We start from the raw sequence: 72089 nt of genomic DNA, 5'->3' as shown, positions 1-72089 counted from the left end.
GACATGTTAAACTACATCTAGTACAAAAGGTGAAATAAACAATTAAAAAGGCACTCTTGGAAAAATATATACACACACGGTTTATATTCGCAGATAGTAAGTGCTGCTACAATTAGACGTTATGATAGAGACAGATTTTAGATAGGAGTGCTAGCAGCAGGGGGTATGAAGGAGACTGGTGTTGAAGGGAGGAGAAGAAAGGGACATGATGAAACATAATTAATGAAATATAAAGGAAAAGAAGTTGCGTGGCTAATAGAGATAGATGAGGAGGAAGAAGAGAAAGGAGCAAATAGGAGACACTGGCTTTGCTATTTGACAGAGGGGAGGTTTGGCCTTCTATATTAATTTTGTGGAAAATGTTATGAGGATGATAGTAGGAAATGCTTCAGCTTCTTCTTAAAAGCTGCAGGGGATTGAATTTTGCGCAAAGTAAGGGGCAGTTTGTTCCAGAGGCGGACAGCGGAAACTGAGAAGGAGTTTGCTCTATTGTACTTGAAGTATTTTTCCATCAATAAACCCTTTCATTTGATATTGTTTCTCGCATTTTAAACCCACTTATTATCATCTTAGATTGGCATGGTAATTAATTAATATTAATACATAGGAGCTAGCTGCCTTGGTAGGTAGGTACCTAATTAAATTGTCTTGATATCTGAATGTTTGGACGAATGTGGAAGATTTGGTGATCAAAAGTAATTTTCATAAATAAATCTTAGTAGGAATTTAGCGCTATGAATACTTTCGCGTTTTTACTCTTATATCTCCAAAGGAATGAGTGAATTTTAATATTCAGGATCTCTTATTACGCAAATCTGATACTATACAACTTTCATGCCTAACACTCTTTCATTTGGAGTAGCTGTGTTTGAGTTACAGGTACGAGCATGAGCATATGTCACTTTACCGCTAAATTGTCAAAAATTGCCGATATTTCACAATCAACGGAGACTAAAAGACTGAACCAATTTTAAATTTTAATTAGATAATTCTACATAAAACTTTATGCTTTTTCATTCTGGTGTTTTGGTAATTTTCTGTAGAATGTTTCGTTTTGGAGCTAGAAGCGAAAAAGTGAAAAAAGTCCAAAATTTGCGTGCTTTTTCGGCCCTCAAAAGCTTAACACAAGACAGAAATCGTGACAAATTCATTTAACTCTTGTTTGAGGTGCCTAACATCGGCTAAAATTATTTCCCATTTGTGCATCTTTCTTAGCCAGCAAAAGTGTAATCCACCTACACCGCCTACACAGCTGTAACACCCGGAGCAGAACACTGCACTTCTTGCTAAATATCACTCATATTTTTCTCGACACTCGACCTATTTACGAGGAACACAATAGTCAGACTTTTTACTGAACTTTAAGTTATTTGCTCATCCGTTGGCAATTAAGTTTCACTATCGAAGAATTTGAAGTTGGTTATCTTTGCCTTGTGTGGAGGCGCTAGTTGTTTACGGTGTGAATTGTCTCTTTGCGTATGCCGTATTATGTATGGATGTTGGTCGGCGTAGCCCCGCCTATCGAGAGTTTAAATTCCTTTGCACAGCGCTCTCTCGTATTTGTACTTTGAAAAAATGGCCTTCTTAGCTAGTGCACTAATTTAAAGAACACAGCAATTTTTACAATCAATTCTAAATGCTCCGCAAGAAAATGAATGCTGCTTAACGCGTCAGAATCAAAATAATGAAAGGGTTTCTTAGAAGTAAGTACCATCTATAGTAAGATGTCAAGGAGACGCGGAAGAAGTTAACACGAAAGGCATAAGAAGTGGCAGGAAGTAGCGAAGAAAGACTATATCACTCCCTGAGAGGGGCACGTCTTCAGAGCAGGCTTAGCAGTGTGCGCTCAGAGATAGTGAAGCTCCTGGGAGGTTTATACTCCCATTGGAATCCAAGATGCCGTCAGAGGATACAAAACTGAGTTCAGACATTAGCATCAGCGGAGAGTCCTTGGTTTTCCCGTACGTAAGAGAGGATTCACCAAGAGACATGGTAAAGGAAAACTGCAGTGTACAAATTATGCAAGAACGATGGAAGGAACACGATAATGGCAGCACATTGACGAGAAGACTCGTTCCTCGCGCTGTTGTAGATCTTTACAAATGACAGAGTTTCCTTCACCTAGTGTCATTAAATGACTGTCCTGAATTACGTGTAGTCTACTGTCTCGCATGGCTTACGGAAACTTCCCATTGAGTGGCAAGAACAGGTGACTCAGTTACATTTGTGAGATATTTAGAACCTAGCAATATTTCAGTTTCGAGATGGTCGTGTCTGCACCAAAAAATGAAATTCTAATTACTAATTTATTTTCTATGAAAATTGTTCTTTATGTGTCTCCAAATATCCTACTTACTTAGTTGTAGCAATATTCGGCAGTTACTAATGCTCCGTAAAGCTAAAAATGCTTTCTAGTAGCTACGAGGGTAAGTCAATTATTATCAGCAATGTAGTTAAAAAATGGTTCAAATGGCTCTGAGCACTATGGGACTTAACATCTGAGGTCATCAGTCCCCTAGAACTTAGAACTACTTAAACCTAACTAACCTAAGGACATCACACACATTCATGCCCTAGGCAGGATTCGAACCTGCGACCGTAGCGGTCCCGCGGTTCCAGACTGAAGCGCCTAGAACCGCTCGGCCACTCCAGCCGGCGCAATTTAGTTATATTTTTGTTTATTTTGGAAGTAATTTCGTTTATACTGATGACGAATGCTTTGTTTATTTGCTGTTATATCTTTGCAATTTTCAAGCTGCTATGTTAGTTTCGTTATCGCTAGCTGCTCCGCTATCTACTTGCACCAAAGAAGAGAAACGTTCAGTGATCCGTTTTTTGTGGTCGGAAGGCATATCAGGGGCCGAAATTCATCGAAGACTTTAGGTACAGTACGGGAACAGTGTTCTTCCACAACGGAGCGTCTACGAATGGAGTGAAAAATTCCGAAATGATCGCACAAGTGTTACGCACGATGAAGGATCCGGACGACCGTTTATCGCCACAAATGAAGAAACCATTGAGCGTTCATGTGAAATGATTCTCTTAAACGGAAGATTAACTATTAACGAAGTGGCACATCGTCTGCAAATTAGTCACGGTTCCGCCTACGAAATCATCCACAACAAACTTTGGTTTCATAAAGTTTGTGCAAGATGGGTCCCAAAACAACTCACACAGTTGCATAAACAAACGCACTTGACATCTGCAAAATCATTTATATCGCTGTGGTAACGAAGGGGACAGCTTCTTAGACAGGATAATTACTGGTGATGAAACATGGATCCATCATTACGAGCCGGAGAGTAAACGGCAAATATGGAATGGAAACACCCAAATTCGCCGTGCAAGAAAAAGTCCAAGACCCAACCGGCCGCAGGAAAACTGATGCTTACGGTTTTTTGGGCCGCATAAGGTCCAGTACTGGAACATTATGGGGAAAGGGGCACAACAAGAAACAGCGTACTTTAAGTGAGATGCTTAGTGCCAGGCTAAAGCCTGCAATTCGAATCAAACGCCAAGGATTGCTGTCAAAGGTGTTGTGTTGTTGCACGACAATGCCCGTCCGCATACTGCTGCCCACACTGCTGAAACGCTCCAGAAACTCAAATTTGAAGTACTGGATCATCGTCCATATAGTCCCGATCTTGCCCGTTCTATCACTTGTTTGGTCCACTCAAACAGGCATTAAAGGGCCGTCGATTTGCCTCGAACGAAGCAGTGAAAGAAGCGGTGCATTCTTGGCTCGCAGCTCAACAGAGAACCTTCTTTTATGAGGGCATCAGGAAGCTTGTACAAAGATGGACCAAGTGCGTTGAAACGCAAGGAGACTATGTCGAAAAATGATGTTCTCGTAAGTTTCCTATTTGATTACAATAAAATTTTGTAACTACTTTGCGGATAATAACTGACTTACCCTCATAGGTACCTCTATAAAAAATAATGGGCTATACGACAATTTTTTTTTTTTTTTTTTTTTGTTAATATAATGTACTCCGTCTTTTCCAAGTTGTGACCTGGAACTGTTAATAGACATTTGTATCCCTTGGTGACGAATATCTTTATCATTTCCCAAGTGAGTCATCTTTGGAATTTGAAAGCTATATTTATCAGAAGTGTAGACATATATGAGGTTATGCCCTGCAGTCGCAAGTGTCTGCCAGTATGTTCAAAACTTCTGAACGACATTTCTCACGGTCTCTTTTACATAAAATGAACAAAATTTGCAGAAGGAAACAGACTTACCTCTATTACGTACTTCAGTGTGGGTGACTGCCTGAGGTAGACTATTTTTTTTTAAATAATGTTGTGTACGTTCATAGAGACCAACTAAAAATGCGCTGTTCCTCATTGTATCTGACAGTAAACTTTGCTTTCTTTGAGGGTAGGTCTTAGTCCAAACGACATTTCGATTTCTTTTACGAGGGGCGTTCAGTAAGTGATGCAACAAACGTTTTCTAAAATCGGATTAGTTTTATTCAGGATTCCAATACACATATTATTTCGCACTCTTTTGGCTACAAAACCCTGTTTTTCAATATAATCTCCGTTCAATGCAACGGCCTTACGCTACGTTACTGGGAGGGCATGTATGCCCGCATTGTACCACTGTACTGGTCGTCGCCGGTTGTTGCATCAATAACCTCAAATGGCTCTGAGCACTATGGGACTCAACAGCTGAGGTCATCAGTGGCATAGAACTTAGAACTACTTAAACCTAATTAACCTAAGAACATCACACACATCCATGCCCGAGGTAGGATTCGAACCTGCGACCGTAGCAGCAGCGTGGTTCCGGACTGAAGCGCCTAGAACCGCTCGGCCACTCAGGCCGGCTATCAATAACCTCCCCAACATCCACGTGCTGTTTCCCGCGGAGTGCATTCTTCATTGGACCAAACAGATGGAAGGCGGAAAGTGAGAGATCGGACCGTGTGGTGGATGAGGATGAACAGTCCAGTGAAATTTTGGGGCGTTGCGTTGTGAGAAGGAGAAGATCGCTTGCATTTTTGTGGCACCCCGAATGACAGCGTACGCACGTTCCAACATTGCAGAAATCACAACTGTGTGCGGCCAATCAGCACGTGGGAAATCCGACAGGTTAGCACGACCTTGCTGGGACGATAGCAAACGCTTCGCCGAACGACTCACCATCCTTTCATTCACTACCTGGTCTTCATCGAAATTCTGTGTACCTATGAATATCTGTGATGCTCTAGTTTTCCGCCAAAAGATAGCTAGTGACAGCTCGCTGCTTGGAACGCACCTCCGTTATAGACGCCATTTTGAAGACTACGTATAGAGCCGTGACCTATCGGAACTTCATGAGACTACAGGGGCTGAAGTGGGAATATTCCATGATGTCCCACAACAAATTCAGCAATTTTTCAACCGAAGCTGGCCGAGAAAAAATGTGTGTTGCCTTTCTTACTAAACGCTCGTAGTTGTTGGTCTTGGTTTACCCAGTTTGTTAAGAACTGTTTGTGAAAACTATCTTTGTCAAAGGCGTCTACAGATCTGATTTACAGTGGCTTGAGATCTTCTTTGGTGCTCATCACCGTTTAGGATTTGGTATCGAAAAACTCGTAGTTCCATTTTGTCTATCTGCTGCTGTCCATTCTTTTTGATGTGGCGATAGAATTGTGGCCGTGTTTACAGTGCGTCTCTTTTGGCGAAGAGTTCTTGTTTTCATGTTTTCTGTAGGCGTGAATCATCTGCGACCATTTTGCATCTACTCTTCCATAGTACCAACTCCATGCATTACGGTCTTCAGCCATCGGCCACCCGCCCACAACGATTTCATTTTCGCTACTGTTATAATTATTTCTCCAAGTTCAGTTTGTTTCCTGGCCTATACCTCTCCTAGTAGCTCCCTTTATGCATCCACCCTCTAGCCACTGAATAACTTTCAATTTTTGATTGGTTTTGACGTTATGGCCCCTCCCGCCGGAGGTTCGAGTCCTCCCTCGGGCATAGGTGTGTGTGTTGTTCTTAGCATAAGTTAGTTTAAGTAGTGTGCAAATCTAGTGACCGATGACCTAAGCAGTTTGGTCCCTTAGGAATTTACACACATTTGAACATTTTTTCACGTTAAAAGTCTACGTCACGGTGTCATAAGTAAAAACTGCTAATACATGGGGGGCGTTGGGGAAAGGGGTACTCATTAAGATTTAATTATAACCACGGACGAATAAAGATATGAAGTTAATTTTTAGTTTGTTTCCTGGTACGTATCTGTAGTCATGGCAGACTTCGAAATCCCACAATACCGCAGCACTCCACTGCGAGAGCCAAAACTAAATTGCGCAGTCCACTGTTAACTGTAGTGTCATTCGGTAATTCATTTTTCTCATTTGAAGAGCAACAACGCTGTAACAATCCATGTTGAGTCGGTGGATGTGTACGGCAACAAATTAGGTGGCTCAGACGCTTCCAGTGTGGCCAGATTGGTATGAATGACGAAAACGAAATGGCAGACGATCTGTCTGTGAAGAACCGGAAGTCGTGAGAGAAGAGACCAGAGTATCACAATCGAGGTGACCGTGAGAAAAGTGAAAATCAATCATGAATTAGTTTTCAACAACTTGCTCTACTTTTTGAACCTAACAAAAGTTGCCGCCCCCTCGGCTCCACGACTGTCCACAACCATTAAAAAAGCTCGCCGAATCGAGGCAGCAACAGAAATGCAGCAGCTGTGTTAGGCCGGTTCAGCTGACTTATTTAGCCGCTTAATCTCACGGACGAGTGTCCGCTGTATCAGTAGGATGGGACAAAAAAGCAAAGCAAGCAGAGGAAACATAAGGATTCACCATCGCCGAAAAGGTATCGGACAAGGTGATACTGGGTGTTTATTTGGACAGCCAATATGTGGTGCTAACAGATCATGCTCATATGGGGAAACCGTCACAAGAACATGCTGCCGAAATCCCTTGACGAGGTTATGTGAGTCTGTTAAGACGAAGCGCACGGGATGCTATACAAGTACGTGTATTTGATCCTCGACGACGTCCCTTATCATTCTGCCAGGACAGTCAAACATGCTGCTTCTTCGGGCTATCAAATTTTGTCTCACTCCCCGTAGATAAAGCTTGGCTGTTGTCTTTCACTAATTGCCTCTACTTTTCTGTCTCGCAGATAAGTAATTTCTTCTTGTTGTTATGGTCTTCAGTCCGAAGACTGGTTTCATGCAGCTCTCCATGCTACTCCTCCCTGAGCAAGTCTCTTCATCTGCGAATAACTAATGCAACTTGCGTGCTTCTGAATCTGCTCACTATATTCATCTTTTGTTCTCCCTATACGATCCCCCCCTCCCTCCCTCCACGAACATACACGTACACACATTTACCACCAATACTAAATTGGTGATCCCTTGGTGCCTGACAACTGATCCCTTCTTCTAGTTAGGTTGTAACAAAATTTCTTTTCTCCCCAATTTTGTTCAGTGCCTTCTCATTAACATGTAGTCTTCAGCATTCTTTTGTAGCACCACATTTCAGAAGCTTCTATTCTCTTCTTTTCTAAACTGTATATCGTCCACGTTGCTCTTCCATACATGGCTCCACTCCATAGAAATGCTTTCAGAAAAGACTATATTCGATGTTAACAAATTTATCTCCTTCAGAAACGTTTTTCTGGCCATTGCTGTCTACATTTTACACCCTCTCTACTTCAGCCATCATCACATGTTTTGCAGTCCATATAGTAAACCTCATCTCCTACTTTTAGTGTCTCGTTTCCTAATCTAATTCCCTCAGCGTCGTCTTATTTAATTTGACTACATTCCATTTTCCTTTTATTGCTTTTGTTGATGTTCATCTTATATCCTTCTTTCAAGACACTGTCCGTTCCGTTCAGTTCCTCTTCCAAGTCCTTTGCTGTCAATGACTGAATTACAGTATCCTTGGCAAACTTCAGCGTCTTTATTTCTTCTCCATGAACTTTAATTTGTACTACAATTTTTTCTTTGGTTTCCTTTACTGTTTGCTCAGTGTGCATCGGGGATAGGCTGCAACCCTATCTCACTCGCTTCTCAACCACTGATTCTCTTTTATGTCCCTCGACTCTCACAACTGCCGTTTTGTTTCTGTATAAGTTGTATGCAGTCTTTCGCTCCCTGTATTTTAGCCCTGATACTTTCAGTATTTCAGTTGATTATCCGAGAATCATGTGATGTAATATGAACGTACCAGGATTTTAGCACAGATTTCGAAGTATTGGGAAACATTCGGTGTAACAGCCATCGAAATTCGCACCAGGGAGTCTCAGCAACCGGACTATGGCTATAACCTCAGCAACGCTCAGGGTCCAGCACTGAATCTAATTAAGAAGATACTCAGCTATCACAACGATCTTGCAGTCAGGCCGGACGGAGTAACTACACCTACGCTACCACAGACGCCGACGCCATCGCCTACTCGGCCGCCCACGGCGCCCTCAGACGTGGACCGTGTAGATAACGGCTTGGGGGGGGGGGGGGGAAGCGATATAAACACGCCACCAGGAGCTCAGTTCGTCACCGCACCTGACGATAGCAATATGTTTAATCGAAGGAATATTGTGCTCGTTGGACACTATGAACCGGCAGTACATCAGTGGACTGTTGGATGGATTAATTATCTTGCTTGGATACAAAACAAATAAAATGTTTCGAATGTCAAATACAATGGGGAAGAACTATGCAGAGAGAGAGAATATTCGTTGTTAACCAGCCATGATAGTTCTAAAGATACGTTTCAAGGCGCAGCATAGACTATATCGCTTACCAATGCATCGATAGCTCGCAGGTGGGTAGCAAGTTGTAGCTTCGAACCCACGAGTGTGTGGTCTCTAACTTGGGTTCTCTCTATGTCATAATGTCGTAACGAGATGGAATTAATAACAAGCCTGGACTCTGACTCCAAGGTACTGGCGATCGGAGCATGCTGTTCCTAGTACGCCGGCGGATGCTGTGACCATGTACTCGCTGACAAAGAACGAATAAGCCTCCGAAAGTGAACGAGAAAGGAATACGACGAATGAGACGAAACGGATGAGAGAAATGAGTGAGCGAGGTGAATTGCGGTGTTGCAAGCTGTTTATAACCTGAGTAGTGTGCTTCCACGGCCAGGAACATAATCCGTTTTGCCAACTTTACAGGGAAGCTGCACTGACCTACTCCGGTTACGTCTTTATGGTGGAGACGAGGTCTTTTTTAGCTCAAGGCCAGCCCTCTTTACGTGACAACAACTAGTAGAAACGGAAGTAAACATCTACCTCTGCAACTGCACGGGACACGGTTTTTCCTAATAGCCACTGTCAGATTAGGATCTTTAATAAAAGTGATTTGTGGTAATCACTTAGTTATTCTGACATCACCGTCCAAAAGTCTAATCCTCGCACAACAGATCTGTAGTTTTCGAACTTCACACATAATTAATTTAGTGGGAAAGATTTGCATATTAAGTTTATATCGTTACTTAATATAAGTTACTTGTAATTGACCCGCGATTGCAGTCATTCGATTTGTAATTTCATCCGTTGTTAGAGTCCGTGATATGAATTTGACTGGATTTATTAAATGCTCTTTCTTTATGTGGGCTAGATGTAATGATTTCCCAGCCCTCGCTAGTGTGAGCGTTAATCGGTCTGGGAAAGTCCATTACTTACAATGGTACCCAGTGACTTCTTCCGTTTGCCCCACTGAAGGAGTGGAAAGTTTCCTCAACAGCCAAAATACCGATTTGTACAGCCAAGCCCTCTACCCAGTCATTCATCACTGGCAGAAATGTGTCGCAAGGAAGGGTGAATGTACAGGGTGTACATTAATAAGACCGACAAACTGCAGGGACGGATTCCTGACTTGAAATGGAGGTTAAAATGGTTCAAATGGCTCTGAGCACTATGGGACTTAACATCTATGGTCATCAGTCCCCTAGAACTTAGAACTACTTAAACCTAACTAACCTAAGGACAGCACACAACACCCAGTCATCACGAGGCAGAGAAATGAAATGGAGGAAAAAAGATCCTACGAATATATGTCCGGAAATATATCGTTGTCACTGTTGCTGGCGCTGTCGAATGACAGGTCGTCTGACTATGTGCCGTGTATTCTTTGTGTGTTGCAGACTGTGTGATTAACGCAGCGTACGGTAAGCAGCAGAATGGCCCGGTGTTCACGTCGGGAACAAGCCGAGATGGCGTTTTTGTACGGTTAAGCGGATGAAAACGGTCGAGAGGCAGCACGGCTATAACAGAACAAGTACCCTCACAGACGCCAACCACATCACACAACACTCGACGCCCTTTTTGTGTGTTTGTGTGATCATGGATCCTTTCAAACAGACGAACGTCCAAGGAGGCTGTGGACTGTGCGTACGCCAGATTTGGAGGACTGGGTTCCACAGAATAGTGAGACGAGCTCTAGTAGACGCCCCAAATCTGGTGTACGCACAGTCAACCGCCTCCCTGCATGTTGGTCTGTCTGAAAGGATCCATAATCATACAAACGCCAAAAAAGAGCCTGAAATGTTGCATGATGTTGTTAGTGTCTGTGAGGATAATTATTTTGGATAGCCGTGCTGCCTCTCGACCGTTTCCACCCTCGTAAAGCACCACAGTCTGGCGCAAGTCTTTCAAATGGACGCCATTTCGGTGACTTGCGTGGTCTTGAAACCGAAAGGTCACCCATCCAGCTACTAGCTAGGCCCAACACTGCTTAACTTCGGTGTCACGAACGTGGTAAATCCGTTGGCACCAACAAAGATATCTGCACTCAGTTTGAATTTTCGGTATTTGATACTTGAGTAGCCGGCCGCGGTGGTCTAGCGGTTCAGGCGCTCAGTCCGGAACCGCGCGACTGCTACGGTCGCAGGTTCGAATCCTGCCTCGGGCATGGATGTGTGTGATGTCCTTAGGTTAGTTAGGTTTAAGTAGTTCTAAGTTCCAGGGGACTGATGACCACAGATGTTAAGTCTCATAGTGCTCAGAGCCATTTGACCCATTTTTTTTTTATACTTGGGAAAAACACACAGATATGATTCTCACTTTGAACATATACTTTTAAAAATCTCACCACCAGAAAATTGATAGTATTCGCTGTTTTTTCACAGTCTTTGATGTCCTTTGATTCATGTATGATATTTTACTGTCATGTGAATGACGCCACATATGTAAAACAAATGGAAGAACTAATTCGATTTTCATTTAAAATAATAAATTTTATAAATGTTATTCTGCAAATTCTAATAACGTTATCACTAACAAATATCAGACATTCTCATGGATATCTAACCATTTGTTAAAAATTTTGGGAGGTAAAAAATGTTTATCTCATCTTACTACCGGCTGAACGACTTTTCATCAATATAACGTTTTGCTTATACGAAACATGTTGAAACCTTTGTAAATTCTAAAGGACTGACACGACTTTACGTTTCAACACGGTGGTCCAAGTTTTCCTGGAGAGTGGAGTAAACGAGCTTGCGGTGACCCATTCAACGGCCACGACAATGGCACAAAATTTATCCCTATTTTCAAAACAATTTTACACCGCGATTTCCTGTTAGTTCTACAGAAGAGTTATATCACTAAATTTGTGTCACAGAGATCTGCTTCTCTGGCTGCAAATGTATCACAGTTCAATAAAAAACTGAAGCATGTGTGTTAGTTATTATTGAAGTTACAAAGAATGCATTGCTGTTTCTTTCATGAGCTGATGGTCACTGTTCTTCTAGGTAAAAGAAGATTACAGATGTCTTTAATGAGTCAAAAGTAATTTGGGAAGAAAAAGTTAGGCGCTTCACACTGTATATTAATATGTCAAGTTTGTGAATTTGTTCAAAATCAACGATAAAGGTAAAATAATGATTAATAAGCACGTAGGATTGAAAAAAAATTATAATGAAGTCTTAGAATCAGTTTCCGGGTTTCTAAATTTAGGGCAGCTAAAGACAACAGCTGGATGGACAGCCAAAGGCATTAATGGAAGGGTAAAAGTAGCCTGGAGTGTTTCCTTTCTGTGAGGGAAACAAATATTTCAGAGTCCTGCCTTCGACATGGCTTAAATGGAAAGCTTACAACAGTCAGGGTGTATGAGTGGTAGCATTAAACTTTTCATTAGCACCGCGATAAAATCAAGCTGTCACCATGACACGTGATCATGGTGTACGGAAGAACATTACGTCAGTACTTATTTAATATGAAAACTAATAATTATAGCTAATGAGAGTAATACATTTTTAGGTTCGGTTAGTACCTCCATGTACATGTAAGAAGAGCAAACCTTTATGCTTATTTTCCCATGGGCAGCAAGTCTGTTGTTGAAGGGTAGACATGTGGACACATAACGGTTAGCGCACTAGTGGTGTTGTTACGACCGTACAGAAAACGTCAGGTAGTAAATTATGTGGCGTGTTTGCAGGAAGACTGTTAGAAACAGAGAAAAAAACTAACACATTGAATTCGGTACGTATTACGGTAATAATGATCACAGTATCTGCACGTATACCGCGAACACCCTGCATATAGACTACGTGATCAAAAGTATCCGAACACCCCCAAAATATACGTTTTTCATATTAGGTGCATTGTGCTGCCGCCTGCTGCCAGGTACTCCATATCAGCGATCTCTGTAGTTATTCGACATCGTGAGAGAGCAAAATGGGGCTCTCCGCTGAACTCACGGACTTAGAACGTGGTCAGGTGATTGGGTGTCACTTGTGTCATACGTCTGTACGCGAGATTTCCACACTGCTAAACATCCCTACGTTCAGTGTTCCCGATGTGATAGTGAAGTGGAAACGTGAAGGGACACGTACAGGACAAAAGCGTACAGGTCGACCTCGTCTGTTGACTGACAGAGACCGCTGACAATTGAAGAGGCTCGTAATGTGTAATAGGCATATATCTATCCAGACCATCACACAGGAACTCCAAACTCCATCATGATCCACTGGAAGTGCTATGACAGTTAGGCGGGAGGTGAGAAAACTTGGATTTCATGGTCGAGCGGCTGCTCATAAGCCACACATCACGCCGGTAAATGTCAAACGGCGCCTTGCTTGGTGTATGGAGCGTAAACATTGGTCGATTGAACAGTGGAAAAACGTTGTGTGAAGTGACGAATCACGGTACACAATGTGGCGATCCGATAGCAGGGTGTGGGTATGCCGAATGCCCAGTGAACGACATCTGCAACCGTTTGTCCTGCCAACAGCAAAATTCGGAGGCGGTGGTATTATGGTGTGGTCGAGTTTTTCATGGAGGGGACTTGCAACCCTTGTTGTTTTGCGTGGTACTATCACAGCACTGGCCTACATTGATGTTTTAAGCACATTCTTGCTTCCCACTATTGAAGAGCATTTCGGGGATGGCTATTGCATCTTTCAATACGATCGAGCACCTGTTCGTAATGCACGGCCTGTGGCGGAGTGGTTACATGACAATAACATCCCTGCAATGAACTGGCCTGCAGAGAGTCCTGACCTGAATCCTATAGAATACCTTTGGGATGTTTTAGAACGCCAACTTCGTGACAGGCCCCACCGACCGATATCGATACCTCTCCTCAGTGCCGCACTCTGTGAAAAATGGGTTTCATTCCTCAAGAAACCTTCCAGCATGTGACTGAACGTATGCCTGCCAGACTGGAAGTTGTCATCAAGGCTAAGGGTGAGCCAACACCATACTGAATTCCAGCATTACCGATGGAGGGCGCCAAGAACTTGTAAGTCATTTTCAGCCAGGTGTCCGGACACTTTTGATCACATAGTGTATATGCAAACTACGAGATCATCAGTTGTTCGCTCAAACGGTTTACTTGATACTGATGTACACTTCGAAGCACAAAAATTGGTTGCAGAAAACTGCAGCCACTGTCGAAGTCCGGTACAGTGTTGATGGGGACGTAATGTAACATTCTGTTTTATTAGATTGAGTGGAGAGTATGCGGAAGGGGAATTGCAAATTTAAATATCACTCAAAAATCGTTTTTTCTGTAATCTAGATCTACTCTAAGAAGATATAACCGCTTTGCTGCATATAAAACAGCGCTGTTAGTAGCAGTAGCGATACTACACAGCCCCTTAACAGGGATTAATTTCCTGGACGTTACTGTAGTGCATTCTACTGCAGTGATATTGTAGTGCATTCCAGTGCAGTGGAAAGTCGCTTGCGGCAGCTACAGCTCACGTGAGCCGTCCCCACAATCAAGTTGCTGCGAATGTAAGTACTCTGATAAGACAACGTGTAGGTAAACATCAGGTGACACACCATTAGATTCGGTTGTCCTTATGGATTCGACATACCTCGAAGCCTAGACGTAGAGGTGACGCTTTACGATCAGAAAAGCTTACAGAGTAACGAGGGGGAAGGATTGCAGTAAAATTTCGTTGATAATGCGTTACACGTTGGAATGTTCAATGCTGACACGTGCTTTGAAATGATTCGGAACTGTAGATACTGTGCCTGAACAACAGTGGTAACGTTTAAAGCTCTTTAACATTGACAATGGCGTCCGTCGTTGAAAATAGACCTGAGGTAATGAATACCATCATATACATACACCCGACGATTTCGCGCGTTGGTCATTAACAGCTGAAAAAGACGTACATGGCTGTCGACCACTTCCGTGTCAACGTCCCATTATCGCAAATGCAGCCAATGCAACAGGGCGTGATGCAGGATATGATATGCACTCGCTAACTCCTAGCCGCACGGTTTGAGGCGCCATGTAACGGACTGCGCGGCCTCTCCTGCCGGAGGTTCGAGTCCTCTCTCGGGCATGGGCGTGTGTGTTGTTCTTAGTTTAAGTATTACGTAAGTCTAGGGACCGATGGCCTCAGTAGTTTGGTCTCTTAGGAATTCACACACATTTGAATATTTTTTCGCTAACTCCCACTTATATGGAAAGATTGGTGGGTTTACTCCACAATCGCTCGTTGTCAAGTCGCGTCAACCTCCCGTCGCGAATACCGCAGAAAGGCTGTTTGAATGAACATGGGTTACCCCAAGCTTTCAAGCAGGGATAATGGCGGACTCGATCAACCAAAAATTTGAGTTTAGCAATTTGTGATGGAAAACAAACGTGCATCTACTGATCAATCTCCAGATTTGAGTGAGTGGGCAGAGGCATCGGACGCGAACACCGAAGCAAGCATTCGAGTCCTCAAGGACATGCATGACTGATCGCGGAAAGCTGTGACACAAAAGAGGCTCAAACGCCCCTTACACAACGCCAGGGCCGCGCGGGATTAGCCGAGCGGTGTAAGGCGCTGCAGTCATGGACTGTGCGGCTGATCCCGGCGGAGGTGGGGGAAGGGAATAAGGTCATACAGGATCCACGTGGGGGAGGGAAGACGGATGCGATAGGCGAGGCGAAGGGCGAAGAGCATGGCGTTCTAGGATCTGAAGGGATTTGTAAAAGGTAGGGGGAGCAGAGATCCAGGCAGGGTGGGCGTAGCAACGGATAGGGTGAATGACGGATTTATATGTATGGAGGATGGTTGAGGGGTCCAGACCCCAAGTACGGCCGGAAAGGAGCTTGAGGAGACAGAGTCGGGAGCGTGCCTTGGCTTGTATCGTCTGGAGGTGGGGGGTCCAGGAGAGGCGACGGTCGAGGGTGACACCAAGGTACTCAAGGGTAGGGGTGAGGGGGTGAGGGCGATAGGACGGCCATAGATGGTGATGTAGAAATCGAGGAGGCGGAAGGAAGGGGTGGTTTTACCTACAATGATCTCCTGGGTCTTGGAAGGATTGACCTTAAGCAACCACTGGTTGCACCAAGCAGTGAACCAGTCAAGATGGGATTGGAGAAGGTGCTGGGAGCGCTGCAAGGTGGGGGCAAGGGCAAGGAAAGTGGTGTCATCGGCATACTGGAGAAGGTGGTTGGGGGGTGAAGGCGGAGGCATGTCAGCCGTATACAAGAGGACAGAAGAGGTGAGAGGACGGAGCCCTGGGGCACACCGGCGGAGGGGGAAAAAGGTGTAGGAATCCGTGTTGTGGATGGTGACGTAGGAAGGACGTTGGGAAAGAAAGGAGCCGATCAGACGGACGTAGTTAATACGAAGGGCGAAGATTTGGAGCTTGAAGAGGAGACTGGAATGCCACACACAGTCATAGGCTCGTTCAAGGTCAAGGGAGAGGAAGATGGCGGAACGACGGGATTTAAGCTGTTCAGAGAGGAGATGAGTGAGGTGAAGGAGAAGGTCATCGGAAGAGAAGGACGACCGAAAGCCACACTGGGTAACGGGAAGGAGGCAGTGCTGGCAGAGATGTTGGTGGATGCATCGGGTGAGGATGTATTCCAGGACCTTGCTGAAGACTGAGGTAAGGCTGATGGGATGGTAGGAGGAGACAGCGGACGGCGGTTTACCAGGTTTGAGGAACATCAGGATATGGGAGGTTTTCCACAGGTAGGGGTAGTACCCGGTGGACAAGACTACATTGTAGAGCCTGAAAACTGTGGAGAGGAAAGAGGCAGGAGCTTCGCAGAGGTGGCGATAGGTGACACGATCGTGACCAGGAGCGGTGTTGCGTTTTGTGCGGAGTGTAGCGATGAGATCCTGTGTAGTGATAGGGGCATTGAGTTCTGTGTGTGCAATGTTGTCCAAGTACTGGAAACCAGTTGCGAGGGGAGGAACAGAGGTGTCAGTTCGATTGTAGACACCTGGAAGAGGGAGTAATCGAACTGGGGATCGTCAGGGATGGTAAAGACATCGGAGAGGTAGGAGGCAAAGTGATTGGCCTTACTAACGGCGTCAGGGAAGGGTTGGTTGTCATGAAGGAGAGGATAGTAGGGGGGGGGGGGTTAGATCCGGTAAGGCGGCGGAAGGCTGACCAGTACTTGACGAGTTGATAGAAAGGGTAGCGTTTAAACGGGTACATGTCTGTCGCCAGTCCCGGCGTTTCTTAGCAGCGAGCAAGTTACGGATGTGTCTCTGGAGTTGCCGGTGGCGTCGTAGTGTGTCTGGTCACGCGTGCGGAGGAAGGCACGGTAGAGACGGCGGGATTCACGGAGGAGGAGGACGGCCTGTGTGGGTAAGGTAGGACGGTGGGGGTAGATGGCGACAGAAGGGACGTGGGCCTCTGCCGCTCCAGTGCTCGCTTCGTCCCTTTATACTCGTGTAACGCGCAACTGCGCAATCGGCCACAGATGCAAATGCGCCAGAGACGTTGATCGGCGGCAGAGACGTGCACAGTGCGCGAGTTACATCTATGACTCCGCAGCCGATCTGTGTTGGCATGTCGATATATCATTGTGAGCTGCACTGTGACGACGTCTTTGTAAGTTTATTACACCAAGTGCCGGATTCCATGATTTATCAAGGTTGAAACCACTATCTCTATTAATTAAATTTGTCGTCAAGCGAATCTCAGTTGCCTCCTTCACTATCGAGTCCCAAAAAGATGATGTAGTTGCCAAAATTTCGACGTTGTCATACAACATATTGTGACCAGCGTCAATACAGTGCTCTGCCACTGCCGACTTGTTAGGTTGTAAAAGTCGAGTGTACCTCCGGTGTTCTGTACATCTTTCTTGGACAGTATGAGTTGTTTATCCAATGTAAGAAAGGCCACATTCACATGAAATTTTGTAAACTCCATATTTTCGGAGCAGCAAATCATCTTTGACGGAGTCCACGAGTGCAGCTGTCTTGGGTGGAGGACGAAAAATCACTTTTACTTTGTGTATGCTAAGAATCCGTCCTATTTTTGATGAGAGGCTACCCACATATGGCAGGAAAGCCATCGATTTAAAGGTTTCTTCGTCTTCTTCTGCTTTCTTTGTGCCCTCTTTTAGTTTCATTTTCAGTGCCTTCTGTATTTGCTGTGGGGAGTACCAACTGCCTTCAAACACTCTTTGTAAGTGGGAAAGTTCATCTTGCAGACTGCTTTCGTCAGAAATAATATGCGCTCTATGGGTCAAAGTTCAGAGAACACTCATCGTCTGGGCACGATGGTGGCAGCTATTTGCAAGTGAATACAAATCCGTGTGCTTCGGCTTCTGATACACTTCATGTCCCAAAGTGACATCCTCTCTGCGCCGAACCAGTGCAAATAGCAATAACTAGCGCATTGTGCACGTCTCTGCCGCCGACCAACGTCTCTGGTGCATTTGCATCTGTGGCCGCATGCGCAGTTGCGTGGTACACGACTAGAAGGGGACGAAGCGAGCACTGGAGCGGCTTCTCGCTTACCGTCTGCGCCCGTCCTGTCCGCCTCACCCCCACCCTCACCTACTTTGGCCTCATCATTGACCGTCACCTCACCTGGATCCCTCATCTCCGCTCCATCCAATCCAAAGCCCATAACCGCCTCTGACTCCTCAAACTCCTCTCTGGCCAGACATGGGGGTTGCACCCCTCTACCTACCATCCTCCACACCTACAAATCCTTAATCCATCCCATCCTCTGTTATGCCCCCCCCCCCCAAGTTCTATAAGTCCCTCCAGATCCTTGAGCGTCATGTACTCTGCCTCGCCTTCTGTATATGCCTCCCGACCCCCACGCGGATCCTCTATGACCTCATTCCTTTCCCCCATCTGCTCCTATTCCTCGAACATATCCGCATTCTCTACGCCTCCCGCCGCCTTGATTCCCCTCACCCACTGGTTGCTCCTCTCCTCTTCCATCCCCGCCCCCTGCCATGTCTTCACTGTTGTGTCCCCCCTACCCTCCATCTCTACACCCTTCATCTCCTTTCCCAAGGTAGCTTCCATCAACTCCCCCTCCCGGATGATGCCCTCTCTCCCTCCATTTATCCCTCCTATCAACTCGGATCCTCAGTCTCCCTCCTTTCCTCTGTCCTTTTCCTGGGCTCCCTCTCCCCCCTTCCATCCTCTTTTTTCCCCACCTCCCCTCTCTCTGCCCCCTTCTCCCCCCGAGTCCTTTTGCATTTCCCTCCTCTGCCTCTTCTCATTCCCTCTCGCGTCTGCCCTGCCCCTCTCCCCCCTTATGCGTCCTCTCCCTCCTTGGTTCCCCCCCATTTTGTTTTTTCCTCTCCTCCCCCCTTGTTTTTCCTCCTCCTCCAGGTCTTCCCCCCCATCTGCCTTTGCCTTGGAAGTGTCATCTTTGTGCCGCCATTTTCGTGCAGTGTTTTACAGCGAGTGTTTTTACAGTTAAGTGTTCCGTGTTGTGTCTTTTGAGAAGTGTTGCAAACGGCCATCGTACTGTCGCTGGGTGTGATTTTTTTTTATCTCTTGCGAACAGAAACCAGACTGTCGCCATGTTTTTTAATTGTGTGTCTACTATGTTACTTGTCTGATTCCTGTGTATTTTATTAACATTGCCAACCCCTTTTGCTTTCTGTTTTAACTTTCCGCATTTTTCCGCCATTTTACACTTTAAGTCACCGTTTTATCTCCTGTTTTTCTTGTTTCTTTCTTCTTCCGTTTTTAAAAAAAGTCTGTAGGCTGTAGAGCAGCGTACTAAACTGCTGCCAGCCCGCCCCCTTCGGGGGGAATTGAAAATCAATAAAGGAAAAAAAACTGGAGCGTCTGTCTTTCTGCTCACTCTGAAGATAGCTGGACGTTATACAGCTGAAATATTAGAAGAAGGAGAATTCTTGCGGCTGCACACCCGAAACTTAATGGAACAGTCATTGCGCCGCCAAAACCTGAAGATTGATGGGGATTAAATGATGATGATTAGGACAACACAACACCCAGTTCCTGAGCGGAGAAAACCTCCGACCCAGTCGGAAATCGAACCTGGGCCCTTAGGACTGACATTCCGTCGCGCTGACCACTCAGCTACTAGGGGCGGACAATAATTAATAAGAAAATGGGAATGTACGTAAGCTACTATAAACAATATAGTGAACGCATTATCATAGCCAAGACAGATCCACCGTAGTAATACAAGGATATAGACCAAGTTGCACTGAAAATGATGGAGAGAGTGGAGAAATGTATGTTGATGTTGAGGAAATTATTCAGGTAGTTAAGGGAGACGAAAATTTAATTGTGGTCGGGGACTGAAATTCGATAGTAGGAAAAGAAAGAGAACGAAAATAGTAGATGAATATGGGCTGGGGGAAAGGAATGAAAGAGGAAGCAGGCTGGTAGAATTTTGCACAGAAAGTAAATTAAGCATCGCTAAAACTTGGTTTAAGAATCATGTAGGAAGGTTGCCTCTGTGGAGACGCTGGAAGGTTTCAGATTGATTATACAGGGTGGTCCAACCGAAATAAAATGTTCAAACGTACCTAAATTCTGTATTTTAATTTAAAAAACCTACCTGTTACCAACTGTTCGTCAAAATTGTGAGCCATATGTTTGCGACTATTACAGCGCCATCTATCACAAAGCGAAAAAAGTGGTCCAACTAAAACATTCATATTTCTTTACGTACTTCATGAATATGTAATAAAAATGGGGGTTCCTATTTAAAAAAACACAGTTGATATCCGTCTGACCTATGGCAGCGCCATCTAGCGTGCCAACCATAGCGCCATCTGGTTTCCCCCTTCAAGCTAGACAAGTTTCGTTCTTTGTAGTTTTTTCGTTTTATTCTTATTTCGTGAGATATTTGGCCCGGTCACTATCAATGGACCACCCTGTATAACGGTTAAGACAGATATACTGGAACCATATTTTAAACTGTAAGACTTTCTCAGGGGCAGATGTGGACCACAGTTTATATACAGTTACAAAAACATGAAAATGAAGCTCCTCAAAACTACAGCTAACTTACGTTTCAACAAGGAATGCAAACAACTAAACATTACTCCCAGATACATCAAGATTAATATTGGCAACAGCACCTCTACAACAGGTCGAAAATCAAAACAAAACGCTGAAAAACACTGGCTGGAATCTGAAATCAAGCGATTTCACAGAAATAAAGACCTGCTCAACAGGAAACTTATGAACATACACCTAGAATTAGCTAATTACTTTAACAACTACACCCTGTTAATAATTATAGATGAAACCATCATTACTGTAACTAATGAATATATGAAGATCACTCGTAAACAGTTCCAAAAAATCGAAAAATTAAAAAATGAGCAGTTACACAGGCACAACAAAAGTTATAACGCAATGCACACACATCAGTTTTACGATAGAGTTATCAATCAGACAGAGATAATATTAACAGACAGAGAAAACAACTTGGTAAACAGAGGGCTCAAATATAATGTACAACCTGAACTAAACCCCAAAATCATAAAAGATATTATTGTTGCAACTAAAAATGCCACAGATATAGCAAAGTTAAACAATGACGAAAAGACAGTTATAGCTCAAAAGGCTATGAAAGCCATAAACAATGAACTAAACAAACAAGAAACAAGTTATGAAGCTCACCAAGAGGACAGAAAAACACTCAAAGATATAAACAGAAAGCTAAGTAACCATAACGACATAATAACTAAGGCAGACAAAGGCAATACATTATGTATATTGAAAGAAGCAGAATACATAAGAAAAACATTAGATTTCTTTACTGAACATGGCATCACTGAAATACAAGAAGACCCAACAAAAGCATTCCAGACAAAACTCAAATCAGTTCTTAAAAACACACAGTGAAAAGAAATATAGCACTATCATGAATCCTCAGGCACCAAAGCTAAGGTCACAACCAAAGATACATGAAGAAGGCTGTCCAATTCACCCAATTGTGAACTCAAGAAACAGCCCAGATTACAAAATTACAAACAAACTTAACCAGATTGTACCTAAGACATACACCTACACAAAACACTACTCAGTAAAAAACAATCAGCAGCTAACAGGCTAATGCACGCAGTAAATCATCCGAGCATTGATCGTAGTGTCCGTTCGGAGATTCCTGAACGTCGGCAATGGTACCAGTAGCGCTCGCAATTCTAGCGACGAGTTTTATTTATTTTTTTATTTTTATTTTATTTTTTTTATTTTTATTTTTTTTTTCTCACATCGGTTTCACATACCAGCTGCTTCACAGGCCCCAGAGGAAGAAAGCCAGGCGCATGAGGTCAAGTGACCTTGGCGGCCAGGCGACAGCGCTGTCTCAGTCGATCCATCGATTCTCGATGTGGTTCTCAGATGACTCCTCACAGCAATGCTGAAATTGGCTGGTGCCGCATCGTGCTGGAAGCACATCCTCTGTCTAGGGTTCAGAGGTACATCCGCCAGCAATACTGGCTACACGTGTTCCACAAAGATGCCATGTCTCCGTCCGTTGAGGTGGAATGGAAGAATGTATGGTCGAATGCACTAAAGATATCGGCCCACACATTAACACAGAACTGCTGTTGATGAGCACGAGGTCGAGCACGTCGTGGATTCGCCTGTGACATTTGAATGTCAGTTCACATTCCCAGTCAGCGACACCGACACAACAGCTTGCATTAGTAGCACTAACAAAATTTTCCAAAAAAATTACAATTTGACTTCAGAGACCATACGTTAGTTATCTAAATATATATATATATATATATATGTTTCGATGTTCACTACACCTGCATTGATATGAACGAATAGTTTCCGAACACACTGTATATTTTTCTAGAATATGCATCAGTTGTTACTCAGAACAACGCAATACAAAATCTTTCAAAATCCTAACTTTACCTCTCTTAAAAAATGAGAAATAGTGGACGTTAATAAAATGTTTGTTCGTCTTAAAACACGAACGCTTTCAAATGTCCGAAAGGCGTTTATGATGCCAAGTGATTTTTATATCTTAGGACGGAATGCATATGGAAATGTTCAGAGTGCCACATTTGAACGTGTCTGATCAAAATTATTTAATGTTCCGAGTCGATATAACTGTTGAGAACCGTTGTCCAGTACCATCGTGTGAGTTAAAGATAGTCAACAAAGTTCGCACCACAGAATTACTCTGAAGTGTCAACTCGGTGCCGCTCTACAGAAACTTAACTCCGAAACTCGCCGTTAATTTTTTAAAATACCTTTACGTCGCTACTTGGCAAAAAACGTTTCAAGTCCGTAACTTTGTCACCTTCCGCGGATCAGAGAATTGAGCGACCTGCTCTTGGCGTGCCTTCATTGTCTACTAACCTTGTACTAAAATCCCCACTCCGTATTTATATAACTGAAGCGGATCGCACATAAACGCTTGTTGAATTATACACTTGCATAGACCTTCTTACAGTCAAGCCTTAATCTGATGAAGCATTCAATCGCTTCCCGTTACCAAATTCAGGCCATTTGCTAATTTCCTGAAAGTAGATAACTCACTTACTGCCCAGTGTAATACCTATCTTCCTGTCTGTGAAACTGTTCCCACAGGATTTTTATAACTGACAAAAGATTGTTTTTACGACTTATACGAGATTTTTCAAAATTTTCTTGGTCTGGATTGTCGTCCTGAACAGTCTCAAACTTGGAGCAGATTTCTCATTTGAACTGCCCTACACAACGCCATTAATAATTTTGATCCACGACTGCAACTGATACTCGATAATCTACAAAGGCACAATTAAAAATGAAAATATAAATGAATAACTCAAGAACTACTACTCTGATCACAAAACAGTACTACTATCATTAATGTAATATGTACCTAGACTCTCATACCAAATTTGATGTTTGTAGCTTTAATCTGGAGTCGATGTCAGTTGCAATCAAATTTCGGTATAAGACTAATAACTTTCGAACCATCGTTCACCAGAGCAAGAACTTCCGGATTCTGGGGTGTTTAGGCATTCTGAACATAGCCCCGTAATCAAAATAATAGGTCATCAAGGAATGTAATTTCAATAATTAAAAATATTACTACAACTGTGATCACGCGAGTAACTGCTCGCCTCTTGCCTGTGTCTGTTGCACCAAATAGACCTCGTATCCCACACAATACGAGTGTGGAAACAAGATGCTGGTGTGTAACATCACCAATCCAGGATAATGAACATGTAAACACATCACAGCAAGAATTCTTTTTTAAACGCTCTTTAGTTGAAACATGCTTTTGCGTTTCCTGGGTCGGTTGACAAGGTTGACCGTTAGCATCGGAAGTCTGGAGCACAAAGCAAATGTCTGGCTGTCAAGAGGAATCTTCGTCATGGGCGTCGATTCTACCAATTAGCGTTTGTTGATCATCGCGACATCTGTATTCTGAGGAATTAAACTACATCAGGCTCTAATATACGTGTCAGCTATGGTGCATAATTTGCAGATTTGAAAGTCATTTTTTCTTCTCGTCTCCTTCTGCACCAGATCTACGCCCCTTGGGAAACGTATTGGCAGAGCGCGAACGGATGATGCTAGAAATGTATCTTCCTACTCGCGCCAAGAAACCTCGGTGCCTTTTGGACCGTCGCCTTAGGTGCCTGGAAGTAAATGACAGAAAATAAGAGAATTGTTTCCGACATTACTGACTCCTCTCTAGGTAGATGTAGGTGGCTATTGAAGAGAAAATCCTTTGGACTAAGCACTAAAGAGACAACATGCTGTGCTCTTTTAAAGTACTAAAAAATCTGAAAAACCATGAATTGCTCATTCTCATAATTTCATGTTTTCTAAGCATTAAAAAATTTAACACAGGAAACCAAAACACAATTTTCGAAAGCAGGAATAGATTCCAATCCTAGCTCTGTACAGTTGCTTCTCAGTTCGTCAGCTACACACCGAATTACGAAGTCACTAAACTAAGCGCTGTGACCATCAAATATTTTTTACTGTTGTTCCATCCTTGAATCCTCCTGTCAGAGTTCATGTGCCTTTACCATGTCTGAAATCACAGACATGACACGGAGCAGATTTTCTTCAGAGATTTTAGAGGTTTCATGCTGCCTGTTGAGTGTCAAGAAGGCGTAACTCCTTCAGTTAGATTCACAATTACAAGTCTCGTTTCTTTAACTTATTTGTGAGCAGTACTGCACAGTCTGTAACGTCATTAGCTCCTGCGTAAAATGTCGAGCAATTCAAATTTCCTGCCTCGGGCATGTATGTGTGTGATGTCCTTAGGTTAGTTAGGTTTAAGTAGTTCTAACTTCTAGGGGACTGATGACCACAGATGTTAAGTCCCATAGTGCTCAGAGCCATTTGAACCAATTCAAATTTCAGTCGACGACCCACTTTTGTACTGTCAAGTGTTCACATACACTCCTGGAAATTGAAATAAGAACACCGTGAATTCATTGTCCCAGGAAGGGGAAACTTTATTGACACATTCCTGTGGTCAGATACATCACATGATCACACCGACAGAACCACAGGCACATAGACACAGGCAACAGAGCATGCACAATGTCGGCACTAGTACAGTGTATATCCACCTTTCGCAGCAATGCAGGCTGCTATTCTCCCATGGAGACGATCGTAGAGATGCTGGATGTAGTCCTGTGGAACGGCTTGCCATGCCATTTCCACCTGGCGCCTCAGTTGGACCAGCGTTCGTGCTGGACGTGCAGACCGCGTGAGACGACGCTTCATCCAGTCCCAAACATGCTCAATGGGGGACAGATCCGGAGATCTTGCTGGCCAGGGTAGTTGACTTACACCTTCTAGAGCACGTTGGGTGGAACGGGATACATGCGGACTTGCATTGTCCTGTTGGAACAGCAAGTTCCCTTGCCGGTCTAGGAATGGTAGAACGATGGGTTCGATGACGGTTTGGATGTACCGTGCACTACTCAGTGTCCCCTCGACGATCACCAGTGGTGTACGGCCAGTGTAGGAGATCGCTCCCCACACCATGATGCCGGGTGTTGGCCCTGTGTGCCTCGGTCGTATGGAGTCCTGATTGTGGCGCTCACCTGCACGGCGCCAAACACGCATACGACCATCATTGGCACCAAGGCGGAAGCGACTCTCATCGCTGAAGACGACACGTCTCCATTCGTCCCTCCATTCACGCCTGTCGCGACACCACTGGAGACGGGCTGCGCGATGTTGGGGCGTGAGCGGAAGACGGCCTAACGGTGTGCGGGACCGTAGCCCAGCTTCATGGAGACGGTTGCGAATGGTCCTCGCCGATACCCCAGGAGCAACTGTGCCCCTAATTTGCTGGGAAGTGGCGGTGCGGTCCCCTACGGCACTGCGTAGGATCCTACGGTCTTGGCGTGCATCCGTGCGTCGCTGCGGTCCGGTCCCAGGTCGACGGGCACGTGCACCTTCCGCCGACCACTGGCGACAACATCGATGTACTGTGGAGACCTCACGCCCCACGTGTTGAGCAATTCGGCGGTACGTCCACCCGGCCTCCCGCATGCCCACTATACGCCCTCGCTCAAAGTCCGTCAACTGCACATACGGTTCACGTCCACGCTGTCGCAACATGCTACCAGTGTTAAAGACTGCGATGGAGCTCCGTATGCCACGGCAAACTGGCTGACACTGACGGCGGCGGTGTACAAATGCTGCGCAGCTAGCGCCATTCGACGGCCAACACCGCGGTTCCTGGTGTGCCCGCTGTGCCGTGCGTGTGATCATTGCTTGTACAGCCCTCTCACAGTGTCCGGAGCAAGTATGGTGGGTCTGACACACCGGTGTCAATGTGTTCTTTTTTCCATTTCCAGGAGTGTATGTTTATAAAAGCAACGAGCGAAGTTAACCCATTAAACTATGTTCAAAAAAATCTACTTTTTTCGTATTTAGGGAGTTTCAAGAATGAAAATGTCCTCCTTTTACTCCATCGTGGAATTTCTTAACATGCAGGCATTTTACTGAGTACAAAAAATCCATTTATTTCTTTGCACACTCCGTATATTGTGTCAATTTTCTTGCTCTGCTTCAAATTATTTCATCGTGAACTTGAAGTTAAAACCTAATTTTCATTTTCCTTCTTCTTGTCATCCTTATTTATGAATAGTGGTACTGGTGGTTCTGGAGTTTTTCGGTGATGGGCTTAAAAGTTTCTTTGAGAGTACAATCTCTCCTCAACTGCCTTCATCTTAGCTGTTACAGCTTTCGACTACATACACTAATGACAAGAAAATTGCAACACCAAAAATAATTAATGTAGAGTAATGAAATTATGGGACTACATTCGTCTGGGTAACATATTTAAGTGATTAACATTGCAAGATCACAGGTTAATGTACGCACGAAATAAGCCATTGCAAAACTGAGATGCTTGCCCATCAATAACTGTTTTGACTGCCAGAATGTTGAATGCAAACATGCAAAAGTACACGCATTGTGTTGTACAGGTGCCGGATGTCAGTTTGTGCTATGGAGTACCATGCCTATAGCACTTGGTCGATCTGTAACAGGGACGATTATTGTTTCTTGTACGCTGGTGTTGTCGTCCGATGATGACGCATATGTGCTCGGCTGAGACAGATCTGGTGACTGATCCGGCCAAGCCAACATCTGGTCTCACTGTACAGCATGCTCGGTTACAACAGCGGTATGTGAGCGACCTTTATCCTGTTGGAATAAAGGAATGCTGCTCATGAATGGCAGCACAACATGTCGAGTAACATGCAGAGAGGTTGGTTGCAGGTTCTTAAATGGCCTCCTCCTAATCACCACTTGGCCAACACTGGCACCAATGCAGAACCAGCGTTCACCAGAAAACACAACAGACCTCCATCCTGCCCTCCAGTGAGCTCTCACTTGACACCACTGAAGTCGCAAATGGCGGTGGTTTGGAGTTAGTGGAATGCACACTACAGGGCATCTGGCTCGGAGCTGTCTTTGAAGAAGGCGATTAGTAACAGTTCTTTGTGTCGTTATGGTGTCAACTATTGCTCAGACTGCTGTTGCAGATGCAGTACCATGCGAAAGAGCCATATGCCAAACGCGACCGTCTTCCCTCTCGGTAGTGCCACGTACCCGTCCGGAGCCCGGTCATCTCGCGGCCGTACATACCTGTGACCGCCGATGCCAGTAGCCATGTAGAATGGCTCATTCCTGCCAAGTCTTTCTGTAATATCGCAGAAGAAACATATAAATTCTCGTAGCCCTGTTACATGACCTCGTTTAATCTCAGTGAGGTGTTGATAATGGCGTCTTTGTCGCCTTAAGGGAATTCTTGACTAACATCAACTCACCACGTCCAATCTCAAAGGTAACTAACGCTCACGAACGTTACAGCGTGTATTTAAAGCAAACACGATTTGCAACCTCATAGTGGCGCTACTAGCGCAGATCCTTTGTGACTGGTGTGGAATTTAAGCTGACATTATCTTTCAGACGTAGAAACACGCCTACCACATTTCGTTTATGTCGCACGACTCCTTCTTGGTGTTGCGATTGTTTTTTTCCGGCAGTGTATATCGAAAATTTTTTTCTTATGTGTATACATAATGATAGAAGGACTAAATTATTAAGCCAGCGGAAAATTCTCGTATCGGAGCACAAAAAAGCGAATAATATTCTGTTTAAAAGACACTGACCTGCTACCTAATTGTCCCTCCTTCAGCACCTTTAAAAATTTTCCCAAAAGCATTGACATGCGAAAATATTTGCGCTCATTTTAACGTGGAACTCACCTCTCATTTCCACAAACTCCCCCAACAGTAACTCGCCCACACCCGCTAGTCCATCGCTGTAAGTCGCTCATACCCACTCACTCCCACTTGCCCATTTTCACTCACTCATTCAGCCCCACACATTACCTCTTTGTGTCTCTCTAACTGTCTCTGTCTTTCGTCTCACAGACACAGTCTCCTCCTTTCTCTCCTGCTGCTACTGTCTCCCCTCACTGTCAATGTCTCCCCCTTGCTCTCTCTTTCTGCTACTATCACATTCATTTTTAAAGATGCTGAGAAAGGTAGAATTGGGCAGCTGGTACACCACTTTTCAGTCAGAGTCTTTTGAACAGGAGCATATCCGCCCCCCCCCCCTTTTTTTTTTTTTTTTTTTTTTTTTTGCCCCATTGGTTCCCTTCACTCACATGAAAAAATCTTTGTGGGTCATGAAAATGTTGATAGTTTATTTATGTGAAATTGAAATAAAGCAAAACTAATTTTACATCTCAGACCGTGTGCTTCAGCACTACAACAATGGGTTCCCAGAACCCTTCTTCTGATAACAGAGACAACTTATAGGATATTTCTCCATGCTACGTCACTTTATAAACTAAGTTTTCGCCTCACACCGGATTTTAAGTGCGTATTTTACGTTACACGTAAGGCAACTTTGGCGTCTGTATCTTGGAAACAGATAAAGAAATCAGTCACATTTTCAAACCTGTTCGAGATCAGGATCTTAGGAATATATTTTAATCATTTCAGCCATTTGCTGTGCGTAGCCGTCTTGGAATCCGTGGTTCTGGTTTGGTACGAAAAAATGATTAAAAGAATTTTTGTTTTTGGAGGGGTGGCGTGTTCACAAAGGAACCGCCCGTGAACTAATGGTACCTCCATTAGACCCTTGAGGCCCATCATAAACCCCATCAAATGCAACAAGAACCGAACGATTTCCTCCATTTGCCAAATCAGGAGGAAGTGTGTAATATTAATACTTTGAGCCTGTGCTGTAGGATAGTGACACTAAGACGATTCTTCTATTTGTTATACAAATGGTGCCTAGCACAAGGGCTGTCCAAAACACTTGACCCTGACTTTCTGTCACCAACCGAACCTAAGGTATGAGCCCCGGAAGAATTCTGTTTCTATGCGCGACGTTTTGGAACATTTTAGGTACCGGTTTGTAGGTGATTCGGGTTACACAGGCTGCGAAATTTGGTACACTCCGCTGCCACCCCCTGGTAAGAGCCATGTCTCTTACTGAACTGGGCATCGAGTTCAAATGAACTTAGGTGACAGAAAGCAGTACGTTAGTCTGTGCACCTTCTAATCAGTGCCTGATTTCGTCTTATCGCACCTGGCTGGCGAGTGTTGGCATGCAAGTCTCTTGGCAGCCTATGGCCAGATGCTTTCAGTTGAAAGATCCAGAGAATGTGCTGGCCAGCGCTACATTACGATGGTTTGTGGAGCATTTATGTAGATATTGATCAACCTCTGTTTCGAGGTAGATCAGTACATTACGGACAACATGCTATCATACGTTGTCTCGTTGAAGTATAGTCACAGAATCCTTGAAGATGGGCACAGCCATTGACCGTAACATGTCAGGAATGTAAAGCCTGGTGTCCAAATTACCGGCTGCGTGAGTTACACATGATACTGTTGTATACCCAGTGGAATCCTACGGCATTGCATCAGATACTGTCCCCATATGACGGCGTAAACAAACTCGCAACGTTCGTTCTTCTAGGAGCCTTTACACGTGCAAGCGGATATGTGCAGCAATATCGTGTAACGAGAAACCAAAGTCTCGATAGTCTGCCATCCAGCCGCTGTTGAGTTTCGACACGTTTTGACAGTAAATATTACTCGTTCTTGTACCAGACATAAAATGGTCGTTAACAAACAGGCAACATTAAAATACTATTTCTGAATTAAGATCCCACTTCGTAATCTTTCCTTGCATACACAATGTAGATGGCATCACTCATACCTACTTCGTGTGGTTGTGTTGAAATGATATTGATTTACTTTTCAAAACATGGAGTAAGTACCATTCATGCCAATTTGGACTTTGTTTCATGCCACGTTCATGGTGTTGCGATATGAATGGCCAGCTGCGTAGTAAAGATTAACGACGAATGTACGGGACCAGTTGACGGATGCGTGTACTAGGTAAGTTCTGGTAACTGTTGTGTTGAAATCCTCAAGATAATAAAAGACTTAGGGAATGTCCCAAGGGAAGATTGTCTGACGACATAAGGATACTAGTAGAACAAGTTGGATGGGAAAAGCTTAATAAGGTAATGTACTGCGAAGACTGGAAAAGACCTATATCCAGAAACTGAAGACAAATTTGGCTAAGAATGAATTCGGTATTACTGTATAACATCACATGTTGTGGTTGTGCCCGTTCTCAAACACTGCATCAGTCCACATACAGTCATCGCGTGGTCGACATCAATAGAAGAGAGAAAACATATTCACGACCGGTTCGAGAACATTTTTCCTCACAAGCGCCTTATTATTTGATGCACCTCCACGCGTCCTTATCCCACGTACATTTTCACCCGTGTCCGTTTTCGCTAGTAATTGTGATACGCACTGTATACAAATCTTACACTGAGGCGCCCCTTTAACCTTCGCGCCCCAAGTGGATTCTACTAATTGTGACACGTCCTATATATAAACCTTACAGTTATGGCGCCTCCGGTGTCCCTCTCAGTGGTGGCTTTTGCCGCTGAACCTTAAACTGGCCCCGTGCTTACTTATCAGCCACAATTATTTGCGATTAACCACTTTAATATTACTTTAAAGAATTAAACTTAGCTTTTAAAGAGACAATACTCTCATCATCGTCGTATGGACACACTGTTTGTTTTAGCCATAAAATAAAATAAAAATGCAAAGAATCGGGTCCTCCCTATACTTAAAACGTCCGTGTCACAAACCGCAAGCAAACACCTTTTCTTCTGCTGTGGCTACCAAGAATACATACTTGACGCTTCTGCTCGAGGTACCAATGTGTACGATTATGTGCAGCTTGTGTTTATGAGGGGCATTCAGTAACTAATCCAACACTTTTTTTCTGAATGCAGGTTGTTGTTATTCGGGATTCCAACACACCACATTATTCCCTGCTCTTTTGGCTACAAAACCCTATTTTTCAACATAATCTCCGTCAATGCGACAGCCTTAGACCACCTTACTTGGAGGGCATGTATGCCCGCATGGTACCACTATAATGGTCAATGTCATGTAACGGCTCCATGTAAGCCGCTACATGGCTCGACCCCACAACTAAAGACACCTGAGTGCCCTTCCGACACTCAGGGAAGAGTCTGATGATAATTAGTAAGATAGGGTTATTCAAATAAAGACGATCATTTTAATATTAGATATGGTAATTGTCTGCAAGGTGTGAATGCGAACGTATGATGAGGTATGCGTGAGATGTCGGCTGTGGGTGTGCTATAGGCATAGTGGAAGTGTAGCCAACCTCGAATCTAGTAGAGCGCGACTGCACTGGACCAGAGAGGCATAAGCTCCACGCGCGTCATTAGCGCTCGTTAGGTTGGCAAATAACCGTGTGCGGTATCTCTGGGTCCCTGCGGCCACGATGTGTGGACCCGGACGAGGGAGACCGTATCGGGGTTGTTGCTGGGAAGACCTGGGTGAGTAAGCACGCTCTGCTCTATCGCTCCGATAGTTAGCGAAGATTTAGAATTCCATGTTCACTTTGAACTTGGAAGCAGCTTCCCTGCTGAGGAAAGCCACTATGGTATTTCCTAGAATCAGCTCGGTTTGGAGAGATAGGGAGATGATTTCTTTTGCCAAGTAATTTCATGGGAATTGTGTTCACTGCACTTGCGAGTGAACGGGCGCTCATTGCCGAGTAATACTCAGAATTGCTCAATTTGCATTTGAGTCTGAGTGTGAAGTATATATGCAAAGTGTATTTTATTTAAATGTGTTTATTGACTCCTGATTGTGGAGAGATTGGTAACACGTGGTCCGCAGACCCCGTGCATTTCTTGGTGAGAAGCTTCAGCTCGACGTAATCACATTTCGTGATCGAGCTGGATCTTCTACGTAAATTCACGCGTGTGATTTAATTGTTCCTTCATAATATCCAGTAAAACTCGCGGAGTTAGTTAAACGTGAAGACGGGACTTGCCTGAATTGAAGTTACAGTTGGAACCATGTGCTCTCTCCCAATGTTGTCCCACTTGGTGTATGGGAACCTTCCTCTTTTATCTGTTAGACAAAATGAATAGAGTGAATGTTAGTGTGTGTGTGTGTGTGTGCGTGTGTGTGTGTGTGTGTGTGTGTGTGTGTGTGTGTGTGTGTGTGTGGCTAAATGATGATAGAAACGTGCAGGCGGTAGTCATTGTCGATTCACGGCACATGTTAGCCGGATGTTTAACTAAGTTTACTTAGATATGATACTATTTGTATCACGCCAGCATTCCGTGATAAGTGAGAGGGAATATTTGAGATGGTAATGTTTATTGAATAAATGTGATTGTGTTATTATATAAATATGTTACAGTGACTTCTCCCAGCCACACCATATTCCCTTATCATTTCGCAGAATATTTGGTATGCGTATTTCAGTTAATCACCTGTCTATGTCCCACTCATGGGCATATTTCATTTAATAAACTCTGTAAGGTGGTACTAAAACTTAATTATAATAATATTCTAATTCTAACTTGATCAAAACCACCGAATAAAACTTTAGTTTGAGTATTGATGCTTGTTGCTGCAAATGGCCGCCGGCGTCTTCTATAGTACAGGTGCCATTTATAAAATTGAGGAGGCCTGCCGAGGGTGCGGAAAGCAAGTATCATGCAGTCAGAGCCAACGTCTTCTGCATTAATAACCTCCCCACCATGCACGTGCTGCTTCTTGCGAAGTGCATCCTTCATTGGGTGAAACAGATTGATGCCGGAAGGTGCGAGATTTGTGCTGTAGTGAGGATGAGGAAGAGCAGTCCAATGAAGTTTCGTGAGTTCTTCTTTAGTGCGCAGACTCGTGTGACGCTTTGCGTTGTCGTGTAGTTCGAGACGTTTGTATGCATTTTTTTGCGACGACAAACAAGCTGAATTCGTTTCGTCAATTTCCTTATGCTAGCTCAATACATATCAGAGTTGATCATTGCGCCAGTGAGGGAGGACACCAAATAACGTAACTTCTTCAGAGTCCCACAAGACCGCAACCATGACTTTACTGGCTGAGGGTGTGGCCTTGAACTTTTTTTTCGGAGGAGAAATGTTGTGGCACCACTTCACGGATTGATGTTTTGTTTCCGGTTCGAAGTGAGGAACTCATGTTTCATCGCCTGTGACAATGTTCGACAAAAAATTGTCACGATCAGCCTCGTGACGACCAAACAATTCCGCGCAGATAGTCCTTCGCTGCTCGTTATGGTCTTCTGTTAGGCAGAGTTGATCCCAGCGGGCACACACCTTTGAGTACCCCAAATGGTGAACGAGTGTGTCACCATTACCCACAGAGACGTCCAGTTGTGCAGCGAGGTGTTTGAATGCGATCCGTCGATCACCTGGAATGTGAGTGTCCGCACGTTCCAACCCTGCAGGGGTCGCAGCTGTGTGCGGCCAGCCGGCACGCGGGAGATCGGTCAGGTTTGCGCGACCTTGTAGCAATGACGACAGACACCTCGCCCAACGAGCCGCCGTGCTTTTGTTCACTACTAAGTCTCCATTGACACCCTGCAAGCGTCTATGGATATCTACGATACTCTGGTTTCCCCCCAAAATAAACTCAATGACAGCTGTCTGCTTGTAACGCACCTCCGTTACAGACGCTATTTTGAAGGTTACGTGTAGCCCCGCCACATATCGGAACTTCATGAAACTATAGGGGCTGAAGCAGGAATATTCTACAATGTCCTACAACAAATTTCGAATTTTTTTAACCGAAATTATCGAGAAAAAAAGTGTTGTAGTACCTATTGAACGCCACTCGCATATTTCCAAAAATTTGATTTGGCCAAACTCTGGCTACTACTTCTTGGAACACTAAATACATATAGCTATTCGTCTGTATCAGAACAAATCAAAAAAGCTCTTAAATATCTCGTTGTGTTTCCATTCATTTGCACATTACGAACAACGTTGAATTTGGTCTCGCAAATAACTATTCATAAATTTTCCAGCAAGTCGAGTTTTCTTCTTTCTTTTCAAATGGTTCAAATGGCTCGGAGCACTATGGGACTCAACTGCTGAGGTCATTAGTCCCCTAGAACTTAGAACTAGTTAAACCTAACTAACCTAAGGACATCACAAACATCCATGCCCGAGGCAGGATTCGAACCTGCGACCGTAGCGGTCTTGCGGTTCTAGACTGCAGCGCCTTTAACCGCACGGCTACTTCGGCCGGCTTTCTTTCTTTTCCTTGAGGATATTTTTAACAGTATTTTCGATTTATTTTAATGAAAATGAATAGCTATAAGTATTTAGTATTCCCTGGAATCAATAGGTAGAGGTTGGCAAATATCATCTTTTGGAAATATAAACACAGACTGTACACGCGCAATGATGCCTCGTGCACAGCAGCCCGACACTGCCTGTGGACAAGTCAACTGGACACTCTTGGTAGCCACAGCTGAAGACCCACGGTCTGCTGCTGCGCAGTCTTGGAATGTGAAGTGAATGATGTTATGTAAGATGAGGATCCATAGTCACATGTGTTGCTAATTTTATTTTATGCAGTGAACACCAGGAACTAAGTGTCAACAAGCTGATGATGAGAACATTGTCTCTCGAAAGGCGGAGCTGAACTGTATCGAGTACTATTAACCTGTATAAATGCAAATAATTATTACTGATGAAGTATAACAACCGTTGCCTCACAGTCCAAAAATCAATAATATTAAAACACATATTTATCATTAAATAGTGTATTTTCAAAAACGGATACTGTAGCAAACTGATACCTTGAATTCATGGCAGCTGCAGCACGTCTGAATGATCGGGATTCAGTTTTTAAGCAGTAGTGCGTAGGAGAACATCCTTCAGCATGAATGAATATGGCGCTTGTACTAAAGAAACTAAACCGTCTAATACGTATACATACTAGATGATCCGTGTGGGAAGGAATTGGAAGAGTATCCCATACCAAACTATGAATAAATTAACTGCAGTACCGCCAATTACTACTTTTAACGTATATGTCCAAGGCGTATTTTCATGATCCATGAAGTTCCTGGCTTACAGTAGTAACCAGTTCATCTCCATTTCTGATATTAGGGCTGCGAAACGTCCAGCCATTTCTGAGCGTGTGCGGAATGTGCTGACGCACAGTCGGGCACAGGCAGTAAAGGAAGGGAGAAATTTAACGCTGGGAGTGGCTGCTGAAGAGATATGCTATGCCTACGTCCACTCCAGGTGATTTACCCAGCCATAAGCATTAGGCCAAACAGACGAGGGGTCTGTGTCGTATTCTATGAGATTTGACTGAGTTTATACCTATGACTGTTCACGTTGCGTCGTCAAAACCTCTCTCAGATTAGAAAAAGGATTACAATTTGTATCCACACCTTAATATGCTTTACCTCACTGCCCCTATGTCGTAAAGTCAAGTTATGGCTGGCAAACCTTCTCTCCAGACCGTCAATGAGCAACATTAAATTTGAGCAAAAATTTTTGCCTTTGTGTGGGAGCTGGAACGTATGATATCCTTATCTTGCACGGACTTCGTACGTCTTACACACACGCACACACATCCTCACACACACAAAAACACACACACACAAAGTGATCAACTAGTGTACAAACATCATCAGTACTTACTGAATGACGAAACTAATTGGCCCACGAAGAAATTATTCCTACTAACTCAGATATTGCAATCATAATGGTTGTTTGAGTCTCTAAGCATCTCTAGTTTTAGAGTTACATGTATCTAATAAACATTAAAGATGCTCCATGAAAATTTGGGTTCCGATGGCTCTGACTGCAGAGACAGCAGTGAATATCTAATTATTTCTAAAACAATAAACTGGTAGCCACGATCGCAGGAATTCTTTTTATTCCATGATTACCGGTTTCGGCGAAACTATAGCCACCATCATCGGATCTTAGGACACATACAGGCTACAACATCAAGTCAAACAATGGTGATATTAATAGTTGCCTATAACACGCAGGCGTTACAAAACTGTCGTGAGTAGCACATAGGGGTCCAAGAGAGATGACATTATAAATGTTAAGTGTCTCCATCACCTAGCTTGCGGTTGTAGGTACCTAGCTTGCGCTTGTATGTGATGGAGACACTTAACAATTATAATGTCATCTCTCTTGGACGCCTATGAGCTATTCACGACAATTTTGTAAGGCCTGCATGTTATAGGCTACTGTTAATATCACCATTGTTTTCCTTGATGTTGTAACCTGTATGTGTCCCAAGATCCTATGATGGCGGCCTTAGTTTCGCCGAAACCGGTAATCATGGAATCAAAAGAGTTCCTGCGATCTTGGCTACCAGTTTATTGTTTTACAAGCACATAGATCGCTCCCAGATGAGCACAATGTGCTCCCTACAAAATCTAATTATTCGATTTGCTAAGGGGCTTATCAAGTAAACAGAAACTGAAGTGATAAATTATGCTGCAAACTGTGAATAATTGTTTCCTGGTCCGTCAGCATATGGCATCATAGGTGAATGAATGTTACTCATGAAAACTTGCTTGAAACAAAAAGCTTAACTGTCTGAATTCACTGACAATCCCGGATTCTTCAGTGATTGAATAATGTAAATTCCAGGTTGGAAACAACAAAAATGAGGATAGATCCTCCACTTACCTAATGCTTTGCACACTGCAATCGGTAACAGCAGTGTTTTCAATCACCAAACATTTTCAATTTCAGTTCAAGAAGCATATCGAGCATTTCTTCTGCGTTCGTACAAGAAATCTCATTTTCATCCGATTTATATGTCGTGGCATCCTGAGCACACATTTTAAAGGCACATTACTTTGTTTTTTCTATCTCCAACATCACCTAGACATTCACATACACATTAGCTTGAGAACAGCCTAGGTTAGTCATAAGCGAACCACTCGTGATGTTTAGAGATACTAAGCACATAGTAATTACCGTGGTTGCGACTGTACCACCGCTACCTCTGCACCACAAGATACTGGCACTACAGATCGACGTGTAGCGTGCTAAGCTGTTTTGGCCGATCCCAGTTCAGTTACTGTTATCGTAAGCATCACCTTGTTTAATTTCTTCTGTTACAGTCATACCCGTTATTTTATTTCTGTGCCTCCGTATGGACTGTTCTTTATTCTGAAAACGGTTTAGTTATGTGAACTTCTGTGCTTTCAATTCGTCCCACAGTAAGTCTATTGCTCGCCCAGCGGCCACAGTCCGTGAATGACAATTTATGGAAACTTGTAACAGGCTACCTCTCATTTATGTGTTTATTTTTGAATACAAGTTTCTCCAGAGTATTCCGTCTTTCATTGTCTGTAGCTTCCCCGCTGCCCCTTTTGTAAATAAGTTCCTATCTAGGCAATGAAACACCTACTGTAAGAAACGAAGATCCGCAGGTAGGTGCTCTGCGAGGGAACAATGTTAGTCCGTAGTTCATCGCCGATCTGCAACAGTTACATCCACCAACACCAAAGGCTGCATGATTACTATTCACAGAAATCATAGAACATTGCCATTTTAAACTGATGTGACATGTTTATCACTGATGTAAATTTATGCGGTGAACAATATGTTTCTCCCATGTCATGAACAGTTTTGACCTTCCTTCTAGAAAATTATACTATTTTTTTAGGAATTAGACATTAACCATTACAAACTTTTGCTTCATTTATTGTGGATTTAGTAAATAACCTACCTGGACGGAATTGTCGATAAAAATAAAGATAAAAACAAATAATACTCAAATAATATTCTGTCCAAAACATTATGCAGTTGTGTCAAACTAGAACAAAGTCTAAAATTTGATGATGGAATCTCCCATTGCTATACACATTTCATAATATTAACTTAAAATCTTTCTATTTAGGAAATGGTGTTATACTTCAGTAAATACAGGTATACATCTTTCTAATCTGCCGGTCAAACTTGATATGTGTTTAATTTTCAGCCTCAGGCTCACTAAAGCATCAAACGGTGGTTGCGACTGTACCACCGCTACCTCTGCACCACAAGATACTGGCACTACAGATCGACGTGTAGCGTGCTAAGCTGTTTTGGCCGATCCCAGTTCAGTTACTGTTATCGTAAGCATCACCTTGTTTAATACAGATTTCTTTCGATTTATGTCACAAATAACATACTCAACTAAAGAAAGAAGTATTTAATATTATAATAAAAATGACAAGGGAGAAGAAATAGTTTTGCTAGGTCATTAACTTTTGGATGTTTTTATAGCGCACATGCATTTTAATACATTCTCTATCTAACCTGAGGAAAAACATCGAACTGCTCTTCCAGTTCATTTTCAATATTACCAGTTACACAACTTTTGTCTAAGCTTCTGTTACTTCTGACGTAATTTCCATTTCATTTTCCCCGCCACAGAAGTTCTTTCTTCCCGAGGACCACAAACCTGTGCAACACCTTTTGCAGTGACATGCGTTACGAGTGACACTACTGGCACAGTTTCATTTAAATACTTATTCAGTGGATCTTATTACTCACTCCCTTGAATAAAATTAAGTCAAAGAGTATTGACAACAATAGTATCCAAGTAAAGAATACTGCATTCACACTGAACGTGGACTTTTTCTACCTCTGTTGTTACAGACACTTCTCCAGTACTTCCTGTGTGCAGCGAGGGTCCATTTCTTCACACGTTTGGGGTTCAACTGAGGTAGAAAGGAAGATAATTGTATGAGCTCTCGTCGACGACTAGGTCATAAGTGACGGAGCACAAATCCAGATTAGGTAAGGATGAGGAACCAACCCGGCGTTTCCCATGAGTGACTTAGGGCAATCACGGAAAACCTAAACCTGGATGGTCGGACGGATATTCGAGCCGATGTCCTCCACGTATCATTGCCTGTTGTCTTACATTTGTCTTCCAGTCGTTTAGTATACTAAATGAAGTGCCATTTTATGAAATTTCTGCACCATAGAAACTGGCGCTGTCAGTCTTACAACTAATCAGCTCATAAGACGACTCGTTCTAGCCGCTCCCTACGCGCCCTCTATAGCGGATCTCTGTGAGGCGCTCTGGAGACACTGTGACCTTTGTCTACGAGATTTGACTACTCAAAGCGCCGGAGTTGATGCCTACGACTGTAAACGTTGCGTCGTCGAAATCCCTCTCAGATTAGATAAAGGATTAAACTTCGTATCCACACCACGCCATTTCCATATTCCAGCATTCACCATGGCGTAGAACAAGCCGTTCGACCACTTCTCTGGACTCAGCAGACGAAAAACTGTGGGAAACCTGTCTAACTGTTGTGAAAACTCGCCCGTAAGAAAGCTTAATTTTCTCTGCAGAGAGGACCGTACTAAGTAAAATTCGTAAGGCTGTTTAATACCGTCATCCTGACGGTTGATAAGGATAATGCGTTTGTTTTCTTGTCAAGTGAGGTTTCAGCACCAAAATATAGAGTCTGCTGTGAGAGTCCTCAGTAAAGCTGGACAAGGACCCCACCATCCGTGTAACCAGGTGATTCGGAAGAATGCTGGGCTCCTGCATACTTTATGCCCTCAGGAGGTTGCGAAAAATTGAAGAGCCGTGGTTTTGCAAAGACTACGAGTATATGGACAACCAGATGTTCACAAGAGCGATGTAACGCTACGTCCGACGCATTACATTGGGAAAATTTGTATTCAGTTTTGAGACCACTTGTAGGGAAGTGGGTCATCATATCCACAGCTGAGTTAAAGGTATCATCAACCAGATGAAACCTCTAAAGTTAAACAGTTCGGACTAATTCGTCAGTTTTTATGTAGCATTGCTGTTTACAAAAGCTCTGCTTGCACAGTCTTTTTTTTTATCGAGAAACGCCTTGATAAAGAGATTACAGCCTTATTTTAACATGCAGTCACCTCAACGTGTTTTTCATTTTAATAACAGAAATATGCAATACTAATATTCGACAATAATATTTATTTCATATTTTACTGTGCACCGGCTTTTGACGTTCTAGGCCATCGTCAGACAAACTTAAGACTGAACAGACAGTCCACAAAATATCAGAGAGGACTTCTTGCTCCACAAAGACAGTTATTTCGAAACATATATGTCATTAAAAATTTTACATCTATAAAGGAAACAAGAAATTGAAATGATTTAGTTGCACATGGGTACCAAACAAGAGACATTATTTAACGAGGTACTGAATACTTTAGACTCTAAATATACGAGTATACATTCATAATCGAATGACCTAAACATATCGAACGACGCCAGTTATACAGGTATTAACTAAAAGATCTAACATATATTGAAATATACACAATGAAGCTATGGACCAATAAACCTTATATTGCTTTGTACACATAGATTAAAAGTATGTGAATATAGAGGATAATACTGTACACCAAGTGAGTAGTGGCACAGACAGCTATGGTTATAGGCAAAAATTCAGAGGCTGGTGGATGTGATGTGAGGGTAGTAAGGATACGGTGTAATATGGGAGGGGGGAACTGTCACCTAATTTACAGCTAGTCATCAACTTAGGGTGAAAACAGTGTTAATTAGTTGCTTCTTTAGCAAGTGTAAATAATGGAACTGTACTTGATCATTAAGGATTAAGTCAGGATTATGAGACAGGTGTTTATTGATAGCCATAATTTTAAGTAACGCTAGTTTTCTGTCTCCATTTGATCTGTGAGGAACGTCTTACGATATGAAATATAAAGTTATCTATAGATCGTACCGTATAAAGGCCGAGGACTAACATTAGTGGAATTCTGGCTATCGGTAAACATCACTCACAAAACTACAGACAGTTATTTCAAATCTCAAAAACTATAAAACCGCGGGAGGAAACCAAATCACTGCTGAACTTTGGAAAAATGTCGATAAAAAAGCCACAGACTCTCTCCGAAACCTCTCCAAAACATCTCTGAAGAAATTTGGATAAATGAAAGAATTCCGGATGAATGGTAGACGGCCATCATCGACCCATTCCGTATGAATGGATCCTAAACAGATCCCAACACCTGCAAAGGAATCTCACTCCTAGACGTAACACACAAGATATTCTCTAAAGTCCTACTAAAGAGAACAGAACTTCAATTAGACCATCAACTACAAGAATACCAAGGGGGTATCAGTGAGGAAGATCCTGCCCAGAACAAATCTTAAACTGCAAAATCCTCATGGCCTACCAAAAACCAAGAGCAAAATAATATGTTGTCACATTCATTGATTTTCAAAAACGAATCACCAGACCGAGAATCCCTCATCTCTACACTAAAAGAATTAAACCTACATAGCAAAAGAAACAACACCCTCCTAATTGGTCAATCCTTCCCAAAACGTAGTCTACAGTCAAATTCATGGGAGAACTCTCTGACTCTTTTGAGATAAAAACTGGTGTACAGTAAGATCTACTCTCCCTACTCCCTAAAAAAAGTAGTGAGAGAGTGGAACACGAAGATCCATAGTGGTATCCAACTAAGAACAAACAACAAGGGCATCGAATTCAATTTTCTAGCCTTTGCAGATGATACGGCCCTACCAGTCGAGATGTGGATAGAAGCATAAGAACAGACCCTCGAACTACAATACTCAGGGAAAGAAGTCTCAAAATCTCCTTCGGAAACACCAAGATAATGAAAAACATAAAGGACCTATGACAATATTTTAAAGTGGGAGGAAAACATAGTGATCGTCAAAGTATTCAAATATCTTGGAGAAAGCATCAGCTGGAATATCCTCGAGAAAAAGGCAAGCTGCAGTCATGGACTGTGCGGCTGGTCCCGGTGGAGATTCGAGTCCTCCGTCGGGCATGGGTGTGTGTGTTTGTCCTTAGGATAATTTAGGTTAAGTAGTGTGTAAGCTTAGGGACTGATGACCTTAGCAGTGAAGTCCCATAAGATTTCACACACATTTGAACATTTACAAAAAGGCAAGCTGAACTGACCTTCCAACCAGCCAAAAACGCATATAACAAGGAGTTCCTCTCACGGAATGCAAAAATAACACATTATAACACAGCTATCAAACCAGAGGCCTTTGTGTGCAGCCGAGACAGAGTCCATCACAAACCATGGCCCAGCTTTAAGGTAGGAGACTAAAGTAAGGAAGATACTAACAAAAATCCTTGCCCACAGTTTCCACAACAACAAACTCATCCACATCAGGAATAAAATTCTTTATCAAATTACAGAAAAACTCTTATATATAATAAAGAAAATAATAACTGATTTTTATGGACACATCCTCAAAAAAACCCAAATAGATCACTCAAAAAATTTTTACTACCTCTGCAGCAAAAACAAAAAATGATTTAAGGAAACGGAGAATGATTTAAGAGAACTCCAAATCACAGCCAAAGACAAGAAAGATAGTTTGTAACTGTATTTAACACGCGAGTGAGCACATATTCCTTTTGGTTTCCAAATTTGTGGGTCATGATTTGAATGGCCATTCACCTTTCACAAACGGAATGACTTTCTAGTACTGAATGATGAATAAAATTGTGTCCTCGGACTACTTCGCGGCGGCATGACTGGATAAATCTTCTCGGTTTTGACGTCGCGTCAATTCCAATAAAATTTTCGAGCTTTCGACAGCTAGCTCCGCATCTTCGTCAGGAATAAAACTAGCCATCGAAAGCTCGAGAATTTTATTGGAATTGACGCGGCTTGAAAATCGGGAAGGTTTTATCCGTTGAACAAAATTGTTGTGTAAAATTATTCTAGTGTTCCCCTGCTTTCTGGCTAGAAAGAATACAGTCTACATCAGATGATATGAATTTAGGAGATGAGATATAAAATTAATATCAGAGTCACCCTATACAATTAATTGTTGTTACTTGCTGTAAACTTAACGCAGAACTCTCTCAATAGTTTCAACAGAATTTCCTGAAATCAGAGTAAAGTTATCTATAGATAATTGTCGTTAACAGCGTAGTTTCTCTAAATTCAACTGCTCCTGCACAACATTCATTGTCTTGTTTGTTATATTGCTTTGACACGTCAATAAAGTCAAATTGGAATACCGTTTTTCAAATGAATGGCACGCACCCATTCCGCAAAGAGCTTCTTGAAAAATTGCAAGCTAATCTGTATCCTAGTATGGAAGTTCCTGAAATCCGCCTGGCGGACTACTTTCTCAGTAGCAATGGTAGCTTCGATTTGGACAGAGTATAGAATCCAGCGCTTTCGGTGGTCAAATTTCATAAATAACGGTACTGTGCCCCCGTCGAATTAACTTAGATGTCTTGTATGCTGCGCATGGACCTGTAATTTTTTCAGCTACGTATTCCAGTGACCGCAGGCAGGAGGGCTCGCTCAGAAGATGGATGGACGTTTTGTAGCCTAAATATCAGAAGACAGAAGAAATTGTGTAAGGCTGCAGTTCCGAAACTTCATCTACTTCTTTGGACTTACGGTATGTGGAATTTTGCAAATTAAGACTTGAATAGAAGTCGGCGAACCAATAAAGTGATTTTTTTTTTCTTTTGAATTCCAACTTACTTGGAATTGCTCAGCAATGAGGGTACTTCTAAAATATAGCACGAACTGAATTTCCTGTCATTTTTATTTTTTAACTCCGAACTGCTTTTTGACGAGATCACCTGACTGATGACTTTCGCAATGTGATGCGAGTGGTTAACCCACTTCGAACCCTTCCTACAGCACATAGGCTGTACTCATTCCATGGTAAGGGCTTCGCGTAACAAATTCCTTCCGATTATGTTCTCATTAATTCTTAAGCTCTAAAGCGAAAAATAAGCTGTCTCAACAACAGTAAACACAAACTAACCGCTATGATCAGCAGTTGAATAAAACACGCGCCACGCCTCCCGAGTCCATACTGCGTGCAAACGCTCCACTTAGAGGCGAATGGGGGAAAACCGGGTTGGAGGTCAAACCGAGTGTTTCCAGATCTCTATGACTAGTCCTTCCATTCGTCTAATAATGCTGGGAAGCAACTGCCATTTAAGGGACTTTTAGATAATTTTCAGTAGCTCACTGCTGTTCCTTTTCTTTCTAGAACTGTTTTAATGTTTTTGCTGAAATTTCTCCGATCTTAGTACTTCTCGGTCCAGTACTTTGAAGACAAACGTTACTGATAAGAAATAGGTAAGTAATTATTTCGATTAAGCATCTTTTTCAATGTATTTCAATGTTTGTATGGCGCAAATAATCTAAATGCTAACTTTCCAACGTCATGTTTTGTACAATTTTGCGCTGTAGGGCAAAACCGGGTACACCTTGTCGGGCAAAACCGGGCCTACACGGTTTTTCCCCACACTTTCAAGAGAAAAAGAGGACCACACGGCGAAGCACCACGACAGGTTGTGTCAGAAGCTGTGACATTTCAAGACAACGCCCATCAAGTCAATGTACTCCAGAACAAAGATTCTCAATATTCTACAACCGGAAAATTACCAGAACCACAAGACGAATGGGCAGCTTTACTTGGCACTTTTAAAATAACATCGAACGGTTTGGTTGCGGTTACTGAAACTTCTGGTACGCCATCGTCATTCTCTGTGTCACTAAAGCTTGTAATGCCTCCTCCAAAAGTCGACCGGATAGCAAGTTGAAAGAAAATCAGTGATAGGAAGAAGGGGAAAACATTAATGCAGATCTCCTCTCCACACAAAAATGATTTGGAACCCGAAGAAAAAGCCAGGGAAGAGAAAGCAGAAAATAAAAACTCAAAACGAAAACTTTTTTGAGGAAGAAGCAAACGGACTAAGCTGTAAAGAAGGCGAAGAAGCTGGAAACGACAGTTGGAAAGAATAGAAAGGCTAAAAAATAATTCTTCGACTTAATCAGGCAAAGAGGACCCATACGAAGCATATATAGTTTACAATTGGCTATATTGAGACTCAAAGAAGGGATGTCTGTCTTGTCATGGTTGGGCTCATGAACAATATTCCAATGCTGAGGAAGAAGACAAGAACTTCATCTGCGATTTCTGCTCTTAATAACGTTTCTTTTATATTAAAACCAATATTGAGAATTAGTGCAATATATTTGAAAATTTTAAGTTCTTTGCTAAAACTCGGTTTTGGTTCCCTTGGTAGTAATTTTAAGGGTTTCTGTAAGTTTTAACAAAATTTTTGCCGTATAATAAAACGATTTTCCCTTTTTTCAAGTGTACCTTCCTGCAACTTGAAATGATACCCCATTTTAACCCACAGGCGGGGCAAACCGGGTATTTTGCACCTACCGAGGTTTCTTTTTTGTGATGATATGGTTTCTTTTAAGCTGAAACCGGATTAGTATGGCGCTGTTAAATATATAGCCTAAGACATTTGAATAACTTTAATTTGCAAACGTATTGATCACTGACATAATGTATAGTCCTATGAAAAAAGTTAAGTATCGCGGTTTGACCTCACTTTCCCATCTTTTATAAAGCAGCTTACTCTCAGCAGAGGACACAGACAGCACAGCGTGTGTTAGTTCATAAAATAATACGAGACCTGTCTCTGGATTCTCGGCGGATGTGTAACAAATCCGGACGCGCGACAATGCCCCCGAACTAGCCAGAGCGTCCATGTCTGCTGTTAGCCTGACTGAAAAGCGTTATTTATTCAATCGCACGACGTACTGTGAGCAGACATACCTTTCGAGTCCCATGCTCAACTGAACAACCCGCCTGAATATGTCATTACCTGGCCAGTTACTTAAAAACTTTGGTTTACATTGCTACCGTCGCTGGCTTACAGTTTGCAGTAGGTGCAAATGGATTTATCATTTCCTTTTAATGGCAGTCAATATAGTGATTTTTCAAAAGGAACTGGAATTCTTTAATGAAAACATGTTAGATGGATTAAGTGATTAAGGTAAGGAAAAAGTTTTGATAAAGCACTTCGGGATCCTAAATGTGAGTGTACAAATAAATAAGACTGTTCAGCGATGATCACAAAGTGCTGTAGGGCATGAAGTAGATTCACATACTTTATTAATAACACAAAGGACGTGATGATGCACAATGGATTTGGATCCCGTCAACTGAATGAAAAAAAAGAAGATTGTGCTCGGAAACTAAAAGTGCCACAACATCAGATAGCTATGAAGTTAAGACCTACCACATAATTTTTGATATAGGTCATCATAGAGAATAGATAACGTGCTATGAAAGTTTTAAAAGAGAAAAAAAAATAGAGCGTTTAAGGAGTATCAGCAAGAGGAGGAGCGCACATATCTAAGTAAATGAAAGACCTGCCTTTCAGTTCACAGACGAAATTAAATTATTCGCCTGATTTTGTTGTCCTCTGGCCAGTTTCTATATAGATTATGATTGTATGGGACGCTGTTGTTGCTAGCAGGTTGAAAAATACGCCAGAGGAACGATCCGTAACTATACAGAGAAGTTGTAGCATTAGAAAATTGTAGCGAAATGCAGGAAGATCTGCAGCGGATAGGCACTTGGTGCAGGGAGTGGCAACTGACCCTTAACATAGACAAATGTAATGTATTGCGAATGCATAGAAAGAAGGATCCTTTATTGTATGATTATATGATAGCGGAACAAACACTGGTAGCAGTTACTTCTGTATAAAATCTGGGAGTATGCGTGTGGAACCATTTGAAGTGGAATGATCATATAAAATTAATTGTTGGTAAGGCGGGTACCAGGTTGAGATTCATTGGGAGAGTCCTTAGAAAATGTAGTCCATCAACAAAGGAGGTGGCTTACAAAACACTCGTTCGACCTATACTTGAGTATTGCTCATCAGTGTGGGATCCGTACCAGATCGGGTTGACGGAGGAGATAGAGAAGATCCAAAGAAGAGCGGCGCGTTTCGTCACAGGGTTATTTGGTAACCGTGATAGCGTTACGGAGATGTTTAACAAACTCAAGTGGCAGACTCTGCAAGAGAGGCGCTCTGCATCGCGGTGTAGCTTGCTCGCCAGGTTTCGAGAGGGTGCGTTTTTGGATGAGGTATCGAATATATTGCTTCCCCCTACTTATACCTCCCGAGGAGATCACGAATGTAAAATTAGAGAGATTAGAGCGCGCACGGAGGCTTTCAGACAGTCGTTCTTCCCGCGAACCATACGGGACTGGAACAGGAAAGGGAGGTAATGACAGTGGCACGTAAAGTGCCCTCCGCCACACACCGTTGGGTGGCTTGCGGAGTACAAATGTAGATGTAGATGTAGATGTACTCTGAAAGTAAACTGGAAGCCACAAGTGAAAGTATATTACATGGAATCTGCAAATCACATAAGAAAAGGATTTTCATTATGAACAATCAGTACTCGTAATCTGAACACAAAAACAAGTAGCGTTCGTTACAGTAGGCGGTGATAGGAACATACCATCGGTAAAAAAATTTGTTGTGTCAACGTCGATCTTCTTTTGGCTAGGTGTGCAGTTCCACTGAAACTGAACGTTGTTGCAAAGGCAATAGGAAATTTATAGAGAATTCCGATGGTACTCAGTAATCGCCAGTTTATTTCACTGATGCGATTTACTGTCGCTTATACGGTGTGGACATGATGAAATCATACATGGTGACAATTATTGAACTTAATGACATAAAATCGTCATAACTTCTGAACGGTTTGCATTAGGACGTTCAAACTGTAGGGCTGGCCGCGGGGCATGACGGGAATTAGCGTGCGAATGCATGGGTTGGTTAGCCGGCCGGAGTGGCCGTGCGGTTCTAGGCGCTACAGTCAGGAGCCGAGCGACCGCTACGGTCGCAGGTTCGAATCCTGCCTCGGGCATGGATGTGTGTGATGTCCTTAGGTTAGTTAGGTTAAATTAGTTCTAAGTTCTAGGCGACTGATGACCTCAGAAGTTAAGTCGCATAGTGCTCAGAGCCATTTGAACCATTTTTTTGGGTTGGTTAAGTGACGAAGCCCACTTTCATTTGGATGAAGCCGCATTTCGCTATCGAGAAGTCTCTTCATCCTCAGTGGGTGACTGTGTGGTGTTCAATGTCCAGTGTCGGAATAATCGGTGCGATATTCCTTGATGGCATGATGACCACCGAAAGGTACGTGAAGGTTTTGGAAGATGATTTCACCCCGTTATCCAAAGTTACCTGATTTCGACAAGATGCGATTCATGCAAGACGGAGCTCGACCTCATCGAAGCTGGAGAGCATTTGATATCCTGGGGGACCACTGTGGGAACCGCATTCTGGCTCTCGGATACCCAGAGGCCACTGGCATGGGCCTCGATTGCCCACTATATTCTCCGGATCTGAATATATGTAGCTCCTTTTCGTGAGGCTATATTAAAGGCAAGGCGTACAGCAATAGCCCCGAAAACCATTGCTGAGCTGAAAACAGCCATTCAGGAGATCATTGATAGCACCGATATTCCGACACTTCAGCGGGTCATACAGAATTTCGCTATTCGTCTGCGCCACACCATCGCCAATGATTGCAGGAATGTCGAACATGTGATAACCTAAATCCTAATATCTGTAGTTATGTTTACATGTTGAATGAAGTGCATGCACGCCGTTATTCGTAACTAATTTACGTTTTTTTTTTCATGTAGTTCAATAATTATCACCCTTTATGATAGCCTGACTGAAAACCACATGGTGTAAATATTTTTAAAATTCTTGCTCTTTACACTTGCGGAGCAGTGGGATGGATCACTTGTCTGGACGAGTTGTTTTACTGAATCGAAATGGTTCAAATGGCTCTGAGCACTATGGGACTTAACATCTATGGTCATCAGTCCCCTAGAACTTAGAACTACCTAAACCTAACTAACCTAAGGACAGCACACAACACCCAGCCATCACGAGGCAGAGAAAATCCCTGACCCCGCCGGGAATCGAACCCGGGAACCCGGGCTTACTGAATCGTCTCACACAGATTTGTAATAGTGACATCTCCCTATAAGAGATAATTTGAACGGAGAACTAATTATCAGTTTACGAGCATATAGAAAATGGTATTCCATTCTAATGTATTGACATATCACGTCTGCACAACGAACAGGTCATTGAATGTTGTGCAGGAGCAATTGAATTTAGTGAAATTACTCTTTTAAAGACAGTTATCTGTAGGTCCCCTCAACAAGAAGAGTAAACCCTGGTAACAAAAGGGTAGATTGTAACGAATGAAATGACAATGCTTCATTTTCAGAGCATACTCTTTACGTAGCATCATCCTCCTGTCTTCCAAAAGCTCATAGCTTATTCAGTGGCGCGAAAGTCACGAAGTCAGTCAAGTTGATTGTCGTCACCGTACTTCCACCTCGACCCTCATGAGTGTGCAAAACAGTGCTTCAGCTGTTTGTGAATTGAGAAGAAGGTGAGAAAGTTATACATCGGCCACTCCCAGACATTCAACAAACGTGTCTCCTGTCAGCAAACACGGAAAGCAATCAGTCCTCAGCACGTATTAAAATCTACAAAGGATCGCAGAGAATCCTTTCAGGTGCAGCGCACGAAGTGGAAAACGCACTTCGAAGAGTAACCCACCAGCGGAGCGTAGAAGCTAGTGCTGTTTTCCTTATTTGCAGAGTAACAATATTGAAGAAATCAAAGAACATTTCTACGAAATTCTAATAACGTCCATGTTAAAAGGGACCAGTTCTTGTAGATAATACTTCCTTTATTTTCGTAGCAGTTGACTTACTGTTTTCCACGTCTTTCGGCAGTGCAGCATGGACACGAAACTGACACAGACGTTATGTGGTACACACAAAATCGGAGAGTCAGAAATTACCGAGAAATATTAATATTGGTATTACGTCGTTGTAGATGCGACCACATCCGAATACTATACGTCGGTATTTGCTGCTTAGTAAAGACGTTGCAACAGACGATCTCATTTTACGTTTACATCTGTAAACTTTATTGAGTCATTGGTGGTAGCTAACGAGGAACGACTGCGAGTGACGTTTCACTCAGACAACAATATCTCATTAAAATAGATCCTTTCGGACTGTGCCAAGGACAATGTACAGGAACATTTTTTAATCTTGCAACTTCGCTCTGCCAGCGATCTAACTACTTGCGAGCATTGTGCTAACTGATTACTTCTCTCTCTGTCGGCCTGTGGATGATAGGTAAGCAATCACGCCTGCGCAAACGGAAAGAAAAGAAACACCGAAAAAAGCAAATAAGGTAAAAACACTTGATACGACGCGGCGTTGGCCGTTGCTTATTCCTATTTCTCTTACAGAGCCTGAACACTGCTAGTATTTGTGTTCTGCCATCCACGCTGCGGCCTCAAAGCAAAATGGAAAAGAGGCTGATTGATAACTCCATAAATAGCTTCTTTGTGTTTGCAGAACTTACTGCGATTGCATCTGCAGTAAAAAAGGAAACAAAAGTCTACGTGGTAGCTTAGAGAGCTCAGTACACTAAGGAAATAAATTATGACGAACTGACGGGCACGTTTCGTAAAATTCATCGAAATTTTATGAATCATAATCACGTTTTATTCAAAATTTTCATTGACTCAGCGAAGATGCAAAGAATAAAAACAAAGCATCATGTGATGATGAAACTGATCATCATGTGATTATGCCCTTATGTTTCACCACCCCTTTAACTTATGGGACATATTTTGTGCGCATTTCCAGCTGTAGTTGCCAGAGTGTTTCAACAATTCGTCCTAAATATGTTCTAAACTTGCTCTTTCGAGTTTATGTGCTTGATTTTTCAGTTCGCCCCGAGTATGTTCTTATGGTGGGAAAACCGGAACAGAAGAGAATCGAAGCATTTGAGATGTGGTGCTATAGACGAATGTTGAAAATTAGGTGGACTGATAAGGTAAGGAATGAGGAGGTTCTACGCAGAATCGGAGAGGAAAGGAATATGTGGAAAACACTGATAAGGAGAAGGTACAGGATGATAGGACATCTGCTAAGACATGAGGGAATGACTTCCATGGCACTAGAGGGAGCTGTAGAGGGCAAAAACTGTAGAGGAAGACAGAGATTGGAATACGTCAAGAAAATAATTGAGGACGTAGGTTGCAAGTGCTACTCTGAGATGAAGAGGTTAGCACAGGAAAGGAATTCGTGGCGGGCCGCATCAAATCAGTCAGTAGACCGATGACCAAAAAAAAAAAAGGCTTCGGGAAGGTATATAAATCACCTTAGGGCAGTTGAGTAACAGTTACACAACGGCGACTCTATATGTGAGGCCACTGGTATCATAGGATAGACTGCCTAACTGCCTAAGATTCAAATGGTTCAAATGGCTCTGAGCACTATGGGACTTAACTGCTGAGGTCATCAATCCCCTAGAACTTAGAACTACTTAAACCTAACTAACATAAGGACATCACACATATCCATGCCCGAGGCAGGATTGGAACCTGCGACCGTAGCGGTCGCGCGGTTCCAGACTGTAGAGCCTAGAACCGCTCGGCCACCCCGGCCGGCCTAACTGCCTCAGGTCACGGCAGTATAGCGAGATAGGTCCCCGCCAAGCGCGCAGGCGGAGGGGGGCCGAAAAAAAGAGACAGAGAGAGGAGGAGGAGAAGAAGAAAAGGAAGATGATTTAAGAATTAAACAAGAGAGGTACGCGAACTCTCCTACCACTTGTGTCACTATCATCTGCCTACTGGGAGAAGCCTTGCCCTCGACTCGAGACAGGACGTACACAGTTGTTACACTATCATGTCCTACCACTTTGCTATTGTACGCCAGTATTACCAATTTCCGGATTTGGTGCCACTCGACTAACATTTTGCAAACTGCTCTATGACGTCATTATCTTATGCTGTCGAAGTATCTTATTTCACCAATTTTTAATTCCACTTCTCATTACAGCACATGATCCCTTCACTACACAGCAAAGGCCTCGAGTGGAGAGCAACAGCACATGACTGATAAATAATACAGGGAGGAGGAGGAGGAAATTAGTGTTTAACGTCCCGTCGACAACGAGGTCATTAGAGACGGAGCGCAAGCTCGGGTAAGGGAAGGATGGAGAAGGAAATCGGCCGTGCTCTTTCAAAGGAACCATCCTGGCATTTGCCTGAAGCGATTTAGGGAAATCACGGAAAACCTAAATCAGGATGGCCGGAGACGGGATTGAACCGTCGTCCTCCTGAATGCGAGTCCAGTGTGCTAACAACTGCGCCAATAATACAGGGACTTTTGAGAACTAAATTAATTATTGGTCTCAGCAGCCCGTCATGACGCTTAAGTAATGCGGCGTCGACATGACGCTGGCATAACGCTGGTGTTACGCTGGCATAACACCAGTGTCACACCTACGTTACGCCATCACGACGTAATTACACTGCGTATACATCAGTACAACACCGTCAGATCGTTCGGATACTTTTGAGCAAAAAATTATTGGTTACAACAAGTGCCCGAGCACTGAATTAAAGTGGAGAGCATATTACTCGAAAGCAGTGGGAGCCTCTTCATCCTCGAATTACAGCCAGCAAATGATAGCACACAAACAACCCAATTATAAAAATGAAAATTGCATGAAGGGTGTTGGGCGGAATCTTATATTCCGTTGGCAGACAGCACGATGACGTCGACAAGCGCTCTTGTGAAGAGTGGCGGGCTGTTGGGTCACAGGGGGCGAATTCTAGGAATGCTGATGCTGGTAGCGGTGAAATATGACAACCACAATTGCCTGAGCACCGGATGTTACGGTGTCTGAACGCTTACTCGACAGATTCTTGAATTTTTCTTCTCCGCTTGGGACCCTCCCAGGCTGGATTAATAGAGGAGATAGAGAAAATCCAACGAAGAGAGACTTGTTTCGTCACTGCATCAACAGGAAGCGCGAGAGCGTTACAGATATGCTCAACAAACACCAGTGGCTTATGCTATAAGAGAGGCTTGTAAACCGTCTCGCACTCGACGAGAAAATCTGAGAAATTAGAGCTAGAACGGAGCCTTCTCAACAGCCGTCCTTCTCATGCAACAATCACAAGCCGACAGGGAAATGATAGTGCTACCAGTTATACATAGGACCATTACATCTTCAATGTTTTCACACGCGTTAACCACCGTACCGCATAACTGAGTTCGACAAGCGGATATCACTTGACGTAAACAGAAGCATATGCGGCGATCAACGGTCTACAGTGAATCAGGTCAGCACCTATTAGATTGTGGGGAGTCATTTCTAGCAGGACTATCCAGAGCCAAATGCACCGCATAGGCTTGAGCGGCTGATGACCGACCAGTTTCCTTTTGCTGACACCTCGGCACAGAGCCAACAACTGGCATTGTCACTGGACAATGGAACAGTGGCGGCGTGCAACATGCTCCAATGAATCCTAGTATCAGTTTTGTCGATCTGATGGGCGCTTGAGAGAGTGGCGTACGCGCCATGAACCAATGGATCCCGAGTATCGACAAGGTAGAGACCAGGCAGGAAGTGGCCAAGTTATGATTTGGACTGTGTTCGCCTGGTCGCAGTCAAGCCGCATTGTCAGATTGCAGGGACCAAAGGCAAGATCACTCTACCTTAATCCAGTTTTAGATGGTGTCGATATCCGCTTACGCTCAGTGATCAATGAAACCAGAACCAGCTACAAAATAATAATTGTAGGTAGCACTGCAAGATCTATGGATCAGGTTTCATCGGAATGATTCCACTACCTCTTAAGAGTCTATGCGTCGACATAGTTCTGAGTGCTCGTAGAGGAGCGACTCGCTGTTATAATTACATCCATTGTCGGTAGATCATTTTCGGTCACACAACGTAGAACCAGAAAATACTGTGACAGGACAATCTACGGCGCAGTGAACTTGAAAAAAGGTGAAATTTCGGGCCATTTCATCCGGCTTTAGTACAATTAATAGCTTCTGAACGAAACGGAACGGGTAAAGACGACGTAAACGAATGTTGATATATAGTTTGTGACTCGTTTGCCCGTAGAACACCGAATGCAAACAGAAATGAAACACATCTAATACATGAGTTGCTCAATGACAAAGGAAAGGGATGGAAAAAAGACAAAAATTCCTCACGCACATTTTCTGAGGCTCATTTCCACGAAGATGTGTTAGTTGCATCACCGTGAGGTGAGAATGAATACGAAAACAACAAAGCTCGCAGAAAGTCGGTAGAAAGCACAAGCGATTTCATAATATTGCAACAATTTCCGGAGAAGCGCTTGACGGATGACGCTGAATGCCAGTTTAACCTTCGGCGTTGGGCCGAGGCTGTTGACGGATGAAAAACGGAAGTGGCGCTTAGACTCACAAAAAAAGTAGGCTAGTATGAACCGCTCGAGAAAATTTTCTGTAAACACCGGTCATTTACCCTACCTATTTCGTTGTAAGGTACACAACACAAGACCTATGCCGCCAATAAGAACTGAATGATATGTTCCGAATTAAGAATGTGTGCATGTCCAACTCGACAGGATAATCACTGAAACTAATTCATTATACTAATGTTTATCCGTTGCAAGCATACTACAAATAGACAACTTTTTTTACTAGATTCGTTTTGCTACTATTCGCAATTTATTACGAACGCAGCATTAGCATCTGAGGATGAATCTTCTACTCTGCATAACATGTACGCTATTGTGAAAGTTCTTGGTAAACTAAAATTTTGTACTCGACCGTTACTCGAACTTAGAACGTTGCTTTATAGACCTGCCTAGGGCTCACCATTTTCGCCTTCCTTGACACCATTATGCAATTTATGTCGAGTTCTAACACTACCGGCTACTAACAAGGGCGTAGCCAGGATCTGAACTAGGGAGTGGGGGAGGGTCATACTAGTCTCAGGAAACAAGGACTCGAGACAACATTCAGCACTTCTTATTAAATAAAACAGTAAACCAGTGAAAAATTGCTTTTAATAAACATTTTAAATACAAGAAGGCACTTGTACAATCCGAGAAAACATGCAGCATATCTTATTAAATAAAACACCAAACTAGTAAAAAACTGCGAATATCTTCTGGGGGGGGGGGTAGCGGCCCCCCCTCCCCTCGCTGGATACGCCCATGGCTACTAATTAATTAGCAATACACGGACAATGTTACTCGTCCGAAAGGATTCTAATTTGACCATGATCGTCCGTAATGGAAAGATATCTGGCTGTTTTCGCTCTCTCAAGATATCTATTGAAAGAAGTAATAGCAGAAAAAATTGTATCAAACCAAGATTTTATTCGCAATAATGTAAACAGTAGTTACACAATAGGAGAAGGTCGCCACCGTCATTAGATGAAGTTGTACCAAGCACTAGTACCGTTCATAAAAGAAAGTTAAATACTGGAGTTGGATATACTTGATACTGAAACTCTGTTTTGCAAAAACGATACCAAGCTGTAGCGCAATTTATCAAGCAATGTGACAGTAGTTTCGCACGAAAAACATAGTTTTTGCAACAACTGGTTCTCATTAACACTTATTATCTGCATATTAAAACAGAAAACTAATAATCGTTATTTGTTAATGATTATTAGTAGTGGACCATCTAACAACCCTGCCACAACAAAGGTCAAAAATTAATTATGGTTGTAGTGTTGTTCACGCTGCTAAATATTGCATTTTCGGGCAACAACAAAGTTATATTATGTGGTAGGTGTCATTAGAGCACAGTTAATAAAGGCATTTCATGAAATAATGGATAAACTAGGCACTCATCTTTTCGTGTCTCCCACGCTGGTCTCGTTGTGAACTCATCGCTCGATCGTCGAAAATCTGGGTAGTGGTGATTCCAAGCTCGGATGCAAAGAGGCATAGGTGATATTCTGCGATACTCAAAAGTTTTATAGATGTGTTTCATGAACCATTCTTGAACATTAAACTTTTGCAAGTTAGAACAATGGTGATGTAAAAAAGGTAATCAGCATTCCGAATTTAAGTTACACTTCTTTTTTATTACTTTTGTTGCAACATCACTTCACAATATAAAACATACTTGAAAATATCTGCCTCACTGTTAAAGTTCACATTTCATAAACTGAATACAATTTGTGTCTTTTCAAGACTTGACTCTCTAATAACCGCTCACACGCCCAAAATTCAGAGTTACAAGTACGTCAAAGATCATAGTGACGAAAGAAAGAATACACATGAGAATAATATCATTGCAATATAAACATATCGATGTATCAAAATACCTCTACATTAATGAAATCAGATCTGAATGTTGTCACAGAAATATGTTAACTATTTTACAGAAACACAGTAGAATATTGCTGGTATCGAGAGGTTGAGGTGAGGTTCCGTAATGGTTACGTAATTCAAGTACCATTACAACCACTACTAACTTGGACATGACGATCTTTTATTAGTTTAATTATTGGTAAAATACTGCCGTTGAAATGGGTTTCAGAAAATCGTTTCTCCTGATTATTGTTACTATTCTCAACGAACATTCATTTCCTTGTACTATATAACTCACATGAGACATGGGGTACCTGGTTGCAGTATAATTTGAATAGTTGTACCAATTTGCTTATCATATCACACAAATGTTACAGAATTGGAAAGTGCACTTCATTAATGCTGTAGATGTAAGATGAAATTTAAATCTGTTTCAGCAGTTAGAATCGGGACCCCACAAACTAATCTATAAGTTGACTCTGATCTAGGCTGAACATTTTAGTCAATACACGACATTAGAAGCACTTTTAACTACACACACATGAAATTGTAAACACTGTTACTTACAAACCTGTACTATAATTACTCTTTATGCCGGTCTTTCAAGTTTATTAATCAGTACTACTTTGATTTACAGACATCACCAACAATCCGGGTTTGTCTGAGAAGTATTCAGAAAATGGCTGTAATATAACGCTGATGTGCGATCCAGTGTCTGAAAGGATTTATGATCTAATATAACAAATATCGACAGGAATTATGGTTTGTTTGTTTGTTCCGCTTTCGGAGTTATTTTGTTCTTCCCACACCAAATCTCGGTAGAACGTAAGATCATTGGAAGACATATTGTTCTGTTCAAGTGCAGGTCACGTATGTCTGGAGGTTTTTCGGTTTTCGGATTTCAAAGTTTTTTATGACTTAAATCCATTGTTGACCAGGTATCGTATCATCTGGACGTTCTTTCTTTCTTGGTTCCATGTCTATCTCTGGTTCTTGTTTTAAAACTGGTTCATCTTGTGGTACAAAACAACATTTCGTCACGCATTCCTCGATTTCTCTTACTTAAACGTGTTCTTCATACGAACTATCTTCTATATCTCACCATTCTTGGTCACTGTTCGGTGCTAACAGAAATACTTTTCTTAGAGAGATGTTAAGTTCCTCCTCTGACCTTTGTCAGATCTTAAGTATTCAGGATCACGGTTTTCTTTTTCTGTCACAGCAGCTTCTTCGTCTGGCTGTCATCTTCATCGGTTCTAATGACGTCTACTTTTACTTCTTATTTTGTGTAGTCATCGTGAACTAGCAATAATTCTTAAGCAATTGCCCGAATCTACGTCTTGCTGTATACTGACAACAGTTCATTTTACTGGCATTTCGTTAGTCATGAGTGCTTCGTCTGCAACGGTAAAGATTTCATCCTCTTCTATTCCCCTTTTCCTTATTGCGACCGCATTTCTTTTTCTACTATTAATCTCACTACTATTGTCAACTGACGTACTTTTTGTTGTGGCGTAACAAGACAGCTACGCCACACTGAAGTAGCCGAAATGCACGCGTAATCTCACTTAGGTTAGAGAGAGGTCTGAAACAGGATACGTAATAAATGGTAACAAGAAAGGTACGTAGCTGCTATAATACTTAACTTTTAATCCTTCATTTGTCTACAGCATTCCTTGATGATACAAGTGAGACTCTATCTTAAAATGGTTAATGGCGCCTTGCTAGGTCGTAGCCATTGACTTAGCTGAAGGCTATACTACTGTCTCTCGGCAAATGAGAGAAAGGCTTCGTCAGTGTAGTCGCTAGCAAAGTCGTCGTACAACTGGGGCGAGTGCTATTCCGTATCTCGAGACCTGCCTTGTGGTGGCGCTCGGTCTGCGGTCACACAGTGACGACACGCGGGTCCGACATGTACTAATGGACCGCGGCCGATTTAAAGCTACCACCTAGCAAGTGTGGTGTCCGGCGGTGACACCACATTCCTCCCACGCAAATCGGCGAACGGTTGTGTGATAAGGCTTCCGCCCGCCGTGGGGAGGACCCCATGTTGACGTATGCGATGAGGTGGGGAGCCTAACAACAGGCGAGGCTGTGCCACCCGCACCCGGCCATTCGGTCCGAGGGGAGCTAGGAAACGCCTGAAAACCTAGTCCAGGGTGCACGTCAACATGCGGTGTATGCGCCCGTAAAGAGACAGGAGGGGCCGAAGGGTCGACCTCCATTGCGTCGGGGTATCCGACGCGCGATGACGTCATGTGGTCCGGAGCAGACAAGAGTTCCATGGCGGAGGACAGCTGGTCACGGGAAGCGATCGGTGGCGCGTGACCCAGGGAGGCGCTTGGCGGCTGCAGCGAGGCGTCCACCGCGGGCGGCGCCGGCTGGAGGACAGGCGGCGGCGGCAGCGGAGGCGGCAACGGCGCGTCGCCATGGGGAAAAATGGAAGGCATCGTCGGTAACACCTGGGGATCAGGCGAGCCAGTAGATGGGTCCCCAGGGCGCTGACCGGACGGCACCGTCGCTGAAAGCAGACGGGGAACGGCAGAACCCGTGCGACGACAGAGGCGCAGCTGATAGAGATGCCGACACACCTCACCAGAGGCCCCCAAAACCAAATACATCGCGCGGCCGAGGCAGCGAAGAATGCGCCCTGCGAGCCAACGCCGTGAACCGCGAAAGTTGCGATAGAATACAACGTCGCCTGGAGCAAAAGCAGGAGTCTGCCGCTGCACAGGAACCTGATGCGGCGGGTGCAGCAAAGACATCAAGGTTCGATGAGGACGACCGTGGAGCAACTCAGCCGGCGAGCGACCATCTCGGGGCTGAGAGCGATACGATGACAAAAAGATCAACAACGCGTCCTCCCGAGAATGCGACTCTTTCAACTTCAACATCTGTGATTTGAAAGTCTGGACCAATCGTTCAGCGGCACCGTTTGACTGAGGCGAAAACGGCGCGGATGTTAGATGTTGAATACCATTAGCCTGGCAGAATGACTGAAATTCTGCAGACATGAATTGTGGGCCATTGTCGGAAACAATAGTGTGTGGAAGACCTTCAATGCAAAAGATAGCAGACAACGCTTGGATGGTGGCGGAGGACGTCGTGGAAGACATCCGGACAACAAAAGGAAAATTACTCAAGGCATCTACCAGAACCAACCATCGAGCATTCCAGAATGGACCAGCAAAATCGACGTGCAAGCGTTGCCAAGGGGAAGTGGCTTTTGGCCATGCAAAGACTTTCCACAGCAGTGCGGATTGTTGTTCGGCACACGCCATGCAAGAAGAACACATATTCGTAATCGCAGCATCGATTCCGAACCAAGTACAGTGCTGACGAGCAAGTTGTTTCGTACGCACTATACCCCAGTGTCCTTGGTGAAGAAGCCGTAAAACAGAGGACTGTAACGAACGTGGGACCACGACTCTGGACTGATCATTATCAGAACGCAACAACAAAACACCACGTCGAACAAGAAGTCTCTCCTTGTGAGCAAAAAATCGGCGAACCAACGGATCCTCGATCCGCGACTTTGACAAGGGCCATTGCGTAGCTACAAAACGCAAAACGGTAGCAAGGACCGGGTCAGCAGCTGTGGCTGTAGCTACACGACGAACATCAATCGGAAACGATTCGACCACGTCATCGGTTTCCGCATCCATGAACATGCAAGCAAGTTCGGAAGAATCGAATGCTTTATCCTCAGCAACAGGCAAACGGGACAACGCATCGGCGTTTCCGTGCTTAGCAGTGGACAGATACAAGATATCGTAGCGGTACTGCGAGAGGAAAAGAGACCAGCGAATGAATTTCTGTGCTGTACGCAGAGGTACAGGCTTGTTCGGATGAAAAAGTGACGTCAAAGGTTTGTGGTCTGTGATGATGGTAAAGTGACGACCATACAAGAAATCATGGAACTTAGTAACACCAAACACGAGAGCCAAAGCTTCTTTCTCTATCTGCGAGTAATCTCTTTGCGCAGACGAGAGCAATTTAGACGCAAAGGCAATAGGGCGATCATGCGAGCCAACTTTGTGCGCAAGCACAGCACCGATCCTGAAATCCGATGCATCTACCATCAACAAAGGGGGTTTCTGGGGATCGAATGGCGTAAGACAAGTATTTGAAAGCAACGCCGATTTCAACTGGCGAAAGGTGCGTTCGCATTCCGTCGTCCAGACGAACGGAACACTTGTACGGCGTAAGCGATGAAGCGGATCTGAAAGAGAATAGGCATTGCGCACATTCACTCACACCTTGTGATTCTAAATCGTTTAATGTTCCGGCGACCTCATCACGCAATGCGTGGGGAACATTGCGCGCTCTGAAAAATTTCGGTTGCGCGTTGACTTTCAGTTCCAAATGTGCTTCATAATTCATAGCGCAACCAAGGCCCGGTGCAAAAATGTCTGCAAATTCTTCACATAGCCGAGAAACACTGGCGGAAGGCACAGTCTGATTCACTGATAGGACCTGATTTACTATAGACATGTTAAACAACTGAAATAAATCTAAACCAAACAAGTTCACTGCCGTAGAAGAACGAAGAACGTAAAATGACACAAGTTAACGTAAAATGACACAAGTTTTGTTTGTCCCGTGTATGTTGCAAGAAGAGTGCACTGTCCTAACACAGGGATCTGCTGTCCTGCATATGTAGTGAGCTTAACAGTTGCGGCACGCAACGGAGGTTTGCCCAGTTGTTTGTACGTGTCGTGATTGAGCAATGAAACTGCAGCTCTGGTATCGAGCTGGAATGGTATGACCTTGCCATTAAAGTCCAAATCTACAAAAAGTTTATTGTCCTGCTGACGGCAAGAGCGACTGTCTCCTGCAATTTGAACTGATACAGGTACAGCAGCACTTGCTAATTGACGCGATTTCCGGCGACGTCGACGCACAGTATTTGTGGGACGAACACAGTCACTGTTAGAGACAGTGGCACTGGACGAAGTGGAATTAACTACATGAACGTCCATGGGCGAAGGTTCACGAGCCTGAGTGTCCTTGGTTCGATTCCGGCGTGAAGCAAAGGGCCTGGAATGATTGTGATTGTCTAATCTGAGCTTTTTCTGGCAAACACTTTGAACATGTCCTTTCCTATTACAGAAAAAGCAAATAGCTTGGCGTGACGGGCAATGTTCACGCGAATGTCTAGTAGCACACCACGGGCATGATTTCACTGCAGTTGTATGCTGTCGCGGCACACCTGGTTTAGAGCGTGGCGGCAGCTGCGTGGACGTGTGCGAGGGCAGTTTACCGGGCCGCGCAGCGCGCCCGGCGGGCCGGTTAATGTGACACACGGCCGGCGAAGTTTCAAATGATTCCTGAGCAAAGTCAAGCGTGTCTTGTCTATCCAATATGTCTATCACTTGTTGAAGGGAGGGATTAACGAGTTTCAAAATTTGCTCCCGTATGCGAACATCAGAAACGTTCTGTGCAATTGCATCACGTACCATTGTATCTGAATAAGGGAGTCCACATTCACACTCAAAAGCACAATCCCGTGTAAGGCCTTGCAATGTTGCAACCCACTCCCTATTAGTTTGACCGGCCGTACGTTTTGTATGAAAGAACGTATACCTTTTTGCAACGACATTGACTGTTTCTTTGAAATAGGCATCCAATGCCGACAAAATTTCTTCGTAGGACAGAGTTGCTACGTCGCGTCGGGGAAATAATTTCACTATCACACGGTACGTTTGCACCCCTACACACGACAATAAATGAGGCTGCCGCTCGTTACCTTGAATTCTGTAGGCGGCGAGATGAAATCCAAATTGGCGTGACCACTCAGTCCATGTCTCTTGGGTTGGGTCAAACTTGCGAAACGGCGGTGCAACTGCATGGTGTGGCTGCGGTAGCGGTGAAGCGGCGGCTGCCGCATCATGTTGCAGTGCACGTTGACCCTGGATGAGCTGTCCCAGGGCATCCAATAACGTCTGCATCTGCCGATTCTGCAAGCGATAAAATTCGGACAGTACATCTGGCGAAACCATGACACAAGTAAATGTAAGCAATTAGAAAGAACAAGACCCTTTCTGTTGACTCGTCGCCAACTGTTGTGGCATAACAAGACAGCTACGCCACACTGAAGTAGCCGAAATGCACGCTTAATCTCACTTAGGCTAGAGAGAGGTCTGAAACAGGATACGTAATAAATGGTAACAAGAAAAGTACGTAGCTGCTATAATACTTAACTTTTAATCCTTCATTTGTCTACAGCATTCCTTGATGATACAAGTGAGACTTTATCTTAAAATGGTTAATGGCACCTTGCTAGGCCATAGCCATTGACTTAGCTGAAGGCTATTCTACTGTCTCTCGGCAAATGAGAGAAAGGCTTCGTCAGTGTAGTCGCTAGCAAAGTCGTCGTACAACTGGGGCGAGTGCTATTCCATATCTCGAGACCTGCCTTGTGGTGGCGCTCGGTCTGCGATCACACAATGGCGACACGCGGGTCCGACATGTACTAATGGACCGCGGCCGATTTAAAGCTACCACCTAGCAAGTGTGGTGTCCGGCGGTGACACCACACTTTTCACGACGCCCTTTTCCTCACTGTCTACCATCTATTTACAAACTGCTGCTCGCGAACTTTTCGCGGCGCTAAAATACGTCGATTTCCTCCTTACTTCGGGCCGCATCCTATCCTCAACGTCCCTTTTCCTTCTTTCACTGCCACCTAATTTTCCGATCGCATAATTACTTTTGAAAAATTTTGTGGTAAGTTCTTATGGGACCAAACTGCTGAGGTCATCGGTCCCTAGGCTTATACACTACTTAATCTAACTTAAACTAACTTACGCTAAGAACAACACATACACCCATGCGTGAGAGAGGACTCGAACCTCCGACGGAGGAAGCCACGCGAACGATGGCAAGGCGACCTAGACCGCGCGTGTACCCCGCGCGGTTTTTGAAACACTCCCACTTGCACTGCTTTAGCCCTTGGAAAAAATCATCCATCTGTTCACACCAACTTACAATCCCTGAAAACTCATTTTCTCCAACTTTATTGTTATTTAAACTGTCGTCGGCGCTTTCTTCCTCGCCTATGAACCACGTTTTCTCTTGTCCAGGTTTCGTTATCTACCATAGCTGGTTCATTGCATCCCATTGTGACACCCTCATTCTGTTCTGCTGCCGCAACTACTGCTTCCATACGGACAGTTGATTGATCTGATTTCTTTGTTACTGGCGGGCGGTCTGTCCGCCAGCTAGTATTAGTTTTATCGCCCGCCAGCCGTGACCCATTCCTGAGCACACACGTCGCTTCGCTTACAGCGGTCTGCGGTGTTTGGAAATCACTCTCTCGTATGTTACGTCTACGTCGGTATTGTTTCTCACGTTTGGGCCATGAAAATATGTCCGCTTTAGTTTGGCCAGCAGCGTACGCCGATTTCAGTTGCTGTCGTGGTAATGTCGTGGTGAAAATCCTCTACCGCGAGCGGCTTAAATACTTTAACCTTTGCCTCTACGTCGTTGAAACATATTAACGCGATACCTATCACAGTGATTCTGTTCACTGTAACTGTGATTAGTTCTGTTATCGTTGTTACTTTGACAGTACTCACGATTTTCTCTCCTGTGAGCTTTATCCTTGACTTTTTACAGTAACGAAGAATAGCTTTTATGATTGCTTCCCATTATGTCTTCGAATCCCATAGCTCACAAATAATCTCGGATTCGGATAGTCTACTTCTTAACTACGTCAGCTTTCAGTACCAGGATTCTCAGAAACCTTTCATGGAGTTTCTGCCCTATCATCATATAGTCTGGCCATTATAAATTCTGGTCAGAAACAATCTTGTGTTTGCTTTGTACAAATTTCTCGGCAAACCTCTCTTAAACTTACTGAACGTCATCTGATCAGCGTTCAAATTTAGTAGTCCCACCGTTTAGTACCATGTGCTAACGTACGTTAATCTTCTCCTGATCTGTCAAATATTCGGGAAAAATTGTTTCGTGCTTTTTCAGGAAATCAAATGGGTACCAATCAGTTTGTCTTTTGGTAGAATCAAAGCTTTCCTCGCCGCTAACAGTTTGTTGTAAGGTAATCTATCATTTACACCACTACGCTTGTCTGAGATTTTCTGTTCCAAGTCATAAATCTTGTCTTGAACTAGCGAAGCGTTTTGATCACACTTCTGTTCGCAGATTATTACTTGTTTATCCGGTGCCTTTTCAGAATCAGATACTATCTTCCTTAAATTTGAGATTTCATTTCTACATTTCGGTTTATAGACCAGAAATTTCCTGTCCACTTTCGTTACTACTAAAGGTTGTATCGTTTCTTGGATCTATATGATTTCTGAATGGAACCTTTCATTGAAATCATTGACCAGCCCCTGCATAGTGGCCCCATTGGTATTTATGGTATTTATTTCAAGCTTCATGTCCTTGAATGCAGTACCCAAAACGCCTACTTTATTGTCTACTTTGTCAAATTGTTCACTGATTTTAACGTCTTGTATTTTCACGACATCAGATTGCGTTTTAAGTTGATTGTTAAGGTTAAGAATACCACTTGCTTGTATTTTCATTGGATTCTCAAGGCCACCTGCTTGCGTTTTGAGCTGATTGTCAAGATTACTAATACCGCTTGCCTGCGTTTTCAGTAGCTCTCAAGGCTAATATCTTGAACCTGAATTTATGTAGATAAATTTTTTAACAGATCGTATATGTGCAAAGGATTTTAGCTGTCCTGTTCTACCATATCCTCAGACTCTGGTCTTACATCATGTGATTCTATCAGCTCTTTCTCTATTTGTGGCGAGCTGAACATGTCAGCTGGTTCATTTACGTTATCATTATGTACCTTGTAAGCTTCCTCATTTGTTCTGTCCGTTGGTTCCTGTTTGATTTGTGACGGGCTCATCATCTGAATTTGATCGTTTGCGTACGAGTGGTATACATTAACATAAGCCAATTGTAGTTATGTGGCGCTACCTGTATATTCATTTCAGTTATTGCTACCAGGTTCCATGCTGTTTCTTGGAACGCCCTGTACCCTCTTGTTCTGCACGCTTGGTCTACTGCTGTTTCTGTATTCATTTTAATGCTGAATGTGATTTACAGTTTACTTTCCAAAGTCCTGTAATATTTCATATCGTTTGCCTTATTGAATTTACCGCGAGCTCTTGCTGCTGGACATTCAACGCTCTTAATACGTTTGTTTCGCTGTTAGTACGTAAACTGTAGTCTGCGTTTTGGTATGTAACAAACTGAAGGACGTCATATCACGCGGCGATACCTGTGACACTTCCCCTATCAATACTGTTAGTCCTGTCACGGGAAAAGCCAAGTATAACACTACCGGCTACTACTAAATGAGCGGCCGACCGGTGTGGCCGAGCGGTTCTAGGCGCTACAGTCTGGAACCGCGCGACCGCTACGGTCGCAGGTTCTAATCTTGCCTCGGGCATGGGTGTGTGTGTTGTCCTTAGGTTAGTTAGGTTTAAGTAGTTCCAAGTCTAGGGGACTGATGACCTCAGAAGCTAAGTCCCATAATGCTCAGAACCATTTTTTGAACTAAATGAGCAATACATTGATAATGTTGCTCCTGTGAAAGGATTCTAATTTGACCATGATGGTGCCTAATGGAAAGGTATTGGAATTATTTCGTTTCTCTGAAGATTTCTGTTGAAAGAGGTAATATTAAAGCAAATGGGACTCGAACCAAGGTTTTATTAGTATGAAATGAACTGCGACTACGCAAAAGTAAACGGTCGCTAAACTAATTAGGCAAAGTTGTACTAATAAGGGAATCTACCCAAGGGATACACTTCGATTCTGATCATCTTTTAGTACGTTGCGGTGTACAGCAAGATAAGAGAGACATATTTTTATATGTTCCCATAAGGCTGTTAAAGTGATGAAATACCCCCTTGAAAAGAATTTAGTTTAATATTTCTGAATGAATGCCGCTGAAACGGTAACAGATATAAATAAATTAAAAGTTCGTGGTTTCTAATGTACAGTCTTAGACATAAAAACTGATCGCCGGCTGGCCGCCACGGAGACTAAGTCCGAGTCGTTCACTTAAGGTGACCAATAAAACCGACTGCCCCTGACAACGCGAACTCCGGCTATCTGCACGATCTGGCAACACTGTAAGATGCAGAAGTGTCAGGAGGAAGTGTTGTCTACTTCCGAGAGGTTGTTGTGCTATCTGAGCCTGTAGTCTAGTGGAGAGTCGGCCCTTGGCGGCCGTGGCGTGCGGAAGTGAGCCGTGTTTATGTCTCCGCAGCTAGCGGCTGTGAACAGTTGTCGGTAAGTGTAACGCCTTAGAGCGTTCTTAACTTACTCGCGCAGAGCATATTCAATTTCTAATGGCAGAACCTGTAAGGAAAGATACTTTGAAGCTTATGTTTGACAATAATTATGCACGACCTAAATCGTTTGAAGTAGAGGAGTTTCTGGAAGAAGTAGTTAACAGTTGAGGATATAATTGGAATTCATCTGTCGATCAGTAGCAGTACCGTCTATCTTAAGTTAAAGAATCCAGAAAAATGTGACCAAATTGTAGAATTATATGGGAACAACTTAAAGTTCAAACATTCTGAGGCAATGTCGGTAACGTTAAACTTATTCACGCTGGACTTGTAATCATAAGTGTTAGAGTTTTCGGACTAACATTTGAAATAACCTCAGAGCAGATTAATGCAGTGTTGAAGCCTTATGGCACCATTCTAATTAACATTGCTGAGAAGTGGTCCGGTGAACATAAATTCCCAGTCGTAAATGAGGTGCGGCAGGTTAAAATTGACTTGATAAAGTCTGTGGATATAGGGCCATTGTCATTAATGAGGGGCAGCCTAGAACATGCGCTGGTTGTGGCTCCACAGGACACTTACGCGTTCAGTGTCTGCAGCGCCGAGTGACACAACTACCGACGGGGGAGGCACCTGTTCCACCCACTATGTCACAGCTACCGATAACTTATGTCGCAGCGGCTCGTGGAACCCCAGCTACGACATGAGAGGCAGAGGCAGAGGCCACATCGAAGAGGACACTCGAATGAGAACGACCACTGCAGAAGAAACTATAGAAGATACAGATACAGCTGATCCCTTTGACACTGAACGAGACAGCGAGGCAGACTTTGGCACGACCGTAGCTCCGAACAACGAGAAGCAGTCTTCACATGAAATTGAAGCACTGATGACAAACAACAAAACACCAGCAATCTCCACCAACGAAAACGAAAACAAAACACGCAGGATTGTCCATCAAGGAGCTGAAAAAATTGCGCCCACCTTGAGAGAAAAAGCGCAGCAGGTACGGCATGACATGTCATCGGTCAGCCAGGAAGAACATCAACAAATGCCGAAGAAATCACGAAGGGCAGTACATCTACATCTACATTTATACTCCGCAAGCCACCCAACGGTGTGTGGCGGAGGGCACTTTACGTGCCACTGTCATTACCTTCCTTTCCTGTTCCAGTCGCGTATGGTTCGCGGGAAGAACGACTGCCGGAAAGCCTCCGTGAGCGCTCGAATCTCTCTGATTTTACATTCGTAATCTCCTCGGGAGGTATAAGTAGGAGGAAGCAATATATTCGATACCTCATCCAAAAACGCACCCTCTCGAAACCTGGACAGCAAGCTACACCGCGATGCAGAGTGCCTCTCTTCCAGAGTCTGCCACTTGAGTTTATTAAACATTTTCGTAAGGCTATCACGGTTACCAAATAACCCTGTGACGAAACGCGCCGCTCTTCTTTGGATCTTCTCTATCTCCTCTGTCAACCCCACCTGGTACGGATCCCACACTGATGAGCAATACTCAAGTATAGTTCGAACGAGTGTTTTGTAAGCCACCTCCTTTGTTGATGGACTACATTTTCTAAAGATTCTCCCAATGAATCTCAACCTGGCATCCGCCTTACCAACAATTACTTTTATATGATCATTCCACTTCAAATCGTTCCGTACGCATACTGCCAGATATTTTACAGAAGTAACTGCTACCAGTGTTTGTTCCCCTGTCATATAATCATACAATACAGGATCAGTACTGTCATATCGAGAAACAGGAATATTATAGGAGTCCACAAACACCATAATGATTCAAAAAGGCACAGCAAACACGAACAACCAACCTACAGACGCACCGAAGGGGAAAAAAGAACCACGGATTGCCAACCATCTAGGGGCATGGGAGAAGGATAAGGAAGTCTGTACTCAAAACGAAGCAATGGCAGCAACACCTGAAGGCAAGGAATGAAGAATAGGAGGAGAGGGACTCCGTCCAACACGAGACCCCCCATCGCAACCAGCAGACGCTGAATCTATCGTCTCTGGAGAAACGTTTCGTAACAAATAACAAAGCAGAGAATCCGCGACTTTTGGCATAGAACATAGTGATCGCCGTAGTGACAAACTCGCTCCTAACAGTATGGGCGTGTCTGCAACACCACAGGACAACTCACCTTGGTATGAAGACACGGAGGAGTGTAACCCGCTGTCAGCACATAGTGGTGGACGCGAGCCGTTGAAGCTCGGTGGAACTGATGCAGACATGGAAGATAACTTCTATTAACACACAACTGTGAATGGAACCTGACATAAATGTGTAGTAGCACTGATCTACAATCGTATAGTATAGCTACAATTAACATTAACAGAATAACTAGTTTGACAAAAATTGAATGCCTACGTGATTTTATATACGTTTCCTATATAGACATAGTGATGTTGCAAGAAGTGTGTACGGACAGAGTGGAACATATCGCAGGATACAATGCTGTCATTAATAGAGGACCTGAAAGCGTCACTGCCTCGTTATTCAAGGACGGGATTATACCTAGAGGTGTTAAAAAGCTAGCAAGTGGAAGAGAAATTTCTGTCGAAACAGACACAGCTCAGCTTATTAATATTTACGCTCCGTCCGGTTCACAAGCCACCCTGGATCGATCTACCTTCTTTCAGAAATGTACAGTTGAGTTAATCACTCGCGCCAACGAGAACATCATCTTTGCTGGTGACTTTAACTGTGTTCTTTCCGCCGCCGACCAAATACCCAATCCTGACATATGCCTGGAACTGGCAGACTTAGTGAACGGGCTGCACCTCACCGACAACTGGCAAAGCCAGTCAAGAGCGAACCCAGTGTTCACTTATATTACTAGCCATTCCATGAGTAGGATGCATCGCATCTACGCCTTTCGTCACCTAAAAAATAGTCTTCTCAGCGCTGAAACCTCTCCATTGAGTTTTTCTGACCATTTGGCAGTTGTGGCTACGATTAACATGCCCAGGCAAAGGACATTTCGGGGTAAGGGTATCTGGAAATTCAATATCCCACACCTGATGGGCACTGGAATTGAGCACGAGTTAACGAGAGGTTGAGATATGTGCTTAAGGAATATACGACGCTACAGAACTAAAATGGAATGGTGGGTAGCACAGGCAAAACCTAAAATACGAACTTTATTTAAACACTACACTTTTGAAAAGAAGCAGTGGGAAAGGCACACAGTGGAATTCCACTTCCAGTGCCCAAGGGAACTATACGCAGATATCGCCAGTGTATCACGTTACACCATGAGAATAAAACTGATCAAGGCCAAAACAACCGTTCAGAAACGCCAGCAAATAGAGGGAGTTAAAATAAGAACGAGAGACAACTGTGGCATTTAGAACGAAAAAACTGCACTTTTCCACTTTCTGGCCAAATTCAAAAGAGGACGCCGGCTGCACATAAGTCCTCTCCGAAATGATGATGGAATCCAACTTATTCATCAGCAGGACATCAAAAAGTTTGTCCATGATTATTTCACGAGATTATATGCTGAAGGGGTCCTGGCGACAACGACAATTGTGAGGCCTTTTTAAACTGCGTTGACCCGACTGTGACGGATGCAGAAAACGCAGAACTGGAACCTCTATCACTACAGAACTGTACGGAGCGTTGAAAGGAAGCCCCAGGAACAAATCTCCTGGACCCGATGGGTTACCAGTAGAGTTTTACCTAAAGTACTGGAATTTAATTGGTAGTACGCTGGCTGGAGTGTTCGATGAACTACGTACGTCTGCCACTATTTCCTGTGAGTTTTTAGAAGGGCTTATAGTGCTGGTTCCTAAAATTGGATGTACTAATGATCTGAAAACCATGCTTCCTATATCACTCCTAAACGCTGACTCCAAGATAGTTTCAAGAATTCTTGTCAATGGACAATACACAGCGAGAATTCCCATCCTAGCGTCGATACCACAAGGTCGCCCCCTCTCGATGCAGCTGTTCTCTTTATCAATCGAGCCTCTTCTACGATCATTACTTGTCAAGCTCCCTGGAATTGAAATTGGAGGCAGCAAATTTGTCTGCAGATGTTACCCTGATGACCTGGCCGTGTATCTGAATGATCCGACCGATGTTATGAAGATACAGGACGTTATTTAGATATATCGATCTTCTTCAGGAGCTAAAAAAATCAATGTAAGTAAATCTAGACTTTTACAGTTAGGCAGAGTGACAGGATTCGTTGAAACAGGACCGACTGAACAAGCGGGTACCGTCAAACTTTTGGGGATACGGTTTTTCAAATGTCCTGTCAAGACAGCGGCCCGGAATTGGAAAATGAAGCTCGACAGTCTCCGTGCGGTATTACGAGAGAATTCCACCCGTTTTCTAGATTTGATACAAAAAATCACGCTGATAAATCTCGCTATACTACCTAAGGTGTACTACCTCGCAAGTATTTTCCCTTTGCCTTCAACAATAGGGAAACGAATTGAATCTGCTCTAGCTTGGGTCATATGGAGAGGGTGAATCCTTAGGGTAGATTATCAAACCATGACTCTACCCGAAACGAGAGGTGGTTTAGGAGAGGTCACCAATGTTAGAGACAAATGCAGAGCTCTGTTGGTATCTCGGACGGCAAAGGCCCTAGCACCAGATGATGGAAATCTCACAGCTTTGTGCAGTGTCTCCTCCAGACAACAGGGTGCCAGTTATGGTCGGCCGTACAAATTATAGATTGCGCATATTAAAACATATACTATTGAGAACAGCTACATCCGATAAAGTGTAAGGAACTATACAAGCAAGGAAGTTTATAAAGTACTTACGGAAGATAAATGTATAAGCATATTAGCGAAGAAATTCCCCACAATCACTTGGAGTCGAGTTTGGCAAAACGTTCATGTTACAACCTTACCGTCACATGTAAGAGCTACGTGGTGTTACGCTTCATACAACACCATAAACACAACTAAGCGTCTCTTTAAGACCGGCTTGTCAAATACCGACCAATGCTGGGGCTGTCAGACGACTGATACTCTACTTCACCGTTTTACTTGGCGCCGCTAACGAGGCATGCCTATGTACACGACGCAAACTGGCTATCATGTACCGCACGACTGATGACAATATAGCTCTGGAAGAACTGCTCGCTCCCACAAGATGGCCTTATCCAAATCAGAAACGACTTTCGACCTATTGGCTCATGGGTAAGTTCGTAGAGTTCTGCTCGGCAAGGAAGAGCAAATCTCTAGTCGAATTTCAATACGACCTTACACAAGAGTACGCGAAAATTTCCCAGCAAAGAA

Source organism: Schistocerca serialis, chromosome 3 (assembly GCF_023864345.2).
Source record: "Schistocerca serialis cubense isolate TAMUIC-IGC-003099 chromosome 3, iqSchSeri2.2, whole genome shotgun sequence".
Lineage (NCBI taxonomy): Eukaryota > Metazoa > Arthropoda > Insecta > Orthoptera > Acrididae > Schistocerca > Schistocerca serialis.
Note: the sequence above shows the minus strand (reverse complement) of the source record.